The following is a 72,089-nucleotide window of genomic DNA, read 5'->3' as shown; positions in this document are numbered from 1 at the left end:
AAATTGAGAAAATAAAGGCAACACAAACAGAAGGAATGCTGGAAATAGAAAAAAATGGGCAAAAAATCAGGAACTAAAGACACAAGCATTACCAATAGAATTCAAGAGACCGAAGAGAGAATCTCAGGCACAGAAGATAAACTAGAAGAAATAGATTCATCGACCAAAGAAAATCATGAATCCAACAAATCCTTAACACAAAACATCCAGGAAATATGGGACACCATGAAAATGCCAAACCTAAGAATAATAGGCATAGAGGAAGGTGAGTAAGCCCAGCTCAAAGGTGCCAAAAACATTCAAAAAAATCATCGAGGAAAACTTTCCAAATGTGAAGAAGGATATGCCCATGAAAGTACAAGAAGCATACTGAACCCAAATAGGCTGGACCAAAGAAAAAAGACCCATCAACATATAATAATCAGAACAACTAGCATACAGAATAAAGAAAGAATATTAAGAGCAGCGAAGGAAAAAGGACAGGAAACATATAAAGGTAGACCTATCAAAATTACACCTGACTTCTCCATAGAAACCCTCAAGGCCAGAAGGTCCTGGATAGATGTTCTAAAAGTATTAAGAGAACATGGATGCCAGCCTAGGCTACTATATCCAGCAAAACTCTCAATCACTATAGATGGAGAAAACAAGATATTTAATGACAAAACCAAATTTTATCAATATGTATCTACAAATCCAGCCCTACAGAAAGTATTGGAAGGAAAACTCCAACCCAAGGAAGGTAACTATGCCCACAAAAATGTAAGCAACAAATAATCCAACTACACAAGAAACCAAGGGTAAAGCAAAACAAATATATTCACAATACCACTGCCAACAACAAACCTGAATCAAAAAAGCATCAACAATCAATGGTCTTTACTCACCCTCAACATTAATGGTTTTAACTCACCTATAAAAAGACTCAGGCTAACAGAATGGATATGAAGGCAGAATCCATCCTTAAGCTGCATACAAGAAACACATGTAAGCTTCAAAGATATACATTATGTCAGGGTAAAGGGTTGGGAAAAGATTTTCCAATCAAATGGAAATAAGAAGCAAGCAGGCATAGCTATCCTAATATCTAACAACTTATAATTCAAACCAAAATTAATCAAAAGAGATGAAGACGGTCATTTCATATTCATCGCAGGAGAAATACATCAACACAAAGTCTCAGTTCTGAACATCTATGCCCTCAATACAAAGTCACCCACATTCGTAAAAGAAACACTACTAAAACTCAAAGTTCATATAAAACCTCACACACTTATAGTGGGAGACTTCAATATACCACTCTCAACACTAGACAGGACCACAAATCAGAAACTCAACAAAGAAACAAAAGAACTAACAGAAGTTATGTCTCAACTAGGATTCACAGACATCTATAGAACATTCCATACAAAAGAATATACCATCTTCTCTGCTCCACAAGGAACCTTCTCTAAAATCGACCACATACTAGGTGGCATAACAAACCTCAACAGATACAAGAGAATAGGAATAATCCCATGTATCTTTTCGGACTACCATGCTTTAAAATTGGAATTCAACAACAACACAAATAGCAGAAAACCTGCAAACTCATGGAAACTGAACAATGTGCAATTGCACACTCCTGGGTCAAAGAAGAAATAAAGAAAGAAATTAAAGACTTTCTAATACTCAACAAGAATGAGGACACAACATAACCAAACGTATGGGAGACCATGGAAGCAGTGCTACAAAGGAAGTTCATTGCACTAAGTGCCCATATGAAGAAAACAGAGGATAGTCACATAAGAGAATTAACAGCACAACTGAAAGCCTTAGAACAGAGAAAAGCAAACTCACCCCACAGGAGTAGACGCCAGTAAATAATCAACATGAAGGCTGAAATCAAGAAAATAGAAACCAGGAAAACCATACAAAAAATCAATGCAACGAAGAGTTGGTTTTTTGAGAAAATCAACAAGATAGACAAACCTTTATCCAAATTAACAAAAAAGCAGAGAGAGAGAACATGCAAATTAACAAAATCAGAAACAAAAAGGGGAACATAACAACGGACACAGAGGAAATACAGATAATTTTCAGGTCATACTTTGAAAATCTGTATTCCACAAAAATTGAAAATTCAAAGAAAATGGACAAATTTCTGGATAACTATCACTTACAAAAATTAAATCAAGAACAGACAAACAACTTAAATAGACCTATAACCCGCAATGAAATAGAAGCAGTCATCGAAAGCATTCCAACGAAAAAAAGTCCAGGGCCAGATGGATTTAGTCCAGAATTCTATCAGACCATTCAAGGAAGAACTAATACCACTACTCCTCACACTGTTCCACAAGATAGAAACAGAAGGTTCAATGCCAAACTCTTTTTATGAGGCCACAATAATCTTAGTACCGAAGCCTCACAAAGACACAACTAAGAAAGAAAACTACAGACCAATATCCCTGATGAACATCGATGCAAAAATACTCAATAAAATATTGGCAAACCGAATTCAAGTATACATCAGAGAAATCATCCACCATGACCAATTAGGCTTCATCCCTGGAATGCAGGGATGGTTTAACAAACAAAAATCTATCAACGTGATCCACCATATAAACATGCAGAAAAATCCTTCCACAAAATTCAACACCCTTTCATGAGAAAGGTCTTGGATAGGTCAGGGATAACAGGAACATACCTAAACATAATAAGAGCAATATACAGCAAACCAACTGCCAACATCAAACTGAATGGAGAGAACCTTAAGCCAAATCCTCTAAAATGAGAAAAAATACAAGGCTGCCATCTCTCTCCATATCTTTTCAATATCGTACTGGAAGTTCTAGCTAATGCTATAAGACAACAAAAGGAGATCTAGGGGATCCAAAATGGAATGGAATAAGTCAAACTGTCTCTATTTGCAGATGATATGATAGTTTACATAAGTGACCCAATAAACTCTAACAGGGAACTCTTACAGCTGATAACCACCTTCAAAAAACTAGTAGGATACAAGATAAACTCAAAAAATCAGTAGCCCTACTTTTTTCAGACAACAAAGAGAAATCAGAGAAACATCATCCTTTAAAATAGCCCCAAGCAACATAAAGTATCTTGGTGTAACGCTTACCAAACAAGTAAAAGACCTATATAATAAGAACATTGTAGCTCTACAGAAAGAAATTAAGAAGATACCAGAAAATGGAAAGATCTCCCATGCTCTTGGTTAGGTAGGATAAACATAGTAAAAATGGCAATCTTACCAAAAGCAATCCACACATTCAATGCAATCCCCATTAAAATCCCACCACAATTCTTCACCGACCTGGAAAGGATAATAATCAACTTTATATGGAAAAGCAAAAAACCCAGGATAGCCAAAACAACTCTATACAATAAAAGAACTTCAGGAGGCCTCACCATTCCTGACTTTAAGCTCTACTACAGAGCTATAGTTTTGAAAATAGCCTGGTATTAGCATAAAAATAGACAAGTAGACCAATTGAATCGAATTGAAAATCCTGATATTAATCCACACACCTATGAACACCTGATTTTCGACAAAACAGCTAAAATTATACAATGGGGTGAAGACAGAATCCTCAACAAATGGTGCTGGCACAATTGGATGAGGGTGTGTAGAAGACTGCAGATAGACCCATGTCTGTCACCATGCACAAAACTCAAGTCCAAATGGATCAAAGACCTCAACATTAATCCAGCCACATTTAACCTCTTAGAAGAGAAAATAGGAGGTACCCTTGAACAAATTAGTGTAGGAGACCGCTTCCTGAACATAACACCAGGGGCACAGACACTGAGAGAAACAATAAATGGGACCTCTTCAAACTTAGAAGATTCTGTAAGGCAAAGGACACAGTCGAGAAGACCAAACGGCAGCCCACAGACTGGGAAAAGATTTTCACCAATCCTACATCCAACAAAGGGCTGATCTCCAAAATATACAAAGAACTCAAGAAACCAGTCAACAAAATACCAAATAACCCTACTAAAAAATGGGGCACAGAACTGAAGAAAGAATTCTCAATAGAGGAAATCAAAAAGGCTGAAAGACACTTAAGAAAATGCTCCACATCCTTAGCTATCAGGGAAATGCAAATCAAAACAACTTTGAGATACCATCTTACTCCTGCCAGAATGGCTAAAATTGGAAACACCAATGATGACTCATGTTGGAGAGGATGTGGAGAAAGGGGAACACTCCTCCACTGCTGGTGGGAGTGCAAACTCATACAATCATTTGGAGATCAGTATGGCAGTTCCTCAGGAAAATGGAAATTAGTTTACCACAGGACCAGGCAATCCCCCTCTTAGGCATATACCCAAAGGATTCACATCCATGCAACAAAGACATCTGTTCAATTATGTTCATAGCAGCACTATTTGTAATAGCAAGAACCTGGAAGCAACCTAGATGTCCCTCAATTGAAGAATGGTTAATGAAGATGTGGCACATCTACACAATGGAATACTATTTTTCAGAAAAAAATAATGGTATCTTGAAATTCGCAGGCAAGTGGATGGCACTTGAAGAAACCATTCTGAATGAGGTAACCCAGTCACAAAAAGAGGAACACAGTATGTACTCACTCATATATGGATTTTAGACCTAGATCAAAGGATCACAGCCTATAATTCACACCACCAAAGGAACTAGGATAAAAAGTGTATTCTAAGAGATTCATATAAAGTCCCTCACATAACTGGGAAGGGACAAGTCCCCCAGAGCTCAGGGGAAGTGGAGAGGGGCAGTGAATGGAAGAGAAGTAGGAGAAAACAAGGGGGGGAGGAAAGGAAAACATGTGTGACCAGGAAGATTGAGCCTGGTTAGGAATAGAATACAGGAAAGAGAGAGAGAGACAGACAGAGAGAACATAAAAGAGGGAGCCAATATTGGTTTGAAGATAAAATTGAAGACAAAGAAAGGTCTAGAAAACTACAAAACTGCTGCCAACTAACAATTTGAGCTTCTGTGGAAAGGCTACCATAAATGTCCTTCCCGTAGAGTAAGATCAACAACTAACTTATCCATGGAGACCTCAAGTAATGCCTGTTGGAAACAGGAGCAAACACCCATACATAAGCACTGTCTCAAAATAGAACCCAGATGCAGATGGAGAGGACAAGACCAGGTGGCAGAAACACATAGAGACAGCTTACTTCAATAAGGAGGAGATAACAGGCCACCAGACTGATAGCTTGGAAGCCAGCATGGGACTCACTCTGGCCCACCTGAATATGGGTCTCAGCCAGAAGGACTGAGCAGGCTAAGAGACCTCAGACAGTGGAGCCAGGATGTATCCCTGGTGCACAAAAGGACTTTGCGAACACATCCCCCATGGAGGGATAACTGCCTTAATCTAGAGACAGGAGAGAAGCCCTAGTCCCTACTTCACATGACCTATCAGATCTACATGACCCCAACTGGATGGCATTCCCCTACATATGGAATTGGGGTGGGGGATGGGAAGGGAGGGTGGTTATAATGCATGTGAGAGGGCAGAGAGGATAAAAGAGAGGGATGAAGAGAGGGAGCAAAGGAGGGAGGGAGGGAGGGAGGATGGGAGGGAGGGAGAGCGAACTGGGATCGACATGTAAAATAATAAATTACATTAAAAAAAATGCTTTGACTCCAAAATTTAAGTTCAAGGACAAGTTACTGGGGAAATGGACTTCTATTTTTGTTTCCACAGAAAATGAGAAGCTGTGGATTCCTTCCAGACTAATGTGGTTTGATCAAGCCAGACTACCTGAAACAGAGTACCAGGTGATCCTACATTCAAAACAGCTGGACAAAGCAGCATTACAGACTACAGCCACGATTTCTGAATCTTCTTCGAATCCCCCATGACAGTGCCCCTTACCAGCAGGAAGTAGTTTGGAAAGAACAACGCCCAAATTCCCAAATATTGTGTATAAATGTTTGTTTTCATTTAAATGGACTTGGTTATATAAAATAAATAAATAAAAAGAAAAAGAAAGACTTTTATTAAAAGTAAGGAAATATACACATAGCAAAGAATCATCAACTACAAATCATAGGGGGAACTTGGGATACTGTGTATGCAAATGGTACAAATGAGTATTAGGCCAAATATAAGGTATACATGTAGTAATGCTGACTCAGATTTCATGGGCAGAAAATAGTGTTTCTTCTTCCATATGCTTTATTGTAATGAGTGAAAACAAACCAATTTCTGTATCATCAAACTATTTATTAAAGAATTTTAAAGGCACTCCAGCATGAAACTTTGTCTTAATGCATGATAATCTCAGATTCTGTATCTCACTTCTTCCTCCTCCACTGTGATCTTGTCTCTTGTCTGATATCATTGTATAGACATTAAAAATGTCAATTGGAGAAAGATGTTTCTGTATCGTGTGATGGGGATGTCCTTCTTATGCTGTTAATATATGTTTCTCTTATTGCTTGATAAATACAACACTGATTGTCCAGTAGCCAAGCAGATATTATAGGCAGAGCTACTAAATCAGAAAGGAGCCACCAGGAAAACATCATGTAGCTACTGGAAAGACAGTATGCTTAGGCATTCTCTGTTAAGATATGACCATGTAGGAATACATAGATTAATAAGTATGGGATAAAAATTAAGAGAGAGCTATCCAGTAATTAGCCTAAGATATCAGCCAAACAGTTTATAATTAATATAAGCCTCTGTGTTTTTATATGGGGATAACCTGTTGTAGTACCAAATGAGACAGAAACTCCATCTACAATCTTGTGAAAAATCTCAAAGAATCCTATATTTGGAATAGCAATTATATTTTTGACAAGATGAAACTGTATCAATGTCTCTCTGTTAACTGTGGTGAAAAAGTTATCAAATAGCCTGTACAGAACACCAGTAAATTAGACGTTCTCTCTGAGCCCTGATTTTACTATGCATCCTAAGTTATTAGATACTCTGAACACCCCAGACTAGTATCAGACTCCAAACACTCCTACCTCAACGCATGTTTTGGAAAGAATACAGCATAGTCTTGTGTAAAACCATACAAGAAAAAAAAGAGACTACCATTTTTCTGGATGCCTCCCTTGAGACACTTTGTCTTCATTATCCACCTAAAGGCATTGCTATTTCCACAATTATGGACTAGTTTTAGCTGTCACTCAATTTGTAAAAGCCAGATTAAACTACACACATGCCTCCATAGCTAGGGTCTCTCAATAGATAAGTTTGTGTGATGTATCTGAATTATTGCATGTTTCTAATATTTCATTGTTTTCCACTGCTACAGACTACAAACTTAAGAATATCCTTTCCACTATAAATGAATATACAGTTTGTCTCTAGTGTGTACGTTTTACTAAGAATGCATGTTACAACATTCTATTGTCCATACTTCCTACATGTGTGTTTGCTTCTCTTGTAAATGGAAGCCTAGAAACCAAGCTATCAGCTCATAAAGGTTTGCAAATGTTCAAATTTAAATACATTTTCAACTAATTTTCCAAAATGTGACATTTTGCATTGCCATAAAATTGAAGATTTCTACAGGGCATGATGACACACGAACATGATAGGCAGAGGCAAGGAGATAAAGGGTTTGAAGACAGTCTAAGCTATGTTGTGTGTTCAAAACTAATCTAAGTTACACAAATAGATCCTGTCTTGAAAAGGCAAGGGCTAAGAATGTAGATAGATGTCAGAAGATTGGGGCAGAGACTATTTAGTCCCCAGGCACTCAAAAGTGATCAGGGGAAGATCCTATTTTCCAATCTTACCTAACTTTGACCGTGTATTTTATACTGTGGTAAGTATAGAGGTTACCACTTTATTTCTATAATAGTTAATAATGGAAATATTCATTTATATATTTATTGGCCCTTTAACCTATTTTCATTTACTGTTGCTTGCTTGAATCTTCTTTATATATTTTCAGATGGCCTATGACTAACTTTGACTCATACACTTCCTTGCATCTTTAGTTTACATACATTCTGTTACATTAAAAAATACTTTCTCCTACTCTGTGCTTGTATTTTATTTTGTTCATGAAATAAAACATATATTTAACATAAACTGGTATTTAGTTAATGTGTAGAATTAAAAAATAAATTATGGGAAGTGATCTTTATTAAAATACTTTATTAGGCCTGTTTGTGCTTGTAGCCAAGCACTCAGGAAGTTTATCTTCATCTATCAAGTTTGGTGCCAGTATGAGGCCATCTCAAAGACACGACAAAACAAAAAGTCTTCTAGTAGTCTAAAAATTGGATGACTAATGAAATACACATAAAACTATGAAAAAAGCAATGATTTAAAAATCATTTCAATTTTTAAATAGACTCTACAGTTTTTTTTATTTTCATAGCATAAAAAATTATAGAGTTTATTAAGATTTCCCTGTTATCAAATCTATCACATTATAATATATATCACTTCTGAGGTTGAAATAATAAAAGGTAATTTAAGGAATGTGACACCCCTTTAAAGACAAGCCTTTAACAAAAAAGTGAGCTGCAGTGATTTCACTAATGTAGTCAACCACTGACATCTATTGGCAAAAATGAGCCATACAGAGTTGGGTAATGTAGAAACAGACAGAATTTTTAAATTACCTTTGTTAAATATTGTATTTACTTAAAATGATGTTTAGCAATGGTTTCGGTTAAGTTATATAAGACTTTTATTATTTGAAACACAGAACCCCAAATATGGAAGTAGAATACTTAAAGTGACACAGATAATCTTATTGTCTTCAGAGCAAGAGTATAAGTATAAAAACATTTATTGTTAGAAGAAGATTTTAATTTAAAAGAACAGATAGGCTAAGCTCAGCAAATGCATACTGCTGTCAATTCTTCAAGGAGACAGGGAAAGGCATAATACTTTTCAAGCAAATCAAATCACCAAGGTTTTCCTTTGGTGTACATTTATGAGCTCTCATTCATATTTATACTCCTTTCCCAACTTTTTCCTCCCATAAGTATAATATCCCAGACTTTTATTCTGACAGTTCCCAGGAATACATCTCTTCAAGGCACCAGTGTACTATATGATTTCTCCATATTATCAAGCTTCCAGTGTAAAATAATTCATTCACACTTTCAATAAAAATTTTAAATATTAGATGCTATAAGTCTGATGCATTATGACAAAAAAAGTGAGCAACTCATACTGAAACCCCAGTTTACCTACAACTTAGGAGGAAATAATAGAAAATGTGAAATAAATAATACAATGTGTCGGTATAGGGCAGTGTTACAGCTTGTCGGTAGATAAAGTTGTTAGGAAGATAAAGATAATTATAAATAGGAGCTGCATAATTTCAGCAGTGATTTCCTGATCATATAAATTATTCTTTGACATTGAAGTGAATCCAGAGAGGGAATAAAGCCAAGGGAATGGCCATGGAAAGGGAATTCCGAAGGTAGGGGCTGGGGAAGCAAATGTAAAAATGGCAGAGTGTAGATGTTTAGAAAGGTAAACAAGCCAACAGACCAGTATAACTGGGACAGAACAAACCTTGTGTTTACAGTAGACAATACCTGAGAAGAAACAGGACGAATTCTTCAGGGTTGTGTGTCCCCTCGAGGACATGCTTTAATTTTGAGTGAAATAGAAAGCCATGTTTTCCAAGATTTCAGTGTGGTAACTGACTCCAGATAAGGGCAAAAGAAGTGGAGGCATGGCTGAGGTTTGAATTACTATGGTGGGGATTAATATGACAATGGAGAAATAAGGCAGTGCATATCATTTCAAAATAAATTTATGAATAATTGGGTAACTGGGATAAGCCTGAGAAAGACAAGAAAGGAAAAGTCTATAAACAAAACTAAAAATTAATTATCTCCCTTCTCCCCTGCTTTTCTCCCTGCTTCTCTTCCTCTTCCACATCTAGGAAAACAACCAAAACAAATCAAATTAAAACCACCAACAACAACCAAACTTGAAAGGGTATCCAGATATTATTATTTATTTTCACTTAAATATAGTTTGGTGAAAGATTCTGACAAGATTCTAAGCTCAAGGACATGAAATTCCTGCTTCCATATGATTTATTACAGAATTGCTGCAAATGAGAAACACTGTTAACTTTCCAAATGTCGTTCAGATGCATAACAAAATGCTGTTTCGATTTATCATAACACTATAAAATTGAATTATTCTCTGTGATCATCTAATAAATACTTTCCCCAAAGTTTCTCCTTCAGGCCAGAGGGCTTCGTTTATTAGATCCATGTACCATTTAACTATAAAATTCTAATTGATAAAACTACTCAGTAACAACATAATAGTGTAAGCTAATTAGCCCATCAATACCATAGTCAGATGTGGATCTTGAATGGAGGAGTTCAGACCTTCAGTGAAAGCAGTTTTCACTGGGTTCTGCAATGCAGATACCTGGTTTGTTTCAATTCCATTCTGCTGGCCAAGTTACCTGTGAGCCACCTCTGTGTCGATTATGAGCTCTAGATTTATAATAAGCAGCTCCACATGAGACTCTGTGGGTAGACACTCTCATTTCCGTGTCTTCCCTCCAATGCTGTTTATTCACAGGAAATGGGTTATAAATCCTTTTGAAAGACAGCTATCCACCTTTGTGGAGTGGTGCTTCAGCAATTCCATCCTTGGAAACACTTCCCTGAACTGTTTGGAAAAATAATTTTTATCCTCACGTTTGTTGTTGTTCTGGGGATGAGCCCAAAGATTGAAACCACAACTACTTCCTGCCAGAGGCAACCTACCCCTGAGCTCCACCCTCAGTCCTTTTAAATTGCTTAGTTCTTGTTCCACCTGCATTCTTTGTTTCATTTATCATTTCTCAGATATCTCAAATTACTGTTCGGTCTTCTTGGCCACTATGATATTTAAATTTTATATTCCTAAATTAGTTACTTTGCAGACATTACATACCTTAACAGAAAATTAATTATACAGAGTAACATAAACACTAATAATGGGTATGTTTAGAACGAACTCTGTGTGTGTGTGTGTGTGTGTGTGTGTGTGTGTGTGTGTGTGTGTGTGTGTGTGTGTGTGTGCACCTAAGCACCAGGGGAACTTTAAAATTGTCTTACTTTCACTTTCTGGTTTCTAATTTTCACTTTCAATATCCTTTGCTTCTCACTGGATTGTGAATGTGCCCTTTTCCTATGTCTGAAAATCTTTCAACCTTCACCATTCATTCTAAGAATCAGCAATATGTTATGTTTTTATAGAACCTTTCTTCCAGGGAACAGAGAGTGTTTCATATATATTACCACATTCATCCTAAAAATTTCCCTCACAGCACCTATAGCCCTGACTGAAGTATGCCTCCATCTAAACCTCCAGCCATCTCTCTACTTCTTCCCTCCTTGGCTGCCTTCTCTATAAACTCTGTAAATCAGTTTCAAAACCCAGTGTCTGGAGAAAATATGTATAATTCTATCACTTCAGTGACCTTTCTTTGGAACCCTGTCCACAGAATTCACAATCTCTGTTCACATGGCAATTAATAGATTTGTGTCAATTTTCTTTTATTTTTCTCCAATATAGTGAAATAATTCCACTTTATAAGATACTGTAACTGTCTCCTTTTTTCAACTATGTCACTTATGTTTGTTTTAAACTGTATTTATATCCCTCTGTAGTTCATTTTTAACTAGTAAGTAGAATCAAACTCTAGATTCTATTTGACTCTTGTATTCATCTTTTTTTTCCTTTAGTTTTCTTGGATTTCTTTCTTTTTATTTTTATTTATTTACTCATTTTACATCCAGTTAGTTTTCCCTCCCTCCTCTCCTCTCCCTATCTGTCCCTCACCCTTCTATTCCCAGCCCGCAATGCACTTCCACCTCCATTTCTATGTAGGAAAGGGGAGGTACCCTGTGAGTTTCTAAAGATCATAGCATATCAAGTTGCAGTCAGACTAAGCACCTTCCCATGTATTAAGACTGATCAAAGCAACACAGTATGAGGAATAGAGTCACAAAAGCCAGGAAAAGAGTAGGCCAAAGACCCTGTTCTCACTGTTAGTTGTTACCAAGAGGACCAAGCTACATAACTGTAACATATATGCAGAGTGCCTAAGTCAAGTCAGTCCTTATATTCATCTTGATTTTGTATTTTAAAATATGCTTCTTCCAGGAGGGATAGCTAGCATTTGCTTGTATTTACCATGAGGTAATCTGCTTGTCAAATACCTAAATGGACTACTTTATTTACTTCTCACCTCGCAAATTAGAGTACCAGTCTGCTGCCTATATATTAAAGATAGAACAAGAAGGTCTCTAAGGATAGAATAATTAGGTCAAGGATGTACATGCTGACTGGTTGAACTTTGGTTTACATTGAAGGGCATCCATATTTAACACTCTATTTTCTCTAAGCAATTACTGTGCATTAAAAGCTTCAAGAAAACAATATGAATGTTGTTTTGCTTTTTAACAGAATTCATCCATCATCTACAAAATTGTTGTACTACAGATATACCTGGGAACTAAATTCCAAATTGAAAATGGTTTGGAAATTGAGACTAAAACTGACTACTTAGAGAAGAGTATCAATATTCAAAGGTGGTGGCTCTTTGAGACGCAAAACTAATTCACACTCTTTAATCTTACTTAATTAAAAATTTCCCACATAACAGGGAACTATACCAGAGTAGGGTATATAACCTACATTGCCTGCCTTTTCTGAAATATTTTTAATGGGAACTCACAAAAGCCCAGGCTGATGTTGAACTTGTGATCTTACTGTTTCAGCCTCTCCACTAGCTGGGATTACAGGCCAGCAACAGCAAGTCCTGAAAAGTAACTACTCACCAATATGCATGTTTACATATGTGTGTATACATATTCATTGTGTGTGTGTGTGTGTGTGTGTGTGTGTGTGTGTGTGTGTATAAGAAGAAAGCACAGGTATACAGGCATGTATAGGTTGGAGATCAGTATTTGATGTCTTCTTCAACCTCTCTCCACCACAGATTTTGAGATAACATCTCTCACTGAACCTTGAACTCAACCATTTTGGCTACTGTCTCATCAGAAAGACCTGGGGGTTTCTCTGTCTTCTCCCCCTTGGTACTGGAGTACAGGAGGGCACCTCTGGGACATCTGAACTTTTTATGTGGTTGGTAGGGATCCAAACTCCAGTTCCCATGCTTGCATATCCAACCCTTTGCCAAAACATTTTATTGGTTATTTACTCTTAATAATCACACATAACTGTTAGAACTTAAAATAAGTCTTATTCTAAATCTTTTTGATTGTTAATTTTTATTAGATTTATTTATTCATGCATATGGAGGCAAAAGCACAACTTGTTAGAGTCTGATCTTCCATACCTGGTTGAGATTATCAGGCATAAAATCAAGTGTCCTTACCCACTGAGCCATCTTACCACATTATCAGTTTGTTTCTTACTTTTATCCATGCCATAGAGAACACATGTTGATTTGATTTGGTTTATCTTCAGTTCTTAAGTAGAACAGTCACTAAAGATCTCGCTGTTATATTAATATTAAAAAATTGAAATGACCTTCATAACTACTGTGATCATGTACTTCTATTTTATATTTCAAGTATCTCCTATTACTCTAAATCTTTTTAAATAATTTGACAATTTTCTCCATTGTCTCCTCTTGTTAAAGATGTTCTTTATACACTGAAAACTTTTAAGTACTTTAAGTGTCCTCTAGATGCACTTTGAGTGAGTGAAACTAAATAATGTATGCAGATGTAAAATGAAAGATGAATTTCCCATGCAAACATTTAGACCATATGAAGTCATGCAAATACAGCCTTCAGAAGGAAAATGTTTGTCATTATTTTTTTTTTCAAATTGATCTCTGTCATCAGAGTACAATTGCAAAATAAAGATTTACATTTTTTTGACTGAAAAAATAATTTACATATCACAGGGTAAGTGACTTCACAGTGTGAAAATTCCAGGACACATATTCAAGCATTAGAAAAGAGACCAAAAGTGTCTCAGTAATGAGTGGATTTGATTTATTACAACTTGATAGAAATGCTACCAAAATCCTTTAAACTAAAATTTAAACATCCTGACCATGGAAAGGATTCAGTGGTGTTCAGAAATTAAACTAAAGAGTAGTGAGGTTATTTGAAGATTGCTTAAAAAATAAATATGTATATATGGTAGGAAGCATGTTAATATAGAAAAGTTACTGGTTGGAAGAGAAACCCATTAAAGAAGGATCTTCTTCTTTGGTCTTGCCCCAAGACCAAGGACCACCTCAAGTGAACAAGAAGTGGATTCCCCTGCAGCACATTTGTGTGAGTATAAAATTATTTAAACTTTGTTATAAAATTTAGCTTAACTCAAAGAGTAAACTGATGGCATTTAAAGGTAAAAGTTCCAGATATTAGATCATATTTATCAAACTCAGCAAGATGAGAATCATAAAATGGAAAACTTTTGCTAGCTAGCTAATCATTTGGTAACAAATAATATATATTGTCCCAGATTGTTAGAGCACTGACACTATGCCAAATAGTTTAATTCAAATTTGAAAAGAAACGTTTTATATATATATATATATATATATATATATATACATATACAATATATATATATATATATTGCAAATTAATTGACTTAGGCCACGAATTCTCTAGTTTTAAAAACACAGTCCATACACATTTAATTCTTAGGTTAATAAAATTCTGATAGTTGATGTTAAAAAGTCACTGGGATCAAGATGAAATGGTTCCTTTATCTGTGTCTCTACCTCCATGAATTACAATTGTATTTGTGTGTGCACAGTTACATGTGATAAGTTTGTACACATATGATAAGTTTGAACCATGTGTCAAATTTCTGACAGCTCTTTTGATCTCATTTTAACTTTTCTTACATTCTAAAATAATAAATTTTAATATGTGTACCATTTAAGGTCTGTTTTTAAGAAATCAATAGAAAATACTAAACTTTGTATTATCTTAAAAAGAAACCTTGTCAATAAACCTAGAAACTTTAATTATGCCACCTATAATGCTGAAGGCATATTACCATTGTCTATAAGATGTTAAAATAAATAAAGCAGCCACAGATTTTACAAAGTAATGGTATTAATTACTTATGCTAATTGCTTCTGAGCAATTGAGAAAAGGGTAAACCTTAAACCTTGGTTTGCTAAGGGACACCACAAGCTCTTACCCCATCAGCCTACTTATAATTAATTCCCTGTCTCTTGAGGTTAGGCTATGCTCCCCTGCCTGAGCAACAGAATCTGTCAAAACTTTTGTGTTGAAGCCATTCTTTGTTTTAGCTAGGCAATGATAGTGTTCTCTTCTAAGTCTTTTCTTCTAGTAGAAACACAACAGTAAAGGTGTGAGCTAAAGAAGCACTCCTAAGTCAAGTATAATTTAGTTCCTAATTAAGGTATTTTTCTGTACGTAATGGCTTTCAAAGGTCTTTCCATTGCCTTAACAGAAATGGGTGCATCACTGTTCACACAAAAGAAAAAGATTGCCTATTAAGATGTAAGATATTTTTTATTTTATATTGCTGTGAAAAAGTACCTCACTCAAGAACAATTATGGGTTTTTAATAATTCTATCATCATCATCATCCACAGCACCAACTATCTTCTGACCATTACACATACAAGTAAACTAAGCACAGCCATGGAATGCATCTGTAATAAAGAAACAAAAGAGAGGCAGAGTCAAACAGCTTCTGGAGTGAAATTAGCGTTTAAATATGACAATTCATTTCAATTTTATCCACATAGCTTCCAAACATTTTTCTAGAGAAATTAATTTATATGCAAAAATATAATATAAAATGTGTGTTTCTATTTTTTCTTACATTAGTTATTTTTCAAAAAAAGAAAATAAACATACAAAATTAGTGTTAGACCACGACTACCCATGGAATTCTTGTCAAACATATGTACACAGTTACAGTTAGATTAACACCTACATAATGAGGTATTCTTTCTTATTTTTTAATTATCTGTGCATAAAAATGAAAAACTGTGACTTAGCAACAAAGAAAGAATCTAACAGCAGCTATTTTTAAGTAAACACTTGACCCTGCTTCTGCCAAAATTTTCACTCCTGACTAGCCACATCTTTCTCTGAATTGTTAGATGTTACAGGATACTTAGCTGGGTAAACTCAACTATTAAAAATAAAATTATGCTACAATGCATCATGAAGAATTGATATTTCCTAATTCTTGTTTCTCTTTCCACTTCAGTTTTTATCAGGATTTTTAATTCTTTCATTCCACATTATGAGACTAATGGAATTATTCTTCTTAAACTGTAGACAAAGGTCAAAGTTAAAGCTATTATAGTTGTTTCAGATCATACCATTTAAATATATATATATATATATGTATATATATATATATATTTAGAGAGAGAGAGAGAGATAGGTAGGTAGAGACAGAGACAGAGAAAGAGAGAGAGATTCCCTGTGTTTAAGGCTACACAAATCTTAGCTATACAATATAGAAGTTGACATGATGGAATCTGTCAACAAACTTCCAGCTTCTAATCATTGTTGTGAAGTTACAGTAACATTGCTAAACTGTCCATGCCTTCTACAGAAGTAGTAATAAAGGAAAATCTGAAGGAGTGTGTTCACATTAGTTACTGGGAGGTAAAATTGTTTTGATAAATAAAAGGTAAGGAAGGCATACTCTATATTGTAAGACAAACACGGGAACATGGGTTAAACAATGTCAAATGCACAAAGTGATTCAAACATAGTAAGGAAATACAATGAATTTATTTCATGATGATACCTATTTCAATTAGTCTATGACTAATATATGTACAAAAATGCTCTGCATTATGATATGAGCTGAGATTCAGAGCACCCCATCTTGAAGAAGCTCAGACAATAAAAAATTATGTGGAACTGACTGTGTAAGACAATGAGTTGTATGTCTCCATGATTTTTGAATTAGAAATCACTTGTGTTCTAACAAAAATACTGAAGATGGGTTCAAGACACTTAGAAAATGTTATGTAATGTATTATTCGTTTAATTTTCTGTATTTCTACTAGCATGTCCAGAATAAAATGAAAATAATAAATGACATGAGAAGCAAGGAGACAAATTTAGAATAGGCTAACTGAATGAAAATACTCAAGATTTCTTTTTGTTTATTTCATTTTTTATTATTATTATTTCTTATTTTACATGTCGATACCAGTTCCCTCTCCCTCCCATGCCCCCCACAAACCTCCTCCCATCCCATCGCCAATACTCCTCAGGGAGGGTGATGGGTAATGCCCTCAAGGAGGGATAACTAAAATCTGTCAAGTCATTTGGAGTAGGGTTTAGGCCCTCCCCTCTGCCTCTAGGCTAAGGGAGTATCCCTCCATAGGGAATGTGCTCCCAAAGTCCTTTCATGCACCAGGGATACATCCTGGTGCCACTGTCAAAGGTCCCTTAGTGTGCCCAGGCCTTCTAACTGAGACCAACATTCAGGAGGCCTGAGTTGATATAATGCTGGTTTCCAAGCTATAAGTCTGGGGGTCCATAAGCTCCCCTTTGTTCAGATCAGCTCTCTCTTTGGGTTTCTGTAGCCTACTCATGACCCCTTTTCTTATTACTCCTTCCACTCTGCAACTGGATTCCAGGAGTTCTGCTGTGAATATCTGCTTCTGGTTCCATCAGCTACTAGCTGAGAGCTTTAGACATAGCACAAAGCACCACCTATAATACACACTGCCAGAGAAACTAGGATACAAGGGTGAACCTAAGAAATTCATACAAGTTCCCTCACAGAAGGGGAAAGGAACAAGAGCTCATAAGCATATTGGGAGTGGGGGAGCAGTGAGTGGAGAGGGAGTTAGAAATAGGAGGGAAGGAGAGGAGAATATGTGGGACCAGGTAGATTGACTCAGAGGACAAATAGATGACATAAAGAGAGAGAGAGAGAGAGAGAGAGAGAGAGAGAGAGAGAGAGAGAGAGAAATGCTATAATAGAGGGAGCCATTATAGCTTTAAAGAGAAAACTGACTCTAGAGAAATGTCCAGAGCCAGAGACCTACAAGGATGACCCCAACAAACAATCTGTGAAACAGCAGAAAAGCTACCTTACATGCCCTTCCCTGATAATGAGATGCAAGATTTCTTTTTTCAATTTAACTGACTTTAATCATTTTTATTTTCTTGAGTCTGGAGAGAAAAGAAAGATAAAGATGAATTGTAATACTTAAGAATTTACAAGATTTTAATCTCCATGTCATTTATAAAGCCTTCATTAGCATATTTTCAAAGACTAGACTGTAACATTAATATGAATACCTCTAATTCATCTAATTAAATATATGTTGTGAAATTGAATTCACATACTAATGAAGAAAGATTCTAATATTTAAATTCTTATGCAAAAACTTCACATCTTTAAAATACATATTTTAATACTTATTAATAAAATCATGTCTATAGTCATACTAAAATTACCTTATTCTCTTACATTTAGAACTCTGTTCAGCCCACTTTTCTTTTATACTTTTTTGAAAGATAAAAGAACAATGTACCTTATTTTCCAAGAGAAATAAACTCTTTGAAACTGTCCATCAACTAATAAAACCACCGATTCAATTACTTTTCCAATCTTGAGATTATAAAATGACCTAATTTGTAACTGGCATTATGATAAGGACCTAATAAACTTATAATGACTTGACATTATGGATGAATTTCCACTGAAAATAGAGGGGTTTATGACTTGGATAATTTCTAATCCCAAGGCACATTGGTGAAATGCAACTTGTGTAAAATCCTCCTGATCCTTGCTGTTTTCCAATTATAACTTCAGGTACTAAACACATACACACCAAAAAGAAAAAGAAGAAAACACAAATAACTGAGGGAGTTATTAATACTTTATAAGAAGAAATAAGTGTTTATTGAGTTTATTTTATGCATTATAAATTGCTTTTACATAAATTATTTGCATACTCATATATCATAAGAACATGATGATAAGTAAAAGACTTATTAGTTGGATGTATAGCAGAATAAATCAAACTGCTTTCTAATGAGTTGTATATAAGCATGATTTTGTATAATAGCAAGAGCCCTGATAATGAACATTTGAAATGTAAGTTTTTCATTTCTAATACTTAAGCAATTGTTTTTATCTCACACTGTATCAAAGATAAAGATGTGACTTTAAAAATAAAGCCAACATCATAAATACACATTCACACATATTTCAGCAAATAAATTTTGTATAATGAAAAACAAAACCCTATTGCAAGGCCTTAATCAAACCTAATTACTACAAACCTCTAAGTACCAAAGCCCATCTCCATACTAAAAGGTCATTCAGAAGCCACACAAAGAATTCCTTGGGAAGGAATTTGTAAATGTTCCCTAGAGTTCCAGCTCTAGTCAATGGTGTATGTTTCGTTGTTTCCAAATATTTTCAGAGGTTGGAATTATAAATTTATTATTCTTAAATATAATTGAAAGCTTGCATTCAAAATCTCCTCATATTTGAAATCTTATAAGTCAAAGGCTTAAGGTATTCCTGGCTTTCTAGGATTATTATAAGAACAAAATCATCAATGCCAGAATCCCATACTCAGCAAATACCCTCACATTTTAACTCCCAACTTCACCCTTGTTCTCTTTGCTCAACCTTCTAAAATGGTTTATTAAACTACATTCTCAATTGCTACAATCAAGTTTTTCCTACTTAAAGGAATAATGAATTTAAACATTCTAAATTGAATATTGAGAAGAAGAAAATAAATCATAAACAAAGCAAGTGATATATGAATAAATTTATAGTAGCGATAACAATAATATGACTTGAGTCCTTTTTAGCTTTGGTAAATATACCATGATAAAAAGAATGTTAACGCATAAAAATGGATGAAGGACAAATGTACATTCACTACCAGCTTTAAAATTCCATGTACAACTTAAATTACTCAAACACACTTTTGTTTAAAAACCTAAGTGTTGTGTTCTCTTCAGAAAGAATTCAATTTGTTAATATGAAGAAAAGGGATGAAAAATAGATATAATAGTGTTGCAAAGTGAGAAATTTGTGTTGCAGAAAAAGAATCTCCCTACTTTACCTCATGGATGCAGCTGGCATTCCCTGCCTTTGCATAAAGGTTGGCGATGAAGGAAATTGTTTTACTTTGCATGGCATCTGGTCAGGGGATGACATAAGCTCCAATTTGTTTTTCAGAAAATGGAAACCTGTTCCATTATTGGGTGTGGTCATCAGCAAGGGAAGAGAGGGTGCTAGATGAGCAGTTATAGATCTATTGTAGAAGCGTCAGGCAGAGATTTTATTCTGGTGAAGTAAAAGATAAGGTGAAATAAGTCATGAAGTATGAAAATGAATAGAATATGTTGAAAGGGAGAAAAAAAAGAAAGTGACCCATAGATCGTCATTCAGGATGTTGAGTAGATGTGAGAAAACAATGACTGAAAAAAAAAAAACTATATAAAAAGATGCCATAGGCAAAGGAGCCATAACACAAACAAAATAGCCATTTTGTAAGTCAGATCTGTGTACAATGAATATATATGCAAATTTAAAGGGGAGGAAATACTTAAATAGATGACAAGTTTGAAATAATCAAGGGGAATACTTGAAAAGCACATGAAATCTGAATAATCAGCAGTCAAGATTACAGAAAGTATAGTAAAGTTACATAAATAAGTACTGAGACTACCTAAAATGAAAACATACATTCAAGGGGAAACAGATGAAGGTGTGAATCATAAAAGTACATAACCATGACAGTATTTACTGTGATACTCATTAAGAAGATTATGGCACTAGACTAAAGAATTGATTCCAAAAACAGAATCCTGTAAACAAAATAACAGTTTGTAATAACCCAAAAGAGGGCATCAATTTGAGAGTGAATGTATGTAAGACATGGGAGTCAATGGGGGGCATGGAAGAATGGGAGGAGAGGAAACTGGAATTGATATGTAAGATAACATTGTTTCTAATTAAAATAAGTAAATAATTGCAAACAAATGAAAAAAACAAAAGAGTTAATTCTTGACCCTTCCTAGATAGAATAAGGAATAGATCCATAGAAAAAAGAGAGCCCATTTCCTCCTTGGCTTCTGCATTGCATATGTATGTGTCTGTTTGCACACACACCAACAAAAATCAACATAAGTTTGTTTAAAATTAGATGATCTGTGAGTCTTGTCATGGGCATTATTTACAGTTCCATTTTGGATAAAATAAAGATGGTCAAGTAGTGAATCATGACAAGTTTCACAAGATACTAACAGAATTTTCTTATTACGTATCTTTTTATTTGGGTTTAACTTTTGCTCTACACTTGAGCACAATGTCTCCCTTTCTGAGGATTGTCTGAAGGAGATTTATTTCATAAATAAGGTAAGTATTGCCTGCTACATTTAACAGATATTCTGTTTCACTAGTTACAGAATTGAACTGAGATTCTAGAACAAGACTCATATTCCCTAAAGAATAGTATTTCACCTCAATGTGAATTTCTCACAAGGAAATGGAAACAATGACTACATTTCATTTGGAAATCTACTCATAACTAATACCTTCATTGCACAGGCAATCATTCAGAAGTTGGATGGAAACAGTATGAAACCAGAAGGTCTAAAAGTGGATAGGAAAGGCAAAACTTCTTCAGCTGTTGAAAACTGTATAATGATGATAAGGATAAACATAGTGTTTTTGCATTTTTGTTTTGTTTGGGGGCACTATTTCCCTTTGTAGATCTGGCTGAACTAGATCTCCGTAGGTAGACCAGGCTGACCTTCAGTTCAAAAAATCTTCCTGCCTTCTTTGAGATTACCTTCTCTCTGTCTTTAATTTACACTGTCATTAAAATGAATGTTTTATAGAATAAATATCTTGCCATACAAATTTTAAAATCTGTTTTTCTATGACTAAATTAGGCAAACAGATTCTAAAAGAATTAGACTCTCTTAAACTTATTATATAAAAAGAGAAATGTTCTATATAAAATGTTAATATAATATTTGATATATTATAGGGATAAAATATGACTTTTTCATTAGTAATAATCAATACCTCTAACTATGGATGCTGCAATCACTGCAGTTGAATACCAAGATGATGGAATGGTTATTGACTTTATTGATTCACAACTCTGGATACTCTTTGTGTTACTAGAATTTGAAAATGCTAGGTATGGTATTAAAGTAATGAGATGTCTTTTAATGTTATATCACTTGGAGAAGTAAAATTATTTTAAAACATTTTAGCAGTTTTGAGGAAAACAATGATGGGCTATTCTGTTTTACTGAATACAACAGAGAAAGGATGATTTCAAAGTAGATTCCCCAAATGGTTGTTATGTTTATGTTCTAATTTTAACTGCAGAGCAGCTATTTTTATAACCTAAGTGAGTGAAACATTTTCCTTCCTAAAAGAAGCACAGACAGGTAAATGACACTTACTTCCAAGTTATTTCATGGCATGTAAGTGATAATGACAACTAATTTTACAAATCAAAAACCATTATTTTGAGGTGTAATGTACTTTCTATTTACAATATGCTTATTATTCCTCCTGAGTCTTGTTTTTGTGTTTGTTGAAAAAGGATTACTCTATGCAGTTTGAGCTGTCTTGCTGTGATCCCATTGCTTTTGCTAGCCAAGTGTCAGGTTGCATGCAACTGGGCCCCTAAGCTTCAGAAGTAATATCTACATGTACACCCTCATCACATAAGTCAAGATGACATGAATTGTACAAGCCACTTGCTCAGAACAAGTAAAAAATGTCAATAAATTACTTCATGTATCTATATATTTCAAACTTGATAGTGAAGTCAAAAGAGCCTGTCAAAAGTCCTGAAGTCCTGGTCTATTCACAGAATTTCTTAGTTGCATGTAGGTTTTTTTTTTTTAATAAGGTTGAGGCCTTGTGGGCCTTGTGGCATGTCTGCTGGTGTCGTGCTTGTTCAAATCATGTTTAGGCAGTGGCAGTCATATTGATGATATTTTTGTGGCGGTAGCTTTTGCCATCAATAGTAGAGAAGATCTCTTGCTAAACTCCTTGGCCTTCTGGTTCTTACAATCTTTCGGGCCCCTCTTCTTTCCCCAGGAAGAGCATACCAATTGGTTATCTACTAAATGGTCAGCACTGAAAACATGCATATGACTAACATTACAGGGATTGAGCAGGTTATATGTAGAAACATATGTTTTTAACCATATTTGCACTTAACAGTAATTAAAGGAAAAAAGAGGCTATGCGTTTAGAAGAAAGAGAAAGGAAGAGAGTATGGGGGTAGAGAGATGAAAGAGATGGAAGAAATTATGTAATTATAGTATAGTCTCATAAAAAAAAAAGTTCAGCCTGCCTCAATTCTAACCTCCATTGATCCTGCTTTATATTATATTTGGAGATTGGAAGAAAAGAAATTGTGTCTTCTGACAATTATAAATAATTTTGCCGACATTTTTAAAGCAAATAATCAATGATTTCTTCCAAAATAAGAAGAGAATTTCATTTCACATGACCCTTTTCAGTGTACCTCAAACACTGTTACATTTTGGTATCTAGTACTAATTGTCAACTTGCTTAAGAAGCTTCGAAGAGATGGCCTTGTAGGTGGAAGCATTGATGAGGAGCTAGAGACAGGAGTTATCAACTAGCAAAGAGGAAACTCAAGGACTCATGATGAAACTCCAATATGAAATGAATGGAGTTTAGGAATATGACACCAGATTACTGGAAAAAGCAGCACCAATAGCATAACACTCCTTGCAACAAGTGGGTTCTACAATGCTGCAGATCATATCCACTCAAAAAAGCATGATGTATAAGGAAAAAATGCTGTCTGAAAAAAAAATCTGCCATTTAAACATAATGTATGAAATGAAAAATGACTACATTTCACAAAAGAAAGAGAAAGCATTCTTAAAAGCATTTGCCATCTGGAAGGCAAAGGCTTATTAAATAATTAACTGAGCATTTGGTAAATATAGAATGTCTGCTACACCCAAGCATAAGCATAAAATGATTAGAGAAAAGTTATAATGGCACAAATCCTAGGGCTCTGCTTTCATTGTCTGTAGCAATTAATTAAAGATGCTTACTATTTTTAATTCATATTCCCATTTTACCAATACAGTTGTCTTTAATTCAAGGACTAAATTTCAAGATATTGGCATTGTAATTATTCCTCATATGAAAAATTTACATAATATTCTCAATTTTAAAAAGAAAGGCATACTTAGTATTACAGTCTTACTGAAAGTCCTATCTATTTGATTTTTAAGATATGCCCACACTGTTTTTAAGACTGGAATTATAAGAATCAGAGATATAAAAATTGAAGGCAAAAGTTAACTATAGACAATTACCATTTACATGGAATAAGTTGATTTTATTATTTATTATAATTTATATGCTTGGTCATTACGTGAAAATTTTTCTTCACAGTTAACTGTATTCTCACAGTTAACTGTATTCTTCTGAATTAAGTATATTTCAAATCCAGATAAAAATCTCAATGTACAGAAAATGTATACACTATGTGATTTTTGTCAACTAAAATTATGTTGTAATAAAATCTGATTGCTAGAAAATTTTAGAGAAGTACTCCGTATTAAAATTCAAATAAGTAATGTATTTGTAATCATTTGTAATCAGTTTATCAACACATATCAAAGTGTTATTTTACATCCCAGCCTCAGTCATCCCCCATCCTCCCCTCCCAGTCCCCACCCTCCAATTCCCTCCTCTTAAGTGCCCATCCAAAAAAGGGTAAGTATCCAATGAGTATAAATAAAGCATGACATATCAAGTTGCAGTAAGACTAAGCATCTCCCTATGTATTAAGGCTGGACTAGGCAACCCAGTATGAAAGGTACGGTCCCAAAAGCCAATAAAGGAGTCAGAGACTCTTACAGCTTCACAGGCCATTCATTTTCTTTCTTTTTCAATGACAAAGGGGAAGTTGACTTCCTTCACAATGACATGTGCATAACCTGATCCAATTAATCACAAGTTTAATGTTACTTGTTTTCATTAGACTTTGAAAACCTTACTATTGTTACATTCGACTAGAAATAAGTAAAAACTTCTTACTAAATTCAGGGAAAGTAAGCACCAGATTTCTAAAGTATATACAACTCACCATACTAGTGTGAACATAAAATTCAAATACCTCTCCCATTGATGCCCTTGAATATATGCTAGCTTCATTCTGAGCATAAAAGAAACATCATTCCTTTTTATTTCCCAAGGCCATGACTCTGAGAATCATCAGATACCTCTATCACTTGCTGAGGCTACCTTTTAAATATTTCTGGTCCTGTAGTGCTTATTTATATAAATAATGAAGTTTTTGTTCCCTGGGTTATCCAGCCTATGGACCCTGGTGTTCCAGGCAGGGTGTAATCATGCTCATGGCATGGGTCTCAGACTGGAACAGTCATTGGTTGTCCACTCCTAAAATCTCTACACCACCCTTACCTACCTTTCTAGTACATCCCATAGGCATAACAGACTATAGGATGAAGCTTATGCAACTGGATTGGTATTCCAATCCCTCCACTCCATCCCTCCACCCACCCCCAACCACTCATGCTCCTATCCCTATCTTCCCCTGTCCACTCACAAGATTTCCTCTATTTCCTCTTCCCAGGAGATCCAAGTGTCCTCCTTGGGCCCTCCTTTATACCTAGTCTTTCTGGGTATATGGATTATATCATGGTTATCCTTTACTCTATAACTAATATTCACTTATAAATGAATACATACTATGTTTGTCTCTCTGGTTCTGGGTCACTGCACTAAGAAGGTGGGTTTTTTGTTGTTGTTGTTGTTGTTTTGTCCTAGTTGTATTTGCTTTCACATTTCAAAATGTTGTTGTTTTTAACAGCTAAGTAACACTCCACTGTGTAAATGTACGACATTTTCTTTATCTAATTTTTGGTTAAGGTTCATCTACTTTGTTTCAAGGCTCTGGATATTACAAATAAAGCTGTTATGAAAATAGTTGTGCAAATGTTCTTGAAGTATGAATAATCATCCTTTGGATAAATGCCTAAGAGCAGTATAGCTGGATCTTGAGGTAGATCTAGTCCCAGTTTTCGGAAAACTGCCATATTGCTTTCCAAAGTGTCTGTAAAACTTTTCACTCTTGTCAGCAATGGAGGAGTGTTGCTCTACATCTTCTCCAGCATATTTCTGATCTTAGCTATTCTAGAATGTGTAAAATGAACTCTCAGAGATGTTCTGATTTGCTTTTCCCTCATGGCTATCCACAAATTCACCCCACAGAAAATACTAAAATGAAAACTCCAGCCCAAGGAAGTTAGTTATTGTATAAGTATATATAGATTAAAACAAACTACATGGTCTGAAAAAAATTGTTTCCATTTAAAATATAAGTATAATATAACATTTATATATTACATGTATATTGTAGCATAAGTTTATCTGAATCTTTAAACAAAACTAATAAAGAAGCAAACTTCAAAGATGTTAACATACTTAAAAAGGGAAAAGTGCCACAATATAATTAATTGTTTAAAATGTATGTGCAAGTTGGGGAAAGTAGTACAATACTACACCTAAGCATTCCCTTTACTGAAGGAGCTAGCCTCAGCCAAATAATAACTTTGAAGAAATCTGGTCTATCTACTTATGCCCTGTATCAAAACAATAAAAACAAAGCAAACAAAATTTAAAAGGTAGAAGCATTTAGTTAAAAATACCTTGGAATAATTAAAAGCATACTTAGAAAATATTATAAGTACTTCTTTCATTTTTTAAAATTTTGAAAGCAAGAATCTCTACTTTCTGCTAAGTATAGTATTGATAATAGAGTTGGCATTCTTCCCCCCAAACACTTTGAAATAATATAAAGGAATAAATATCAATAAATCTTCAATTAAGTTATCTATAGTAAGGTCTTAAATTTTAAATGTGACTCTTTTTAAAGAAAAATATTTTACGAACAAAACTGTACAATGAGGCAAGCAAGACAAGACTGTAGATCAAGAACTCACTGGATGCTCATAGTCAATTGGAAAAGGAAAGGTCCAGGAATATTAAAAGGTAGAGGTTGACAGCAATTGTTGGAAATAAGAAAGGCAAATTCCCAGGTGAGAACACCGAGTAGTTTACTAAAAGGATATGTCATATGTACAGATCAATAAGTGAAAAAGATGCATAATAAGGAAAAACATAAAAACATTCCATGATATCAACAATAAAAGTGTAAAGAATGAAATGTCTGGGGTCAGTCATTTACAATACTGGATAGAATTACCAAGAGGGCAGAGTTGTCTAAATATGAAAGCCAGGGAGTGACAAAAGCATAGAACCCACACACACACTGCAGAGTCCATAGAAAGTGATGGACTCTCTGGAAGTACTTACACAGTTTCTTTAACATACATGTACATAAATAAATTCAATAAATTTTGGAGTCATTGTTTTATATGCACATATATCACATTTATCTCCATACACAAAATTAAGTTACAGCGGTGGCTTTATTTTTTATCAGATTAATACTCTAAACAACCAGTGTTCTTCATAAAGTGGACAGTAAGCTAGTAATATAACAATACTTATATTACTAAGCTATGTGAAAAGTAGGAAAATCTCAGAAAGCAGCATGAATTATCTTCAGAATCATACCAGCCCTACATTTTTGTATACTATATGACACCGTTTACCAAAAATTCTTGAAATGACAACATTAAAGATGAAGAAAAGTTAATAACTTGAAGTGACATAGATGGATATCTATAAAAGAACAGATTTGGGGATATTTTTGAGACATTGTAATAATTCTCTGCCATGGTTGCTATGGTGGTTAAATAGATACATGGAAGACCTTTTTGCTCTATGCTTCCTTCTAACCTCCTGTGAATCTAGAGTCCTCTGAAAATAAACACTTTTTTAATACATTAAGTATGTTTCTGCTCTATGGTAAAATGCTTGCCTAGCTTCTATACAGCCTAGAGTTTGACCCTTGCACCACAAATTATAAATGAATAGTTACAAATTAAATACATTGTTAGGAAATAACAGAAAAATCAATGCATATGAGATGAACAAACAAAAAACAATCTATATTTTTACAGAAATAAGTTACAAAGCATGGCCCTGAGAATTTTGGGCACAGTAAATAAGGAAACCAATGAATTCCTTGCTCAGTGATCGTTCAGGAAACCATATCATTGTAATAGCATCTAGGGTAGCAAGTGGTACGCTATCCTTTCCGCAGAAACATATTTCCTAAAAACCAATTGATTGAAAATTAATGCATGTATGACATTTCTGAATTTCCTGTAGCCAGTCTATAAGTCAGGCTTAAGCACCACTAATCAGAAGATTAAAAGGCCCAATAGTCAGAGGATGATAGATTCAGTGGGAGACTCACTGCTGTCTGATTCCCGGCAGTGCACTTATTTGATGACTTCCTGCCTTCTTCATAATGCTGAAAAGGGAGTTCCTTCAGCAATAATCTACAAATTAAGAGAAACCCATTTAGCCTGTCAAAAAAGTTACATGATTGAGTATCCCTAAGCAGTATGCCAGGTATTTAATCAGTACTTTACAATAGACTGAATACTTTTTATTGCCTTTGCTACTCTAGAAAATTTAATTTTATAATTTTAAAAGCTAAATATGTGAAATCAAAATTATTGTATAAAGGGAGATAACTGGCCATGAGGAAAATATGTGAAAATAATCTAATGTATTGTAGGAAAGTGGTAAAGGGCTGAGAACGTTTTTGTTTTGTTTTTTTTTTGTTTTTTTTTTTTTTTTTTTTTTTTTTTTTTTTTTTTGGACCATTCATTTTTCAGTAGGGTTAAAATTAAGAAATAGTATAAGGTAAACTAACTACCTAGAAAATACTTGACTAAAAAAAAATAAAATATTCTATAATTGAATTGGAATTGTTATAAAGAAGTAAAAACAGATCAGGGCTTTCAGTATATTGAAATATAATCCTAGGTGTGTGTGTGTGTTTGTGTGTGTGTGTGTTTCTGTTTGTGTACATTTCAATCTGTCTATTCCCTTACTGTTAGGGACTGAAACTTTTAAATATAAAGCAAATTTAACCAGCTTCTTTGAATTATTATACATTGTTAAATATATCTTTAATACTTTGCAGAGAGTTACTCTTTTCCATTGCAGACACATCCGCCGTGGAGTGATACTCCCTTCAGCTAGAGACAGGAGAGAAGTCCTAGTCCCTACTTCAAATGATTTGACAGATCTACATGACCCCACCTGGACAGCATAGCCCTACAAATGGATTGGGGGTGGGGGTGGGAGAGGAGGATGGTCAGAGTGCATGTGAGGGGGGTGACACGGTAAGAGGGAGGGAGGGGGACAGGGAGGGAGAGGGAACTGGGATTGACATGTAAAATAAAAAAATAATTAAATAAAAAAATTTCATTTCAAAATGCTGAACTACTAGAAAGTTAACAAAGTCATTTTGGCCAAGGATGTACATAAACTTCTTTTAATAATATATTTTTTTAGCTTTGAGAATATTTCCCAGGTATATTACCTTGTTTGCATATTTTTAATTAAATATTAAGCTCCTTACCAGAAAGTGTAAAGAAAGGGAAAGTTACCTCAAGAGAGGAATTAAACAGATGCTACATATATAAATTGGCTTTTTTACTTTGGCCTTTCTGTTTAAATTTCAAGAATGAAGAATTATGCTGCTTATTAAAGTGGGAAATTATTTGAGTTCAGTTTCCCAAACCATGCCACTTAGAAGTATAAACCTGGGATGTATGAGTGTGATTAGTCCTGTTAATCCATAAGCCAAGACACAAAAATCTGTTGATTCCTCTGACTCTTTTATTGACTTTAATTGATAGATAAAACTCTATACTTACAGATGTCCACTTACATGTGCCTTCACTTTCACATTCTTCCATTTTATTCCACATACATATAAGCCATGTCAATTTCCAAAATTATCAGCTTCAAACTCATAAAAAATCTGGTTTCTCCAACATACTTAGATTTCTAACACTAAGAATTTGTATGATACATTTCCTTTCTCCACACAGAAACATCAAGTAATTGCAATGTGGCAAACTATTTCCAAGATCTCCTTTGCTCTATCACCTTGACAATAATTCTATGAAAGTTCAATTTTCAAGGAAGAAATAATACAATCATATGTGGATAGTAGCATCCACACATATGGGCTTAGAATGTCTTTCATTACTCTCATATCAGAATCTTGCAAGATCGGCAACATTTGATTTTAGCAAAATGAGGCTCAAAGAGGTCAAAGTTACTGTGCCAAGCTTTAAAAAGTCACATTTGTCTATGAATTTGCTGGCCTAACCTCTAAATTTATATTTATTTCATTATATGACAAAATTTTAAGAACTTTAAGGAGTGGAGTTCAGAAAATAACAATAGATGCCTACTGCAGCTTTGAGAACTGATCACACATTTCATGGCTTAAAACTGTACAGACTAGTATCAAGTCCTGGGAAGCATAGTCCAAAATTAGACCTGTTGGGTTACATCAAAGTGTTAGTTGTTCAAGTCTAGATGATATTTGAATTCCCTCACTCTTGACCACTCCTCATACTTCTCTACTCTCATATTCTTTCAACACACATCCTCCTACTCTCTCAATGCCTCCTACCATTACTCTGAAATAACATCAGATAATTACACTGAGTCCCTTTGCCATGTGAGATCACACATTCATATTAACTGGGTAGTAGGATGCCAACACCTTGAGGAAGTATTCACCCTTGCATACTTAGGAAAAGCCCTTATGCTGAAGCAGAAACCATTGAATTAAAAGCTAGCTATGGGTACTCATACCATGTTTGTCTTTTTGTGACTGGGTTGTCTCACTCAGGATGTTTTTTTTTTTTTCTTTTTTTTTTCTTTCTTTTTTTTTCTTTCTTTCTTTTTTTTATAGTTCCATTCATTTCCCTGCAAATGTCAGGAATCCATTGTGTTTTTCCACTGATTAGCACTCCATTGTGTAAATGTAACATATTTTCTCCAAACATTCTTCAGATGAGGGCTATCTGGGTTGCTTCCAGGTTCTAGCTGTTATAATAATGCTGCCATAAACATAGGTGACCAGATGTCCTTGTTGTATGAATGTACATCTTTTGGGTACATGCCTAAGGGTGGAATTACTGGATCTTGAGGTCAACCCCCATTTTCCTAAGGAACCATTGATTTCCAAATTGGCTGAATAAGTTTGCACTCTCACCAGCAGTGGAGGAGTGTGCCCCTTTCTCTAAATCCTCTCCAGCATAAACAATCTTTGGTATTTTTATTTTATCCATTCTGACAGGAGTAAGATGGTTTCTAAGAGTTGTTTTTATTTATTTACATTTCACCGATGGCTAAGAATGTTGAGCACTTTCTTAAGTGCCCTTACTTAAGTGTATGGATTTTAGACATGAGGAAAGGATTACCAGCCTACAATTCACACCTCCAGAAAAGATAGGAAACAAAGAGGACCTTAAGAGAGAGAGATACATGGTCCCCTGGAGAAGGGGAAAGGAACAAGATCTCCTGAGCAAATTGGGAGTATGGAGGGAGGGGAGAGGGAGTTAGGAGAAAGAGAAGGGAAGAAGATGGGAGAGGAGGGCATGAGGGAACAGGATGATTGAGAAAGGGAAAAAATAGAGGAGAACAAAAAAAAAGAGATGTCATGATAGAGGGAACCATTATAGATTTAAGAAGAAATTTGGCAATAGGGAAATGCCCAGAGATCTACAAGGATGAACCCAACTAACAATCTAAGCAATAGTGGAGAGGCTACCTTTAATGACCTTCCATGATAATGAGACTGATGACTACCTTATATGTCATTCTAGAGCAGACATCCATAGCTAAACACTATCCAAACAAGTGGAATCCATTTACAGAGAGGGAGGGGTGATGAGCAAAGGGGTCAAGACCAGGCTGGAGAAACCTACAGAATCAGCTGACCAGAACAAGGGAAGCTCATGCACCCCAATCTGATAGCTGAGAAACCAACATAGAACTGACCCAGTCACCCTGAATGTGGATGTTATTTAGGAGGACTAGGCAGTCTATTGGTCCTTTAATAATGGATCAGTATTTATCCCTAGTATACAAAAGGACTTTGGGAGCCCATCCCATATAGAGGGATACTTTCTCAGCCTAAACACATGGGGGGGAGGCCTAGGGCCCTGCTCTCAATAATATTATAGACTTTGAAGACTCCCCATGAAAAGACTCACCTTAGTTGGAGAGCAGAAAGGGAATGAGTTGGAGTTTAATGGAAGTGTAAGGGGAGGATGAGAGGATGAGGGAACTGGAAATGACATGTAAAACAACCTTGTTTCAAACAAAAGAAAAAGAAAAAATAAACTAGTGATGGTTAGATGCCTGTACAGAGTCTTGACTGGGCAATTGCATGTCAGCATATACTGGACATGATACAAAAACATTTATCTGCTCTGGGGGACTTGTCCCCTCCCCCTTCTGTGAGGGACTTTATATGAATCTTTTAGAATACACCTTATATCCTAGTTCCTCTGGTGGTGTGAATTATAGGCTGCTGATCCTTTGCTCTAGGTCTAAAATCCATATATGAGTGAGTACATACCATGTTCCTCTTTTTGAGAATAGGTTACCTCATTCAGGATGGTTTCTTTAAGTGCCATCCACTTTCCTGTGAATTTCATGGGGGGGGGAGAGAAGTGAATGGAGAGAGAAGTAGGAGAAAGAGAAGGGGAGAAAAGGAAAGCATGTGCAACTGGGAAGATTGAGTCAGTGTAGGACTGAAGACAGAAGAGAGAGAGATAGTGCGAGTGAGTGGGAAAGAGAACATAAAAGAGGGAGCCATTATTGGTTTGAAGAGAAACTGAACCTAAAGAAAGTTCTAGAGACCTACAAGACTGCTGACAACTAACAATTTGAGCAACCGTGGAAAGGCTACCATAAATGCCCTTCCCGGATAGTGAGATCAACAACTAACTTATCCACCATCATGGACCCCTCATCTAGTACCTGTTGGAAACAGAAGCAAACACCCATATCTAAACAGTGAATTGAGCTAGAATGCAGATGCAGAGGGTCAGGACAAGACCAGGTTTCAGAAACACATAGAGACAGCTGACCTGAACAAGGAGGAGCTAATGGGCCCCCAGACTGATAGCTGGGAATCCAGCATGGGACTGACTCAGGCCCCCCCCTGAATATGGGTCCCAGCTAGAAAGACTGAGCAGTCTAAGGGACCTCAGACAGTGGAACCAGGGTATATTCCTGGTGCACAAAAGGGCCTTGTGGACACATCCCCCATGGAGGGATACTTCCTTAACCTAGAGACAAGAGAGAAGTCCTAGCTCCTACTTCAAATGACTTTACAGATCTACATGACCCTACCTGGATGGCATTGTCCTAAATGTGGAATTGGGGTGGGTGGATGGGAGGGGAAGATGCTTAGGGTGCATGTGAGGGGATATAGATGGTAAGAGGGAGAGAGGGAGGAAGAGAGGGAGAGGGAACTGGGATCGACATGTAAAATAACAAATAAATTAATTAATTAAAAAAACAACATTTATCTGCAAAAGAAAGTCTATTTGCTCTCCTGCTCATTTCATTATGGATTTTCATTTTGTTAAATAAAATTCGTTTTGATTTACTTCCTGAATAATGAACAAAAGCCTTTTAAAGGGAATGGGAAGTCATAATTAAGCAAATTCTGATTGTTATTTCTAGAAGGATTTATGAGAAAAGAAATAATTTCAGTAAACTCAAAGCATGAATTTCAATTTTGTCTTCGAGTTTCAATGAAAAATAATCTTACTTCTGCTTCTCATTTCTTAAATATTTTGGCAGACTTTATCAAGAAAAAAATCTAAATTTTAAATTTATTTTTAACATAATATATATTGAAAATAACTTCAAATAATCATTATAGACTCAGCATTGTATTATCCCTCATCAGCAAAACATAAAGTCAAAATATGTTTAATGATTCAGTTTTTACAAATTATAAAACCATTAATTAATGGTGCTTGAACCAACTAAATGAATTGAGTGAATTGATGATTTAGCTACTTGATACCCTGATTGTTTAGGTCATCACTTCTACTTCCATTAGTATCAGTACTCTGCGGTCATTCACAGAGTAGGATTTTTGTACAGCAATGAGACAGAGATGTTGCAACTCCAAGTTAAAAGGACGCCTATCTATACTACTATTACTGTTGTTATATTGCTATCAAAGCTGAACAAACCATATATAGGGGTACCAAATATTATTTACTAAAACACCAGCATTTGGGCTTTATTTTGATAAATATACTGACATTATTTTAATCATCAGTGTTGGATTAAGATATATGGCCTTAAGTTATATACAATTCATTGTTTAATATATTAGAGAAAACAATGCTAGTACTAAGCCATGAGCAGCTGGAACAAATTGCAGGGAACAGTATAATGCATTTGCTAGAACAGTTTTGTATATATCAGTAATTTTTTTTGAGTGGTTGTTTACATGTGGCAAAAATTAGAGCCTGTCTCACAAAATCAAAGATTAGAGGAAAATGATCTTTACACATAATAATCACATAAAGGTGATTATTAAGCGCATGTTATAATATTATAATATTGAACATCTTGAAAATGCTAGTTGTCATGGTGATGAATGCATATAAAGTTTAGCAAGTAAACTAGCAGAATTTTTATACTAATGGAATAGTTATCTTTTTTGCCTGATTCAGAGAAATGTCACTTTTATTCAAAGAATTATTTGTTCCTTAGAAGTTAAAATGTTTTGACCAGAAAAAACAAAATGACAAAAGCTGAGATTAGTATGACTTAAAAAATGCCAACTTGTAACCCAGGGACAGATATTTGCATACTAAATGTAATGTTCTTACTCTCATGTTACCTTCAGCTTGAAGATCAGTCAGAAAGAGAAACTGCATCGTCTGTGACAGGCAAATAGTGGAATGCAAAATGCCAGTGAAGTGAGTTCCTGTTTAAAGCTCCTGTATAAATGTAACACCTGAGTCTTCAGTAGTTGATATGATTTACTACCTTCATTTATGATAAAATGTTAACTGTTGTCTTTCATCCTATTTTTTTTTTTTTTTTTTGCCTTTCTCTATTGATTCTTTTGTTTCTTTCTTCCTTTCTCTCTTCCTTACTTTCTAAAATATTTCAACAATGTGTGGCTTACTTTGATTCTAAATTCTGTTTGCTAGATAAAGAATGTTAAAGTAGACAGAACATCAATGTCTTCTTTATGAGGTTTTTTTAATAGTGAGTTAAAAATACAGCATATATGATCTTTGTGAAAATTATTCATTATCGCAGTCCTTATTAAGAAAGTTTTGCATGGATTTTAAGTGCTGGGTAAGGAAGCAGCTGTCACTTCCTCAGGCACATGAACTCCTTGCTTGAATTTTCCAATCTCTAGCACACTGCTAATTGAGTGTGAACAGCTAAGTTGTTGGATTCCACATTTTTTAATGCAATACAACTGGTTCTAGCTGGCACAATTAGCAAGATAACTGGTAGCTTTCACGCAGTTCCCATCTGGTCTGGCTCTTCTCTGGACATATAATATGGGTACTTCCGGCCTTGAGAGCACTAGCTTAATGAAGAAAACAGACAGGAAATCAGCCAAAACCCCATGAAACACAAAGTGCAATTTTGGCTCCAGATATACAGTGAATTTTTTGGCAAATCATACACACATGGAAAGTTACTCTAATTCCCACCAGAACTCTATAAAGTTCTCTTCCCACCCATCCTACACACACTCAAGAAAACCCCCCATTAAAGTTATAATGAAAACACATACAAAATTAAAAGCAGAAAAATAGTAATGAGGGAATGGTATATTGTCCATTTATTTCAGATAACAAACAAGTGAATATAAAATCAATGAAGCCTATACAGTTTTAAATTAGTGGCAATTTTCTTATTCTCTACTTTTTATTTAATAAATTTTACTGATACTTCTATAGCTGCATTTTTAAAAACAATTGCATTTCTTGTGCACAACTAACCTAAGAAATATTTTACATTTATTTTACAATTTACAAGTCAAGTTTTAAAAATGCATTGCAGAGACTTTCTACTGAATAATCAATTGCCATAATTTTGCCATAATTTAGCCATTGTTTAAAGTCTTGGAGAATTGTGTGACATTCTACTACAGCAAAACCATTTTCCTATTACATGTGTTCCAAAATGAGTGCACACATGTGGACCTAAGCAGCTAGGAAAGAAGTTTTAAAGGAGTCAGGGTTCTAAACAAAGCTGTGTCTAAATGTTAACTCAGTTAACCACTACTGTTTGTGCAATATTGTACAAGTTACTAGCATTTATAGTCCCCTTTAATCACTGGTAACAGGGGAATCCAATATACTATCATTGTCAAGGTTAACTGATGGAAGGTGTGTGACATGCTTAACACAATGCAGAGTAACATATAAACATCCAAAGCATGGTTGCATATATTATTGTTCTAATAAATAATAGCTTTCAGTTTGTTTATCAGTACCAAAACGTGTCATCCCAAATCACACAAATACATAAGAAATAAAAATTTAAAATTTTAATGGTAGGAAAGATTATTCCTTAAAACAGATATACTATATCTAATTTCTGGAAAGGAAGCCCTTCAATACTTCCAGTCATTTCAGAATAATAAATATTCAAAACTGAATCTTCCAGGTGAGAACAGTCAGCAAAGTGAGCATTCCCAGAATCTTTGCAAGGCACAGAGTTATCTCTTCTGAGAGCAGAAAGGCAGCTTACCCCTTCAGCGTGAAGTCAACATTTCTTGACTTGAATTTGTAGTAGAATGTTCCAACAACTCTAATTGTAGAGTGTCTAACATTCTATGTGCATATCTACAGAATACAGAGTACTAAATTGCATCTCTGTGATTCAAAACTCCATTCTTTTGTCCTTAGTGCAACACTAGCTTCCAGACTTTTTTCTTTCCCATTTTTCTTGCTTTTGCACAGTGATGCAAACAATAGAAAAGGCTACTGGTTATTTATAGTATCTCCATGCTCAGCCTTCTTTGTTTCCAAAATAGTCTTCATGGGACATTACTTTTGCCTTTAGCTTAATCAAATTCTGGCTCTACCTAAAGGCTGTGTTCCTTTTGCCCTCATTTCCCTCAGGGATGACAATAAAGTCCTGGTGTTCTGTGGTTCTCCGGCCATGCTGTCACACTGTCTCTGCTTCCCTCTGCTCATGGCACTGTAAAATATTCAGCTTGAACAATTTGTCCACACTATTCAACAAGTTTTTGTTTTTTGTATTCTCCCAGCATCCTGAAAATCACATCTGCTTTTCATCAGTGGTCCTCTAATAGCCATTATCTAGATTTGAACATTAATTTCTAGGCCCAGCCACACTCTTCTGGGTGCTAGGAAATAACAATTTTTATCTCTTATTCAAGAACCTACATATGAATGGAGAAATAGACTTCTGTACTGGAGTGTATTCTCTGTTTTTCTGTTTTACCTGATGGTCACTTCTCATTCAAAAGGATGATGCCCTCTAAGGCCCAGCTCCTCTTTGCCTTATGCATTAACATATACTCCACAGTTATGGGGTCTTGTATAATATAAATATTACAACAACCATCACATTTCTATCTGCAAATGACTGTTTTATGCAAGTACATTTTAAATGAACTTTATGATAATTTTAGAATTCCATTAAAACTTAGTATAAGAGCCATGTGATACAACATAGTCTTAGTGAAATAACCAGTTGTAAATGCTCAAAAGCACTTCAGTGTAAAATTAAGTCTAGGATTAAAACTAATACTTAATTTATTAACAGTGAAAACTAAACAATGCAAATCTTTTTAAATGCCTAGTTCAATTAGAGACCACTATTGTGAAAGTTTCCTAGAAAAACTATGCCTTTGTGAGGAGGAAACATTGAAGTCTGAGGCACATAACTTAGGAAGGAAATTTGAGACAGAAAACATCAGTAATAGAAGAGAACAAAATGAATACCAAGCAGCCTCTCTTTCTCAGTATTATTATTATTATATGCTTTCTCAGTATTATTATTATCATATGATAATTCAGCTGATATTCAAACAGTGATGAAACACATTCAATCCTTTACAAAAATTTATAAAGTCTGCAGTAAACAAAGAACTACAAAAGAATAATGAGGACTTCACAAAACCATATTTAGGATTAGCATCTTGATATACAAAACAACATTTTACAAGTATGGCTAGATGTGAGACCATTTTCAATTGTTTTAATATATTACTTAAATAAGTTTGCCCCTTACATAATCAAACTATTTGGCTAGAAATAGCTTCCTGAGGATAGAGGATAGTTTCATCAGAATATCTATCTGTTAAGAGAAGTAATATATGATATATTTGTATCTCACAAAGATTATATATTAAAGCTGATTTATCATTTTATATAATATCCTCAAAAGCATATCTCCTTCAGAAAATTTTAGTTCAGAAACAGTTTGCTGCACACTCTTGACAGATTCCTACATTTATATAAATCAATTCAGAACTACTGTACCAGCCTAAGAAGAATAAAATATTATTCAGCATAGAGTAAACACAGAGAAATACTAAAATCAAACCATCCATAACATCAAATTAGAAACCTTTAAAAAAATTTTTCACTTTCTAAATGTTCATGATTGTTAAACAGGTATATTTGTATGGTAGGGAAACTTTAAAATAATCATTCTTTTTTTATTTTAATCAGGAGATTTTTTTCAGAACAAAGTGACACATAATTAACAGTATAATCAGAAAAATGTATAATTGCTATTCAATATATCCCTGGTGCCATTAATTTCAATATTTACAAATATTAACAGTTGACTAGATTGAAAAATAGTTTCCAGATATCAAATTATATTCCACATTATATTGTTATGACTTTACACATTGGAAATATGATATAACTTTTGTTGACATCTTCCTGTTTTGTCATTGGCTCATTTTATTGATGCAATTCAAAAAAATTTTCTTCAGCTTAAGGTTGACTATAAATTATCTAAGAAAAAGATCACAATGCTATTGTCAAGGTTAGATGCTGTTTCTACAGGTCTCCAACTACAGAAACACTGGCATGGTCGGAAAATATGGACTCACTCTTAGCTAACAAAGGTAAGATTCAAGCAATTGTGCTTTTTAAAGATGATAATTAAGCATAATTCATTAAACCTGGAAAATGAGAAGTATTTTATGAAGTATGATATTTATCAGCATTTGAAGCATAAAATTTTAAGGACCCAGAGTCAAAAAAGATTTAGTCTGAGACTAAATTAAGTTTGTCAAAAGTTCAAGTTCAAAGAGCTTGCCATTTTCTTAGCCCATTATTTGATGTATTTAATCCCTGTTTGTCATTGGTACAAACTGAAAAATATGCAAACTACCAACAATAGTAAACATAATGACATTTCATTTTTATTAATGCATATGTGTTTATATCTAAAAGCAGGGTTCAATACAGCAATTGTGACCAATCATATAAAATACTTCGGTATTGACATGAAATTTTGCACAAAATAGTCACAAAGAATACTTTCTGTTTGATTTATAAACAATCTACTTCACAGTAAATTCAGGTCATCCAGAGAGGAAAAGGTGGGACTACAATAACAAATAGAGCATATTGTAGTATATTCACCAAATGACATTCTGTTTGAGATTAATAAAGCATGGGAAACGCTTAAAATAATAAAAATCAGGCACAGTCTGTACAGCTGTTTACTCATACTTAAAGTTAGATTGAAATAAATATTTTAAGATACTCTGAATATTTTATCTTCATTGACTAAAGAAGTTTGTGAAACAATCCACCTACAGCTCAGGTGTAAAGGTACTCATTAAAGCTGTGAATATGAAACAGCTTTTTTTTTAAGTTGGAATGGGCAGTTCCTTGTATTCTTCCAGTGTGACCAAAAGAACAAGCCATTTCCTAAGTGTCTTTTAGAGTCCCTCTGCTGCATGTCATGTGGGGACTGCAGAGGAAATGAATTTTGTGCAGCACTGCAGAACACAGCTGAGGAGGGTCCTAAGATGGAGACAATTATTCTCATATGCATACTTTCTGGTCATTTATTTAACACTCAATTTAAAAAGCAAAGCTATAGATTCATCTAAATAGCTATTTGGTTGGTTTTTGTAAAAACAAAATAATTAATGGTGCTGTATTTTATCTGTAACCCTTTAAGCACCTAATGGACTAGCAAACTACTTAAATATTTTTGACAACTTTGCTGATAATTTTCTATTCCTACTGTCTATGTACTACATTATGTCTTGTATGACTTCTAAATAAATAAAGCCATTCCATCCTGAACATTGTTCTCAAGAACGGATTTTGTTGCATATAATGTGTTAGGGCAGACTCACCTGGGATGTTTTCAAATTAAAATGTTTCTAGAAAAGAAGAGCAAGTCAATGAAATACTGAATACTGGACAGAGCTTCCTAACCCCAGAATAATTGTTTATTTTGCTCCTTGGATGCAAATTAAGATATGGAAGGAATTTGTGGTTCAGTATAGGCCTTCCTAGAAACTGAAGAGCAGAAGAAAACAAGATCATTTCTTGATTTCCAACATTCATCTCTCTAGGATGCATTCACACATTCCTTCAGAAGAAAAGCTTCATATGCCCCAACAACACACAAAAATTGAAGTATTCTTTCATTTTTAAAGAATACTTTATCTAATATCTTTAGATTTCAAAAAATTCATCACAATTTGGATTTTCAGGGAAAATTTTACCTTTTACTACAAACTTTAGCATCTAAATTTATGACAGAGAAGTTTAGTTCACAGTTAATTTCCATATAGTTAATAATAAATTTCATTCATTAATGACAATCACCCTCTCTGACATTTATTCTAAGAATTTTAATTAGTATATTATAATTTTACAATGAATTTCCATTTTTACATTACTTCACATAATAAAAACATTATGCCACTTTTATTCAGCATTTTAGACATGAGATTTTGTTCTAGAATGCTATGCTTTATTTTATTGTTAAATTTCACTTTTGTTTCCCACATGCAGCAACCTATAAAAATTTGACAGGTCCTATTTCTTTCATATTTTTTCCAGTCAATCTTTCATTCCCCTATATTTCAATAAGCTTTCTTCTTTCAGGTGCTGAGAGACTGGGGGTAATTCTCTCAGCATGCCATGAAGAAACAAGTACTCTGAGTATCTGCAAAGGGACCCTTATGGCAAATGGAGGAGAAAACCACAAGTGTTTTAGAAACCAAAGTCTCAAGTGACAAAAGCCCTGATAAAACATATTTCTTATCAGACATAAAGCCACACTTACAAGTCTATCTGCCAAAATGCTAACTGCAAACCTGAATACTATGACCTTAAGATACCAGAACAGTCTAGTCAAAATAGGAGGTCTAAACATAATGTTTCTAACATAGCACATGGCTATGGGCATACTCTCAACCATACTTAGCTCAACACTTTCAGCAAGAACCACCGTTTACAATTAGCTGTAGATATTTCACAAAAGAATTCTGCAAGGCACATTTTTTTCCTTTTTTTTTATTTAATGTTATATAACAAAGTCCAATTAAATGAAAACAAACATTTATACACAATATTTGGGAATTTGGGCATCGTTCTTTCCAAACTACTTCCTGCTGATAAGGGGCGCTGTCTTGGGGGATTCGAAGAAGATTCAGATATCCTGGCTGTAGTCTGTAGGGCTGTTTTGTTCAGCTGTTTTGAATGTAGGATCACCTCCTACTCTGTTTCAGGCGGTCTGGAGTGATCAAACCACATTAGTCTGGAAGGAATCCACAGCTTTTCATTTTCTGTGGAAACAAAAATAGAAATCCTTTTCCCCAGTAACTTGTCCTTCAACTTAAATTTTGGAGTCAAAGCATTTTTTTTAATTTATTATTTTACATATCGATCCCAGTTCTCCCTCCCTCCCTCCCCCCATCTCTCCCTCCCTCCCTTTTAGCCTCTCTGCCCTCTCACATGCACTCTAACCACCCTCCCCTCCCATCCCCCCACCCCAATTCCATATGTAGGGGAATGCCATCCAGTTGGGGTCATGTAGATCTGACAGGTCCTGTGAAGTAGGGACTAGGGCTTCTCTCCTGTCTCTAGATTAAGGCAGTTATCCCTCCACGGGGGATATGTTCTGCAAGGCACATTTTGATGAGTACTAAAAAAATCTATCAAAGCAATGTATTGTGGTGCATATTTCAAGACATATGGTATTATAGGTTAAAGATATGACTTGGATTATTGATTTTTTTTCTACAAATACAAATTCTAGTCAGGTCAAAGGAAATGAGCCTACAAGTATGCTCCTATGCAGATCAAGGAGAAATGCATGCTCACAAGAAAATCTGTGAAGCAGTATATGAGACATTTCACATTAAGTACATTGCTTAAAGAAACATTGGGGCATACTCCCTTATTTGGCTTTTAGAATTAAAATTGTCCATCAACAAAAAAGAAGAGAATAAGCATTCAACCCCAGTTTACTTTTTGGCTTAATGAACATATTTATCCAATATAGTAACCACAAAGCATTTTAGGTCAGCATTGCCGCTTCTCCTTTGAGCCCAAACCAACATAGCTTTTTTTCCCCTCAGCTTCAAATTATGTCTTATAGAAAAGAAATGGATTCTTACCCTGGTTATTATAACATAATTAACTTGAGCTAAGCAGTTCAGTAGCCCATGGGGCTTCCTACTCAGTAGTCATCAAGACATTCTCTGAAATGTAAGTCAAATCTAGAAATAGAAAGTGTAGATTTTCTTGTTAATAAAGTTAATTTTTAAAGAATAAATGGAAATATTTTGGACCTATGATTACTCCTCAAACTTAAGTTTACTAATTTGGAATTGATACTTTGTAAATGTTACTTTAGGCTGGATGATTAAGTATTTGCCACTGAACATTTGATAAATTCTCATTTGATGCAATGGACTTATATGGGGAATGTTAGTGTCTTTTAGATGATGCAAAGCTTTCTTAAATATTTTGTAGCTGGTTTGGATGCTTTCCGAACATTTCTAAAATCAGAATTTAGTGAAGAAAATGTTGAGTTCTGGCTTGCCTGTGAAGACTTCAAGAAAACAGAAAGTAGAGAAAAGATTGCTACCAAAGCCAAGATGATTTACTCTGAATTCATTGTAGCTGATGCTCCAAAAGAGGTAAGTGGTGAAGTTGTAGCCCACATGGACTGTTCATAGTTAGAAAGAGGAAGCTCTATCTAAAGACTAATATGATCATTCTGTTGTCCAGATAGAAAATGTCACTAGGCCCCAATATGAAAATATAGCAAACACTCATATATTTTTAAATAAATATATGTGAAAGAAAACCATGTAATGATCTAAGCAATTTTCATATTCAATGAACTCTGCCCTATAGAATGCAGTAACACCCTATGTTCAAAATGGGGTGTGGCTTGCCTTTGTATGAAAATGAGCCAGAGGTACTTATGAAGTGACAATGTCCTACCCGTGCAACTTAAATACAAGAAAATACAAAGGGTCTTAAGGAGAAACATAGAATTATTCTGATAATATCTCTTAAAGCAGTGTTCATTTTAAATTTTATTGTGTTTACATGCATGTTTGTACTCACTTTCATTCATACATATGTAAATGCATATTCACTCAGCTGTGTTGTAGAGTCCAAGCATTGACTTCCATATATTGCTATCTAATCATCCACCTTAATTTTTTTTGAGACTATAGTATAATTATAACATATTTGTTTCCCTTTTGGTTGTGGGATATATGATTATATTGTGAACCCCAAGTTTCCATTTGCATTAATTAAATAAAAATCAACCTTGGGTCAGGAGGCAGAGCCAGCATCTAGTTGATAATAATGTAATCATAGAGAATAAGAAAGAGTCTGGAAAATAAATAGAGAGACTCACAGAAAGTAGGAGGGAGGGCCTTTGAGTGTGGCAGTTCTTTTAGGTTTGATAGAGCCCAGGGACACTCTTTTTTCAAGATGTTGATGAAGAGGTCAGGTGGTTGTTCCTCAGCCTATCTGAGCCAGCAACTTTTCATTTTAGCCTCTGACTCCCGAGTCTTATTGATAAATAGAGTGACAGGAGCTTAATTAAAAACATTTGGTGACAGTGGCAGAAGGCAGATGGGACATAAAAATCCCACTTGGAACTGCCTGAGAAGAGGGCCAGGAACTGTGCAGTTACTGGTTAAAACAGCAATAGATTCAGGTACAGCTTCTACACACGCAGAAAAACAACAGCTTTCTTTCCTCCAACTCCTCCCATATACCTCTCCCTGCTCTCCTTCAAATTCATGTTTCTTTTTTCATACATGCCAAAGTAGACAGGGCCTCAATGATGCATAAAGAACCATAGTCAACCAAGGAAGGCAGAGAAGAAAGAAAGTCTTCCCCAAGGAAGAGTGTACGAAGTGATTACCTACCTTAATTTTCACAGCAGGGTCTCTCACTGAAACTGGAGCCCACTGTTTTGGCTAGACTGTTTATGCCAACTAACCCTGAGGATCCATGTGTCTCCACACCTTCAGCTTTAGGGTTATAGTCATGCCCAGCTTGGGGGCTGGAAACCCAAGCTCAGATCATCATAGTAGTAACAGAATGTTTCACTGACCCTTTGGTGTTATGGTATGGAAAATTTTGTGGTGTTTGGCTTTATTTCCAGTACATCGGTACAAAGACTGGGTACTACATAATCTAGTATTAATTATAATTAGAATTTAAAGAATTTACATGTTAAAATTGATAAAGTTGCCTTGAAAATATATAACAAGAAGCAAAAAACAAAACAAACAAACAAAAAGCAAGTTAATTCACAAGTAGTGGGCAAACAGGTAGCTGAAATAAACTAGTAGTATCACAAATTAGCTTCTAGCATCAGTGACGTTCCACACAGATATAAGATACTCAAAAGTGTATCACTTACAGTTACTATAGTTTCTAATCCAACGTTGGGATTTGTGCTAAGGGAAAAGTTGTTGTCATTATAGGTAAAGCATAAATTACATGGAGTGCAAACACGTTAATAAAAATCTAGGACACAAAGCTTTAAGAAGTTCAGCTTTCATATGGACCTTAATTATTGCAGTTGTTACTAGTTGCTATCACACTAACACACTCTTGGAATTCACAGGGGTTAGAGAAGAACCTCAACAGAGATATTTCAACATTCATTTCCAAGTCACCATCTAAAAAATCAATAAATAATTCTGGAAAATTGGAAATGTAGTATATGTGATTTGTCAAGATGATTAATGTGTCATTTCCTAAAAGGCTTTGAAAGCAACCCTAAAATATATATATTTGATTGCAATCCTGATTTGAAAGCCAGTGTTTTTCCTTCCTTACAAATCTAATTAGCAGTGGCTACTTTAAAATAGCATTAGTAAACACTATTCATTAAAAATATCTAAGGAAATGATAGTCATAAAGCTGTGTCCAATGGACTGAAAAGGTGCCTCAGTGGCTAAGAGTACTCAGTGCTCTTGCAGAGGACTGTGGTTCAATTCCAGGCATGCTCAAAACAGGTCACAAATTTAACTTGGATCCTGGAAATAGGATGCCATCTTCTGGTACCCAAGGGTTCCAGGCACATATGTGGTGCATAATCATATGTAGAGGGGAAAACATCTTTACATATAAATTAAAGTAAAAATTGAAAGTGTAAAACACTACAACTGAACTCTAAGTTATAATTAAAAATTTTGATTAAACAGCTCTGTTTATTTTCCTAATAATATTTCCTTCTAAAATAAATATCATCAGTAAAAATTTAGCTAAATAATGCAATTACTGTTGTAGGATATAAAATTTTAATAGCTTTTAACAACTTACACATCCAAATAATGAATAAAATTATGAATTCTTTACAAGTAATGGTTATATTCTTTCAAAATGACTCTGTAAATGTATTTAAACATGACAAAATTCATTGAAATAAATGTGTATGTGTGTTCATACATATATATAGCCACTCTCTTTCCTAATATTTACTATTCACTGTTGCTAATGCAAACATCTCAAGGCATTTGAATGCTTTGTTTTAATTACCACCTAAGTTTCTAATTTCAAGTACTTATTGTCTTTCAATTTCATATAAAAGATGATACATATGCTAATAGATTTATTAAAAATAATTTTTGAGTATTTATTCACATAACAAATTCAATAGGATAGAAGTTATTGACAAGACTCCACAAATATAAAGGTGATCTTACAGTAATAAACCAATTTAAAGTTAATTATTGCCATTGTAGAAAAGAGATTACAAGCATATGGAAAGGTAAAGGATATATATGTAGAGTGAATCCCTGAATAAAGAGATGGGTCATAAAAACCAAGTCATATTTTATGAAAAAATCAAGTAAAACTAGACTACTTCAAATTGAAAACATACTGCTTAGCACTGTGATTTAAAGAATCAAGGTATTTTCATATATTGCAAAGACACTGAAGAACAGTGGCAGAGTGATGTGGTCTAGATGTCTACTAAGCCTTCATTCCTTCCAAACACTCATGTCTTTATTTTTTCCACTGTAAAATTGCTACCGATTTAATCAATTTTAATTGATTGCATCTAGGTCATACTAAACTTAGTTATTGACCTTTGTCTACAAACTGAGGTCACATGGTTGTTAGAATACGGTCCCCACAGGCAAAAATTACACATAAAAAGTGAACTTTCTGTGAAAGATGTAACAATCTCAGCTGAACTTCATGCCTTCTCTTATATAATGGCCCCTTCCCTCTGGTTTCCATTTATCCATGAGAAGTTATGATATGGCACAAAATCTAAAGTTTGGCTAATTCTCAGTATGAATTCCAACCCTATGCCTCCTTTGTATTGGACAGCTATTTCAAATCTGGGATATATCTTCCGCATCTAAGACTGGAAAATAATATATATATATACATGAAGCAGATGAAAATGGTGATACAAGAGATAATATATTAGGACTCAAAATATGTGAGAAAATTTTTTAAGATATTTTAATTGTACTTTTCTGTAAACATGTCCCTAGGTGAGCTATTAAATTTTAAAGTATTATAAGCAATCAGTTGAAGACTTTTATAAAGACATGAAACAGATTTCTGAGGATTTAATAATGTACATGTGAACACACATTGCACAAAATACATTAACAAAACATCAGCCTCCACTGAAAAGGAAATCTCATTGAAGGAACCACCAAAATGGGCTAAGGTAAAAATATGTATCATAAAGAAAATTGCAAGTCCCAACTATTTTGAGTAAATGACTAGACATTTAGAATATTTTTAAACAACTTCTTTTACAAGTTTCAGTAATTTACATGAAAAGCACTTGAAAGTAGCAAAGAAAACATAATTTTTCATATTGCTCTTATTTATATTTCATTTTGGACCATTACTTTCATATATTTAGAGATTTTAAAGTCAAATAATAATGTTTTAAGAAACTATCCTAGAAAATTTTAAAATATTGTATTTCTCACCAATTACTTTCATATATTTGAAATATTTACAAATTATAATATTATATGTGCCATCAGTAAAACAAAATTTTTGGAGGGCTGGGAAGATGGCACAGCAATGAAAGACCTTGTTGCTCATGTAGAGGATCTGAGTTGAATTCTAGCATCTACATGTTAGTTCACACCATCCTCTGTTACTCTAGTTCCAGGGAATCCCACCTCTTCTGATCTCCACAGATTTGATGTGGTGGTTCACATATGCAGACACAATGCTCATATTTTGTAAAATCAAAGCAAACAATCTTAAAAACTAAAAGCAATATCAAGTCCATTGTTATATCCACTATTCCAGGAGCCAGTAATTCACTCCCATTTTGTGACATTAAAAAGCTGTTCAGTAAAACCACAGTATAGTGTTTATACATTATACAACTTCAGGGGCTAGCATGTAGCCTACTGTCTGAGTGCATAATGAGCAAGCAGAAAATCCTGAGTTCAATTGCTGACAATTGCACTAATAGAACTAATTAAAACAAGTATGTCCAAGTCCAGTTTCATTTTGTTACCAAAAAATGAATAGGGTCTTTCCCTCTTTTTATATTTATGTTTTCTTTGTTAAATTTTGGAGGCAACTTCATTTATGACAGTGTATTTACACCATTTCTAACTCCTTTCTTCTCACCTCCTCCCACACACCCCCACCCCTTCTCAAATTCTTAGTGATTTAAGTCATCACTTCTAGATAAATACATAGCTTACTGAGTACATTTAGTGTTGCTCATATTTACATGTATTAAAGGCTGACCACTTGGACTTGGATGGATCTCATGGGGCTCATCACTGAAGAAAAAAGGATTCATTCTCAACAGCCACTGATTGCTTATAGTTCTTCATCTAAGGGTAGGGTCTGATGAAATGTCCTGTGCTCATTTTGGGATGGCAACCAGTGTTGACATTATCTGCAACTTCCCCATTACGTGGAGAAGATACTATCTTACAGTGGGCATCTTGTACTCTGACTCTTACAGTTTAGTCCCATGACCCAGTGTTCCCTGAGCCTTAGGTGCAAGTGTTGCCCTGTAGTTGCATGAGGTAGGGATAAGCATGCCACAGTTACTTATTCTCTGCATTTGTACAACTCATGGGGCTTATCTATTACAAAAAGAAGACTCTCTCTAATGAAAAGCATGAACTCTGTTTACCTGTAGGTATAAAGATGAGTAAACAGAATAAGATACATAAATGTAAGAGTTTCCAGTTTTATTAAAAATTAAATTTATGGAATTAGAAAAGTGGATTAAAGTCCAAGATCAAGCATGAAACAGGTGAAATTGCATTATATCTGGTCAGGAAAGATATACAATTCTAACATATGGCATTAAAGTACTTTTTTAAATGTATTTATTTATTTTTTCTTATTTTACATATCGATCCAAGTTCCCTCTTCATTTCTCCTTCCCTCCATCTCTTCTTCCCTCCCATGCCCCCCCCCGACCATCCTCCCATCCCATCATCCCCCATTCCACAGGGAGGGTGGTGCCTTTCAAGAGTAGGTCAACAAAATCTGTCAAGTCATTTGGAGTAGGGACTATGCCCTCCCTCCTGCCTCTAGGTTAAGGAAGTATCCCTCCATGGGGAATGTGTTCCTAAAGTCCTTTTGTACACGAGGGATACATCCTGGTTCCACTGTCAGAGGTCTCTTAGACTGTCCAGGCCTTCTAACTGAGACCCATGTTCAGGGGGTCAGAGTTGGTTCAATGCTGGTTTCCCAGCTATCAGTCTGGGGTCCCATTAGCTCCTCCTTGTCCAGGTCAGCTGTCTCTGTGGGTTTCTGTAGCCTGATCTTCTCCTCCCTCTCTGCATCTGGATTCCAGTTCAGCTTAGTGTTTGCCTGTGGGTGTCTGCTTCTGTTTCCATCAGCTACTTGATGAGGGCTTTATGATGGTGGATAAGTTAGTCATCAATCTCATTATCAGGGAAGGGCTTTTATGGTATCCTTTCCACTGTTGCTCAAATTGTTAGTTGGGGTCAGTCTTTAGGTCTCTGGACATTTCTCTAGAGTCAGTTTTCTCTTCCAACCTATAATGGCTCCCTCTTTTAATCTCTCTCTCATCTCTCTCTATCTTTTTCTCTCTTTCTCTCTCTCTCTCTCTCTCTCTATATATATATATATATATATATATATATATATATATATATTTCTCCACTGACTCAATCTTCCTAGTCCCATGTGCTTTCCTCTCTTCCCTTCTCTTTCTCCTAGCTCTCTCTCCACTCACTGTACCCCACAACCCCAATATGCTCAGGAGATGTTGTTGCTTCCACCTTCTGTGAGGGACCTTGTATGAATCTCTTAGATTCCTCCTTCTATCCTGGGTTCTCTGGTGGTGTGAATTATAGGCTGATGATCCTTTGTCTATGTCTAAAATCAATATATGAGTGAGTACATTCCATGTTCCTCTTTTTGTGACTGGGTTACCTTATTCAGGATGATTTCTTCAAGTTCCATCCATATGCCTGTGAATTTCAAGATTCCATTGTTTTGTTTTGTTTTTTTGTCACAGAGTAGTATTTCATTGAATAAATGTGCCACATTTTCTCTATCCATTCTTCAGTTGAGGGGCATCTAGGTTTCTTCCAGATTATTGCTATTACAAATAATGCTGCTAAGAACATAGATGAACAGATGTCTTAAAGTATTTTTTAAAAAGGTTAGTTTCAAGCTGAAATTAAGAAATAAATATGTGGCTTGTTGATAGATAGGAGACTATAAAGCTAGGTTTGCAGCTGTTTTTCTCTGTTACTGGAATAACACCTTGAATTGTCCATCTTATATTCATTTTTGTATTTCATTTTAGTGTCAATTTTACTGATAACTAATAATTCATTCAAAACTATAGTTATCTTCAAATATATTGATTTTGTTCATTTTTAATTGCCTTCCATTTTATTCATTTTGGCAGCTGTGCATATATTGTATGCTACACACTTTGTTGGTAATCAAAGAAAAGAGACAGTATTAATTCTTCAGTAGATGATTTACAGTAGGTTTCACAAGCATTGTGATGGAAGAATGTAAAGTAAGAGGAAATTATGTAATGGCAAAGTCTGTGTCCAGGAGTTCTAAAAATATATATCAGAGAAATTAAGTAGTAAACCTTGATCAGGAGTTGAGAAGAGACAGAAATAAGTAAAGCAAGAAATGAAGAAGAAAGGACAAATAAATTAGAGACAAGAGTCAAGGAAAGAACCACCTAAATATAAAGCAATTTAACTAAGCAGCTTGAAGATATGTAAAAGAGGCCACTGTACCTACTATCATTTAATCAATTAAAGGGATGTCTTTAAATAAAAAAGTGTTAAGTGTTTCTGACATAGACTAGCAGCCTTGATGTTTACCCTAAAGGCAGAAAAAAAAACATAATCACATAAAATCTATTTTCTTTTCTATGAAATATTTCATTTTTGATCTCATATTTTCTCTAATTTATGTGACCTCTAAAATTTTGAAGTCCAGGTTGAAATATGGCATTAGGAGGCAAAGGGTAACACGAGTGTATCTCCTTCTTCTTCTTCTTCTTCTTCTTCTTCTTCTTCTTCTTCTTCTTCTTCTTCTTCTTCTTCTTCTTCTTCTTCTTCTCCTCCTTTTGATTTAAACTTAAAACAAGGTTGTTTTACATGTCAATCCCGGTTCCCTGACGTTCCCATCCTCTCCTATCACCCCAAACAAACCCCAATCCATCCTTTTTTACACTCCACAGGGAAGGTGATGCCTTCCATGGGGAGTCTTCAAAATCTGTCATATCATTTGGGCAGGACCTAGGCCCTCCCTCATGTATCTAGGCTAAGAAAGTATCCCTCTATGTGGGACAGGCTCCCAAAATCCATTTATATACTAGGGATAAATACTTATCCATAATAGAATCCCCATAGATTGCCAACCCTCTTAATATACACCCACATTCAGGGGGTCTAGGTCAGTTCTCTGCTGGTTTCTCAGCTATCCATCTGGGGTTCATGAGCTCCCCCTTGTTCAGGTCAGCTGATTCTGTAGGTTTCTCCAGCCTGGTATTGACCCCTTTGCTCATCACTCCTCCTTCTCTGTAACTGGATTCCAGGAATTTCAATAGTGTTTAGCTGTGGGTGTCTGCTTCTACTTCCATCAGCTACTAGAGGAAGGCTCTAGGATGGCATATGAAGTAGTCTTCAATAGCATCATCATGGAAGGTCATTAAAGGTAGCCTCTCCACTATTGCTTAGATTAAAAGTAGGGTTTATCCTTATACTCTGGGCATTTCCCTAGTGCAGGACTTCTTCTTAAATCTATAATGGCTCCCTCTATTATGGTATTTCATTTGTTGTTCTCCTCTATTATTTCCTTGCCTCAATCTTCCTGTTTCCTTGTGCCCACCTCCCCCCTCCTCTTCTCCCCTTCTCTTTATCCTAACTCCTTCTCCCCTCCCTCCTGCTCCCAGTTTGCTCAGGTGTTCTTGTCCCTTTCCTTTTCTCTGGGGGCCAATGTATGTCTCTCTTAGGATCATCCTTGTTTCTTAGCTTTTCTGGCAATGTGAATGAGTGTTTCCTCTAACTGTACATTTTTTTTAAAGACTTGATTTCACAATGTGTTCTTTTAACTTTAATTAATTTATTGATTTGACATCCTGACCACAGTTTCTCATACTCTTCTCCTCCCCTTCCCTCTCCCCCACTTCCTTTCCACCAGCACCCTCAATCTTCTCCTCTTCTGTTTTTGTTCAGAAAGGGACAGGACTGCCATGGGTATCAGCAAAGCATTGCACATCAAGTTGCCATAAGACAAAGCACCTTCTCTTGTACTAAGGCTGAGAAAGGCAAAACAGTATGAGAAATAGGTCCCCAAGAGCCAACCAAAGAACTAGGGAAAGCCGCTACTCCCATTATTAGGAGTCACACAAATAGACCAAGCTATACAACTGTCACATATATAGATATGGCTTACTTGTGTCACATGCAGGTTTGCTGGTTGTTGGTTCAGACTCTATAAATTCCTGTGAGCCAACTTAGTTGTTTCTTTATTTTTCTTTTATTTATTTAAATTTCATTTTAAATTTCAATCACAATACTCCCCTCTACCTTTCCTCCCAACACATTCACACCTCCCATGTCCAGCCCATTCCCATCTATACTTCCCAAAGAGTAAGAGCTCCCATGGGGAGACAACAAACCCTGGCCCATTAAGTTGAAGAAGAACCAAGCCCCTCCTCCTGCATTAAGGTTGAGCACAGCATCCCACCATAGGAAATGGGCTCCCTCTGTGAGTTTTCTTGTGATGTCCTTGACCCCTCTGGCTCCTACAATCCTTCTACCTGTCCATAAGCTTGCCCTAATGTTTAACTGTGAGTCTCTCTTTTTCCATCAGTTAGGAATGAATGCTTTGTGATGACAATTAGGTTAATTACCAATATGATCACAGGAGCAGCCATTTCAGGCTACATATCTACTATTGCCAGGAGTCATAGCTGGGGTCATCCTTGTAGATTCAGGTCAGTTCCCCTTGGATCCAGTTTCTTCCTAACTCTGAAAAGTCCCCCTTTCCAGTCATCACTTTCAATATTCTTTCTCCTCCTCCAACCCCCAACCCAATCACTTGAGTTCCCATGCCCACCCACCCCCCCAGTCCACCCAGGATATCTCTTCTGTTTACCCATCCCAGAGAGACCCATGAGAATAAATTTGAAACTAACAACACAAACCTCATGCAATCTTTAAGCTTCCCTGTATTCTGTGTGTTTTAACCCAGGACAACCAAGTTGATGATAGTGATAAAGCCATAAATCTGACTCCCTTCCAGTTACACTAACAGCAACAAAAAGCCCCAACATGTAGATTTAGAAATCTGTGTTCATCATGATTTTATATGTGTTAGCTCCTTTTCCCATAGAAATTGAAAAGGCATCTGGTTCTTACTCAATTCCATCTTTGCTTTGACTGTGTGTCTTTTTAATCTATTAGTCAAGGTGCTTTTTAATTCTATTCCCTTCCTTTCTCCTGCCCAATTTAATTGACAGCAATGACTCCCAACTTGTGTCATCTATTTCTATCACAAATATCTATCACTGATAACAAGAAGATAGTCTTGGGCAGGCACAGATTCCTTGTAGATGCTTCACAAAGTCTATGGTTTCTTTCATTGCAACACTGGAAAATATATTTCACGGTATTCACTTGCTTTTAATGACACCAAAAATGAAGTAATATAAGAAGTGTTAGTAATGATTAAATAGAATTAAGTAACCAAAAACATGATTACAAAACAGCAGTTTTGAAACTCTGTCATGAATGAGGTCTAAGACATACCTGTTCAGGCTTTGTAAGACATTTTTCTTATGCTTGCATCCTTGGCTTAATGCCAGCCTCTTGCTATACTCTACATGTTAAGTGAGGAACGGCCACACAATTTGAATTTTGGAGCAGAACTTAAAACTTTTCAATCTAATTATGTAAAAATATATAAAACATAGTTCAGAGGCAAAAGAGAGAGCCAACAGGTACATTTTAAAATTCATCATTCCTGTAAAAAAATTTTTTTGAAAGCTGAAAGATTTAAAACTGCAGGTGTAGAAAACAAAATGGCACTTGTCTTGCATAACTTTCACTCATGAGTATTAAAACTTTCTGCATTTTATAATAAAAATGTGATAAACAGCTACAAAAAAAAATCATCCTGAGAGCCATCATCTTGTTGCAAAGACTTGTCATTGTAAACTGCACCAATACCTCTGCAAAAAAAAAAAACCAGAAGGATTAAAAGCCTCAAAATGCCTGTGATGTGATCTGAACTGTCCTTTTATAAGAATCACAATCTTATATTCTATTTACTGAGATTGGCAAACAATATGGTAGTCTGAGTTACAGAAGATAACAGTTTGAAATATAAGCAAATAAAATACTATTTCTCAAAGTACTTGTAATCAAAGAGTATGTATATAAGCAAAAGAAAATATTTATTTATATTATTAATACATATTATATATTTACTTTGATATAAACAATGCTTATATTGTTAACATATAATAATTTAATAGATATGAACAATGAAAGCTGAATGCTATTTCTCTTTCGAAGCTTTCATCTACTGACTTATTTAAATCTCAGTTCATGACAACTGTGGTTTGCCATTATTTTGACTAGATCATTGTATTTATCTCCTCATTCTTCATACTTTCTCTCATAGTCCATATCTAATCAGTATTCCTCTCATTCTTTAGAATATGCCCCAAACCCAGCCATTCTTAAGATGTGCTCTCAGGTTATAATGATTGAGTAATAAGCCCTCTGTGACCTATTTTTAAATGCTTTTTGGAAATTACATGATATGAACATATAGTGACACTCTCTTATCCACCATCTATTGCCTACCTCTGTGATTAGTTTTCTAGATCATCTTCCTCATATTCAGACCTTGCTATTGAGGCCACTTAGAGTCAGCGACTACTCAAACATGTGTTCACATTACTTAAAATTTTCCTCATTGCTCTCACTATACATAAAAGAGCTACATGGTCTACCACCTGCTTTACTTACTCAGTGCTTGCTGTTCCTTTTTTTTAAAGTCAGCAGGCTTCTCTCAATGAGTTCTCCCATATGCAAAGGCACATTTCAAATCTCATTTCCTTGGGAGAAACATACTTCTAGATAGCATTTTTTGTCTTTTGGATGGCTTTCTCAAAATCTGTCCTCCAAGTTGACTTTTCATCATGATTTTCTTCATGTCCTCAGATTATAGCACAACTCTATGCAACTCTTAGGAAATGCCCTAAGTGAGTTCAATTCAAGGAATCATATTTTTAAATAAATGATACATTTTCCTAAACGATAAGGAATATAAATGTAATTATTTTACAGTTGTATGTGACAGATAACATAAAAGATTCACATGAACAATTAGCACATCAGTATTAATATTACACTTGCTTCATATTTAAAATCATTTTTATGTATTTTGTGAATTATTATCCAATTGAATATATTTTTCAAAATGTCATTGGAAAAACAGATTTTCCAAGAAAATAAAAGTAAAAAGAAAAGAGGACAGAATACTGGAAATGAATATCCATTCTGCTGATATTTTTGAGAGATAAAAAAAATGAACAATTTAGAAAAAGATTTGGAAGAAATAAAAGACAGCTCAACTTCCATCCCCTTCACTGATGAGTGTCTCGTCAGAACAAATTTCCTTTCTCAGAAACCAAAATCAAATTCTTAACATTAACTATATCTTTCATTACTGAATCTGTTTAAACATGTCCTAATTAATTAAGACTTTTACATCAAAACTACACATAAAACAAGAAAATAAGAAACATCTATTCTGTGACACTGTGACTCACATGTCACAGTGGGGTATTTCACAAGCATATCACATAAAAATAATGGAATTCCATAATATCCATATAATCAGCAGTATTTTGGTAAAAATGATATGGTAATACATTACACAGTATTAAGAGGAAAAGATTTTACATGAAATATGAAAAAGGGAGGAACAAGGTTAAGTAGTAAAACAAACTGTAGTCACAAGAGTGAAGCTAAAAAAAAATTACTGTAAAGCTCCAAGATCAAAGGCACAATTTACACAGACACAGAAACACACACACAATAATAATTAGAGAAGGCAGAGATGTTGGGGATGACTCCAGTGTGTCAAGCTTGAACAAGTTGAAGAAAAATGATGACGTTTATATAAACATGTGGGTGTGATGTTTTTGTCATTAACATTAAGCTGAATTGCTAAGACACATCTTTATAAAACTACTGGTTATCTCCTGGGAATAAAGATATGCTCATCACTGACTTATCAATAGCTGAGGATGGTAGTTCCTTGGCAGGAAAGCAAGCAAGTCAGAAATGAATACATTTTGATAATAATATTAATTAGCATTTATTGACGGACTGAAATGGAATTCTTTTTACATTTTAGAATGATTTTGAATAAATATGCAACCATTTCTTTATTTGAGCTTTACAGTGTGTATTTATTGGGCCTTAACTATATGAGGAATTCAGAACGTGTAACTGAAAGATTCTGTGATGGAAAATCATTTGCAAGGTCATGATTTCTTTTAATCTGCTCATAGCCAACAAGAAAGATGTTACTTGAATCTAGCTTAAAAGACATAAAGCCTCAATAAAGACTTATATGAAAAGAGTGATCTTGTAAAACAGAATAATATGAAAAACATGTTCTGAAGTAGCAAAGCAGTAAGAATATGCTGACAATTTTCTAGTTTTGTTGGAATATGACGTGTATATAGAAACAGGAGGTACATCTTAGTGGTAGAACTGTTGACTGCAGAGTGGACATAGAACAAAATAAATGGGTAACTTGGAACTACAACACAAAGGTCATGAATGCATAAATTAGCCATGATTAAATGAACACAAAGATGATGATGATATTAAAGTGATTATAATGGTGACTTGATAACAGTATACATGAGTATACAGCAGGCACAAATTGAAGCTATTTTCAGTCAAACATCTTCTGTAGAATGTCTAAATAAAATAGGTTAATTGCTCCGTATATCACCTGAGACATATAAATCAGTAATAATGCTGTTGAAGGATGGCTGAATATCTGCATTAGGAGACAAATTGTAGTTTATATTCACATATATCTATAATACAAGACATTTATAAGAAACAGATTAGCATGGGTGTTTGCAAAACAAGACAAGTTTATGATAGTAGTCATTGTTCATTCATTCTACTACAAAGAAGATTAAATTATTTATCATAGTACATAAGACCTACTAGACCTGCTTGGAGTCTTCCTCAAATCTCACACTACTCAAAACTCAGGTTTCTTCTCTTGAATATCACACTCAAACCAACCAAGCAACTAGCACTTTATAACTTAAAATTGTGTCCTGCATCAAGATTTTGTACTTATTATCTGTCAGAAATCTTTTATTGTTCAGTTTTAACTGTGATAAATTTTAGTTCATATAAACACGCACAGTCATCTGGAGAACTTAGTCAATAGATATCCCTCTTGTTACATCATCAGACTATCAACACACTAAGTAAGGAAACTCATCAATGTTTTAAGTATAAATTTGAAAATGATTATGTGCATTTGTAAATGAAGAAGGATCCAGTGATTCCAGGTTTGAGAATGTTTAATGAAGTTTCAACATTTTATTTGGATCTTGAGGAAAGACCAAACAAACTAAATAAAAGGATAAAACTATAGATGGATCTAGGATCAGTGAGTATCTGAAATCCTTATCAAAGCAAACTATATGAGACCTAAACACAGTCTTTGATGACACCTTTTCAATTAATTATTTGTTATTATTCTTCTCTCTAAAGTAATAATATTCACTAAAAATTTTATAATATATATTCATTAATAATATAACACTTTAGGTAAGAGGCCTTACTGTTCTCTTTTCTACTTGGAAAATCCAAAGTACAAATTTGATTTTATTACATGAAGGGCAAGTTACCAGCTAAGTTGGATTTAATTGCAGTTCTTTCTACCTATCACTTTGTCTCACTTCATCGAGGCATAAGTGAAATTTATAAGATTTCCTTTATCAAATCTCCAAATTGTAGCACTTTATCAACTCTCACATTTTCTCCTGAGATGTTCTCATTTTATTCCATAAATATCTATTGATATCTTGTTATATGGTGGATATTCAGCTAAGTACTAGAAATGATGATAAATGAGATGCACCACCTGCCTTTGAGGAGCTTATAATATTAAGATTGAAATATATTTTATGTGTCATGCATAGTTTTAGTTTAACTCAATTGTCTTGAATAAAATATTTGCTAGTCAATGATCACCAGCCTACAAACCAAACTGCCAGAAAAAGCTAGGAAACAAGGAGGTTCCTAAGAGAGACATACATGGTCCCCTGAGAAGGGGAAAGGAACAAGATCTCTTGAGAAAATTGGGACCATGGGGGGAAGGGAGAGGGAGTTAGGAGAACGATAATGGGAGAAGAAGAGGGGAGAGGAGGACATGAGGGAGCAGGGTAATTGAGTCAGGAGAAGAACAAAGGAGAACAAGAAAAGAGACATCATAATAGAGGGAACCATTGTGTGTGTTTAAAGAGAAATCTGGCACTAGAGAAATGTCCAGAGATCTACTAGGATGACCCCAACTAACAACCTAAGCAATAGTGGAGAGGCTACCTTAGATGTCCTTCCCCGATAATGAGATTGACAACTACCTTATATGCCATCCTAGAGCCTTCCTCCAGTAGCTGGTGAAAGCAGAAGCAGATACAGCTAAACACTGAGCTGAACCCCTGGAATCCAGTTACAGAAATGGAGGAGTAATAAGCAAAGGGACCAAGACCAAGCTGGAGAAACCCACAGAAACAGCTGACGTGAATAAAGAGGAGCTCATGAACCCCAGTCTGATAGCTGGGAAACCAGAATAGGACTTACCCAGACATCCTGAACTTTGGTGTTAGTTAGGAGGATTGGGCAGTCTAAGGGGCCTCTGGTAATGGATCAGTATTTATACCTAGTATACGAATGGACTTTAAGGGCGCATTCCAAATAAGTGATGCTCTTTCACCCTAGACACATGAGGGAAGGTCCAGGCACTGCTACAAATGATATGACCGACTTTGAGGGTCCCCCATTGAAGGCATCAATCTCCCTGTACAGCAGGGATGAGGGTTGTGGGAGGACAGTGATGGATGGAAGACTGAGGGAGCTGGGATTGACATATAAAATAAGCTTGTTTCAAAGTTAAAACATAAAAATTTGCTGCTCAAATATCCTGGAATATGGATAGAGAAGTTGTTCTGCAAGTTAGCAATGTTGTGATGAATGATGTATTCCAATGTAGTAGAACTCTATTGGGTCCTTCTGAAGACATGCTGTTTTTGGTTACTTGGTGTGTTGATATTGTTTGTTTTTTATTTTGTGGATTTGTGTGTGTGTGTGTGTGTGTGTGTGTGTATTTGAACACATCTTTATTCTGAAGTGATGAAAATGTATAATTTGTTTTACTTTTGTCAAATGAAAAAATTGTAAAAAAATTGAAAAGCAATGAAATGGGAACTCAAAAGGTTTGCTAAGAATGCTAAAAAAACAATCTAGTATATTATAGTTATTCCTAGAGAAAGTACATATTTGAAATTCAGATCAAAATGTTAGAAAACTAAACCAGAATGAAAGAAAAGATATATTTCAAACCATAATGTGTCTTGTTTACATTTTCATTTGCTTTTATAAAATATTGAAAGTCAGCTTTAGCTGTTTTCTGTCATTGCCAGCCCTCTCAAGCTAAAGTAAATTTTAAAACCAGCAATGTGTTTATCATGTCAAATATAAATGCATGATCTTGCTAATATTTTCCATCAGATAAAATTGTGTGTGGAAAAATTCAGCAACACATATACCTAGTATCCTGATAAGCCATGTATGTTTTGAGTAATCTCATGTAATGACATATAACCTTCTTTTCTACAGATTAACATTGACTTCAGTACCAGAGACCTCATCTCAAGAAATATTGGTGAACCAACTCCAAAATGCTTCGATGAGGCTCAGAAATTAATTTATAGTCTCATGGCCAAGGATTCATTTCCTCGATTTCTAAAGTCAGAAATTTATAAGAAACTGGTGAATAGCCAACAGGCTGGAAATCATAAAAGGTGGCTACCTTTCCTGTGAAGAAGGTAAATAACAGTACACTGAAGGAAGGCTACAATATTTAAAATGTACAAACAATACAAAACATTTCAGGGTTTGGAAAATGCTTTCACTTCAGCTAAATCCATGCACACACACATACACACAAACACACACACACATATCTATAATAAGTCACGCGTTACAAATTCAGTCAATTTTTTTCAAGTACTTTGGAAGTACATGAAGTACTATTGGAAGAATACAGAGTGAGTTCATTAAGATACATATGCTTTTCAAGCATAAGTGAATAATTTTATACATTATAGTTTCACAAAAAAATGTACATATCTTCATGTTACAGACTTGAAGACTGCTTAACATCTTATACAACATTTTAAGTACCATTTGCATTATTCAAAAACCTCATTTCTATAAAAAGAAATATTCTGAACCTAAAGATAATTTTTCATTTGCTGGATTCAATGATCCCTGTGAATTATAGCTGATAATGTGACAATTATCTGAACTACTATGGCTTTCAAATTAAAAAGAAAACTTAATGGATGGGTATATACTTATGCATAAGCCTGAGAGTTCCAGAGACCAAAGTCTTCAAAATATATTACTTGGCTCAACAATAGCCTTACATATACATGTATATGAAAAGGGCCTTGTGAGTGATGAACTTTATATTCTTTTACTAAGAGAATCAGAGAGGAGATTGGCATAATCAACTGCAAACAATGATTAATGTAGCAGCAACTATTGTTGCAGTATCATCTATTGCATTGTAGGTTAAGAATCTATTCACTCACCCAATGCTGGAATTTGCCCATGATATCCAAATAAAGTTTAAAATTTTCATTTTTCTAAATGATTTATTTATGCAGATGTGACAAAAAATAAATTATTTCCTGTATATGCAATGCTGTAATGATTTAACATATCATTGTATTTCCATTTTATATTTGCAGATTGATTTATGTTTATTGTCATTATTTATTTGAAACTGAAGGTTTTAAATGGAAGGACAACACCAGAGACTTATTTTGTTTCCATTAATTATTCATATGTTAGACAAAAATTTTGCCTCCTCCTCCTCATGAAATATCAACACATAAACACATGCAAATGGACTATTCCCCATGTACTTGTAAATTCGTTCAAGCCCAGCATAATATAAATGAACTGATATGTTTTGAAATTTTTGTCCATTAGTGTAAACTATCTATATTATAATAGCATTTACTCTAGAGGTTTTACCATCAGTATCTTTTTTTTATAATGGTATATTCTATTCATTCCAAGAATGTAAGGTATCCAGAAATTATAAAAAGTATACTCTTACTTACAAATAGAAAACAGAAAAAAAAAAAAAAACCTGAAAGCTCAGTTTTTTCTTGAGTTCACATATCTGGTGAGTAACAGAGTTGTAAGAGCAGTGGATGTCACCACCTTGTTATGGTGCTGCTTGATCCAAGAAAGCAGTGTAGCCCCTCCCCACTTGCACGGAAGTGTGGAATATAAACTCCTACAAATACTCCCACACTCTGGTAGATTGCCACAAATATTTGACTCGCTTTTACAATTAGTTTGCAACTTACTATCAAACAGCCAGTTTTATCATTGGCTTTAACAAAGTAAAGAATTCTCAAATTCCATATTCACCACCTTGAGACCATAAGAGCTTGGTATATTGTATAGCAATATACTGAGACCAGCATGATTTGTTTAAAGCTGGATGTTAAGTGAACTCTTATGAAATACTAACATAAGATTTGCCACTGAAGAACCCTCCTTCTACTACCTCTAGTCACTTTTCACCATGAGTTATAATTCTAGGATTTCCAATTAGAAAACAAATCAATGACAGGATTTTGAAATACTCAGTAATGGGAATTTTAGGAAAAATCATGAGTACCTCCTACATACATGATTCTGTTCATGACTATTTCACACTTCATGTTATCTTAGTCCATAGTTATCCTGAGTGATCCTATAAATGGAAAGGAAAAAAGAAAAGATTCCTTATAAATGTGAAAAATAATATAAGTATCTTGATTATAAAATTAAATGTTCAACAGTGTTGCAATGTCATTTTAAAATATTTCCATTGATTTAAAAAACTGAAGCTATCAAAATCTAAAATTAATTAATAGCAGGCTAATAAAATTATAAGATCACAAATGACTTCATAGCATAAGAGAATTCTTTGTATTGTTTTAGCTCTTGATTTTTCTTTCACCTTTTGAGATAATGTTTCTGTCCATGAGGCTAGCCTCAAACTCACAGTCTTCCTCTTTAATCTGTGACTACTGGGATTATAACTATGAGCCATCCCACCTATATATTTGCCCTTTTCTATTTTCTTATGAGTATGTTTCAGCAGGACAGATTTCCCATCAGTAGGTCAGACTGAAGAAAGTTAGATGATCTGTTTCCTAAAAGAATCTTGGACTCTAGCAATTTTCTTATGTGTTACAATAATCATAAACTTACTTTTAGCCTCTTTGAATTGTTTGCATAGGAAATATTAGTAATTTGATCAACACAGAATTATCTATTTGTAAAAATGTAGTTTCTTGTGTTTAAATAGTAAACATCTATTCCAAATTCAAGATGTAATCAGCAGACATTTTTCTGGCACTATCAAATTCTAAAACCTTTTGGGCATTACAACAAATATGATCTAATCTCCGGCATTACCTTCTCAAACTTGTTTTCAGCCTACTGTAGAGAGAAGGTATTCTATTACTTTACTTGTTTCATTTTCTCTGTAGTAGTTCTAATTTTGTGGTCTAGCCACTCCGTCATCCCATATGCTCTTGTAAAGGGTAAATGCTACTTAATAAAAGCAAAGGAATGTTCATTCTGTTTTCTTTACAATATGCTTTTAACAAAGATTAGCACCATTCTGGCTTTTTAAACAATAGTAACATTTAGGGCCACAACATTGAGAATAGTTGAGTTTTTTCCCATGAAATTTATGAGGAGTTCATGTCTGTTATCCTAGACTTGAAATTTAGACTAAATTTCCTCTTTATTCTGTATTGGCAAATTCCATGCTTCTCAACCAAAGACCTTCAGTAAAGAGCCTCTTTTACTTCTTCAACACATATCAGAAGTGTCAATTCTGTACCTCCCAATGTAACAATAAGAAAAGAAAACCTTACAACATTGTTCAGTACTCAGTGGAGGATACTTCCAGTCATGAAAGATATACAGTAACATAAGTGTAACATAAGCAGTCAGTTTGGATCACTACAGTAAAAATAAACATTTGTGGGGCTTGGGAGAACAGAATAAAATCTCTTTGAGAACTAAGCAGAATGCTTAGTATCATCATCACTAGTCTTCTGTCACTAGTCTTCACCCACACAAGCCTTAAATAGCTTTTGAATACAATTATGCCTAATATTGGTCTGTTTTACCTTCCAGCCATGTAGCAAAGCAAATTACTTCATGGTGTTGTTAATTAATTTAAAATAAACTCTTTTACAACTATGTAAAAAGGTGGGATGTTGTCAAAACTGTAATCAATTATTATGTATATAAAGAGCCACACACTATGTTCCTCTTTTTGTCAGATTTTTTTTCATTGCATCTTAAAAGGGAAGTATCAGGAATGAATGGTAAGTGGTAACTTCTTACAGAATGCCATTAAAGATAAAAGAAATGCATTTTTATAATTGCTATTTATAGATTGTATTAGAATACAGAATATATACATAATTACTTCTAATTTTAAGTGATTAGACACTGGAATGTTGTCAGTGAAACAAAGCCTGTTTATACTGTTTGTTATTAGTGCATATTAGCTGAACAAAGCACTGTGTTTCCCTGTGATTTTTTTTCAAACATATGTATAACATACCTTGATACCTTTACCCTCCACTGTCCTCTTACTACCACTTCTTCTTCCCAAAAATCCCCTTCTATTTTCACAAAAGATCTGCAATTTAAGAAACCTCATCACCTTTTTGTTCTTTTAATTGTGATTGGTTGTAAAACGTGTACATTGGTCCATGCTATTAATTCTACCACTATGACAGGAAGAGTTCAAGTTTGAGGATAGATTGTGTGTGTGTGTGTGTGTGTGTGTGTGTGTGTGTGTGTGCGCACGCGCGCGCGCGCGCCCATATATAAATTGCCAGATATATTGTAACAGAAAAAAAACCTAAAGACATTGAATCAGGTTTATTATGTTGTCATTAAATGTTTAGAATTGTAGTGATATTAAAGGTTTTGAATATTCCAAGAAATAAAAGTTTCATTTTGTATATATGTGAAAGGGTACATGTAAATGAATATGTGTATATGTTAGGTATCTTCCCTGATTATTTTCACGTAAATGTTTAAGAAGGGGATCTGTAATTGAAACCGACACTCTTCCGCTAACTGGACTGGCTGGCGCTGCTTCATTACCACCCCTGCACATGTAAATGATATGAAGCAACTGAGTGAGCTCCAGTCCTCATGCTCCTGTGTCAGGCAGATGCATGAACTGTGCCAACTCCACAGCCCTGAAAATTGTCCTATTCAATTCCATGTTTTTCTTACATAATTTAAGCATCTATTCTATTTTCAGAAGATTTTTTTGAAACATTTTGTTATTTAAAATGATATGGGTTCTTTGTTCAAATAACTCTACTTCTTTATGTATTTAGAAAAAGTGTAATACTTGAAACATTAATGTTGGAAATGATGATGACTTAGACAAAGACTTAATAAATGGCTGGTTCATTTAATAAAAACTAATAAAAACCATTAGTTTTCATAATTTAGGTAAATTTAATGCTTATATTTATGTCCTATAGTTGTCAATAATAGTATTATTTTTACAGTGTCCATACAGGCCTTTAAATAATAAATATTTTTGTGCCTAATGTCTTTAAATTACTGTTTTCATTCTGTTTTCCAAATATGTAAGGTTTATTCTATAAATACAATCCTGAATTTAAAATCATATGGAAATTTAGAAAATCATTGTTGTTAGAGAGGAAAAAATATGGCTTTAATATTAGTCATTCAAATATTTAATCTGAGTGTAAACCTTCTATGAAAATATGCCACAACTCTTGGTTTACAAACAAAATCATATTAGGGAAGATTCACATTGTTGAATTATGATTGAACTACTGAAACTTTTATTTTAAAATATTGCATCTTGTAAAATAAATCCATTCATTTATTTGCAAGTTTTTCCTCTAGAACCAATCTCTCTAAAAATTAAATAAATCCTAACAGTTGAATCCAAAAATGTTTTAGGTAAATGAAATTCATTTCTCCAACTCTATAGCTTTTATATTGAGTAGAAAGTTGACATCGTGACAATAATGGCCTTGAAATTTTTGAAAACCTGTTGAAAAACCTAAAATCATATTTATACATGAACAATATACATATTCACTTAATGAACTTTTTCTGCTTAAGATTGCATTTTGGCAACCAAGTGGTTTTGGCTTATGGCTTTATTCCCAGTACTCAGGAGGCAGAGGCAGGCAGATCTCTGTAAGTTCAAGACCCACCTGATCTACAGCGCGAGTTCCAGGACAGCTAGGGCTACACAGAGAAACCCTGTCTCAAAAGAAAAACAAAAACAAATCAAAATAGAAGGTGGTCTCCCCTATTTCCAGGAGATATTACTCTTAAGACACTGTAACATGTGTCACCTACCATGTGCCATTGCCAGGGAAGATCTCCTGGGCTGATTTTGTCAGTGGAGGTAAGACTGAACTCAATTTCCACTGTCCTCCCTTACTTCCCTAGAGGTTGGGATGTTGTCACATAGCCACTTTGTTAGCCATGACTAGGTCCCCATCCTGAAGCAAATGTGAAGGCTTACCATGAGCTAACTCATTAATACAAATGCTGATGCTCTCATAGAATGATAGAGACACTTGTCACTTGAAAGAGCCCAAGGCTGCCTCCCATAATTCAAAACCATAAATGAGACAGAGCCTCTGTTACATAACACATTCTAAGACAGTTCCCTTTTATTCTTTCTCTGACTTTCTTCAGTGCTCATTCACATAAGCATGAATTATCTGTAATAAAAAATTTAATGAAGTTTTAATAAAATCAAACATAGCTATGGACTTCAGAAGGAACAGGGCTGTAAATAACAAGGAACTCACACTAAGGTAAAAGAGGACCTGGGGGAGATGGCTCAGCAGGTGGTGGCTCAGCAGGTGATGGTTCAGCCTATGTTCAATTCCCAGCACTCCCCAAACAAGAATGAACAAGAAGCACACACCTACCATCCCAGAGCTCTGGGGGAGGCAGGAACAAGAGGTTACTAGGCATGCTGATGAGACAGGCCAGCCAAATCGGTGAACTTCAATTTGAGCAAGAGACACTGCCTCAAAATATAAAGTGGAGCACAACTGAGGAAACATCCCATGTCAACCCATGTCAGCCAAAGATGCTGAGACAGTTGAGTGCTTAGCCCTAAACAGGACAATTACATGTCCCTACAATCCAAGGAACATAGCAGAAGAGGGGATGGAAAAAGCCTAAGAGAGGCCAGGAAATGGTGGTGCATGCCTTTGATCCCCGTACTCTGGAGGCAGAGGCAGGTGGATCTTTGTGAGTTCCAGGCCAGTGTGGTCTACAGAGCTAGTTCCAATATAGTCAGGGCTACACAGAGAAACCCTCTTTTGAAAAAAAGTCTAAGAGCTGTAAGGTAGGAAGAAGTTTGTTAAATAACTTCTTCTGGGCATGTCACAGCCGCAGCATCACAAAGGAAATCACAGCTGTGGCTACTCCCACAAGACTGTGTCTACTAACAGCCAATCATCAATGGAGGAAGGGCTTATAGTGCCCAACTCCTCCCTGATTAATTATTGACTACAGATGGATTCTTGAGAGGGACAGCCATTGTATTACATCATTCATCCATTGGTGAGACCACTAGGCTTCACCAGATACTTCCAAACCTCTGGTCAAACAAAGGGCCCTGGTTAAACTCAGTGAGTCACAGAACAACAAGTCCCAAATGTGGGAAAAGGACTCGTAGTGAGGAGGAAATGATAGGGGGAGGAATAAAGGAGGTGAGGATGACAGTAAACAGAATGCATTCTATACATATAAGTCAAAGAATAAATTCAATCAATAAAAATGAAGCAGGGAAGCACTAAGGGGGATTAAATAGGATAAAGCCAAATAAAACCCAAGTATTTCTTAATAAAGCTGTAAAAAAAAAAAAAGGAAAAAAAAGATTTAATTTTGGAGGAAATTGTTAATGACTTCAGTCTTTACAAACTGTATAATTAAAAGAATAAGCCTTAAAACACCATAAAATGAAACAATAGTAATCAAGTCAAAAGATTTATTTTCCCAATCAATACCTTTCTTAAAAGAAGCTAAATAGGATACAATGTATTCATTTCATCATTCTATGAATAATTAAAAAATAATCATGAATTGGGAAATGAGATAATTTCTTGTCAATGTTAAGGAGTATACTCAGAGTGTTTAATAACTACTATCTACTTAGTCATCAGATTTCTTACTAAAACACTTTTGCGGTAAGCTATAGAAAAAAAAGTTTAAAAAATTATAAAATTATACCACAAACCAAAAATGCCATGGGTTATAGTTCAAATTATCTACTCAAAGAAAACTACCATTAAAACAATTAATGCCAAAATAATTTCATAATATGTATGCATATAAATTTTGTTATTCATGTTGCCACCTTTTAGTATATAACAATTAAGAACTGAGCCGATAAAGGAAATTATGAAGCAATGTGTGGTAAATATCGTGGCTAACTAGCAAAAAGAACAAAGAAGTCAAGAGCAAAACATGAGAAGATACAACAAAAAGTGCAGAGAACCTAGAAAGCAAAATACAGGGCACAGAAAACAGGATATACAGCACAGGAAACAGAATACATATCATGAGAAGATGGCACACTTAGAAAGAAATGATGAGAATGAATAAAAATCATCCTGTAATAAGCCAAGCAAGTCAAGCAAATATTTATTACTTGGTTTTTTATCTGAAAGAATAGAATAATAATGCTGGATTATGACAAAATATCTTGGTAGAGATTCAAACTGTCAGAAGCAAGGCGATGACATCTGCAAGAAAGAGTGTTGATCTTCATATGTAGAGCTGAGCTGTTCCATCTATTCCATGCTGAACAAGGGTGCCAAAGAAGTGTGAGTTGTAGCTAATATACACAGCTTCTGGCAGCAGTTAGAAATACGCAAATGATTCACTTTTCAGTGAAGAGGCTCTCTCTTCTCTCATAAACTTGGTCACTGTTCTATAACCAGCCTGGTTTACACTGTCCATGACAACCATTATGTAAACTTTGAGAATACTCAGTATTCTCTTGTAAAGAAACCATAAGAAGTCCTAGGAGAAAAGACCACATCAATTAAAGCAAACTGTATTTTGGGATGCACCTGGGACTGACTAGCTGTCTGCCTCACCCTAAATCTGGATTTGAGAGAGAAGCCCCTTCTGACTTAATGTCCCTTTTACAGGTATTCTCAATTGAATTCTAAAAGCATACCCAACTGCTGTCAAAGGTGGAGAGTGAGTGGAAATAAATCAGAACCAATAGGGATAGCCATCTTAGACACTTGAATTTAATGTATCATCTAGTGAAAATATTGTAAAGAGTCTCCTTGTAAACACACAGTTGAAACACCAAAGTTTACTTGACCAGATGAACATCAACACACAGCTATTACTCAAGACCTTTGACAGCACATAACCAGAGATGATTTGCCATCTTGCTTCTAGTCCATAATACGTATGATATTGTCCAGCATCCCTTCTGGTATCAGCTGCCTATTGCCAGGATTCTTAAGTCTAACATCAACAATCATTTTGTTCATGGTTCTTCAACATTATTCATCACTAATGACAGGTACCACTGAATCTCTAAGGTTTATTTATTTTTGTTCTTTGTCTAAGAGTGTGTCCTGAGCTGAAAATATTATCAGCTCTCCTTTTATGAACTCTTAAGTGGACACTCTATCCTCCAGATAATTTTGAAGCTTTTAAATCTGAAATGTACAATAACCCATTCAATAATTCAAGTCCTGCTTATATCATCCTCATCTATTGACCTTTGTGCCACTCCTCCACTGCAACAACATCTAATGTTCCACTAATATTAAAATATTACCAGTATTGTTGAATAAACCATTTCAAGTATCTCTATCTATTTCTTCTTTAACATCACCATGCTGAACTTCCCTTGGTTCCATGGTTATGACCACTCAGAATTTCAAAACAATATTTTTCTGTGACCACAGCCTGCTCACATGGATAAAGACTTGGCACATGATCCAATTCTGCATCCTCAAAAGGGGCCATAAGTACAACTGAATTGTGCATTTACATAAAAAAAACACAAAAGAGAATTGGAATGATTCAGAGTTCTCTTTCCTTTTATATAAAAGCATTTGCATCTTGACAACTGTTGCAAAAGGTGATGAGGACAAACATTTCTCGTTAAGAGGATGTCAGGTTGTGGTGGTGCATGCCAGTAGGATTTGCTGAAGGAAGCAAAGGCAGGAGGATCATGTCAATCATTTAAAAATACTCCAATTTACAGTTATAAATTACTTTAAAAGAGTGAAAACTTCAAGGAATGACCTGATTGTAGACGTTATTACAGGTCTTGTCTTCCAAATGTGACAGCCCAATCTAGTATAGTGTCAACACTGAGACTATTCATGGCAGAAATCTATGTTCTAAACTTGAGAAAGGACAATACTTTTGTCATTCAGACAAAAAGGCACACTCCCCCCCCCACACACACACACCTTCTCAATCCTCATAGTTCCATACATATACTTGAGCTAATAAATCACAGCATAGAAGTGTCTCTTTATGATGGAATTTCAATCTTAGTGAATCCCAGTTAGGCCCGGTCCCTTTCTATGAAAAAAAAAAAAATGCATCTATCTTGTTATCATAATACACAAAAGAAAAGGTTTCTAGCTGCTACTCATCCATAAAAAGTGAACACTTTAATATTTTACAAGGGGAACTTAAATATAATGTAGGGGTTTTCTAAATAAATTCTTCCAAACAAAAGTTTGTTCCAAGCCCAGAAATCTTCTGCAAAGGCTTCATTCATATTTAATTGCACAGCAATTATTAAACAATTCATATTTACTGAGTCTCCCTAAAGTACTTAGTTTTTCTTGAATTAAATCCTGTCTTCACTAACTTTATCTGCCAGTACATTATATAACTAAATCAAGCACTAACAATAAGAATTAAAACCTGAGAAACAGAAGACTGTACCTGTCTCTTGACAAACATACAAGTCTGCTGGCATAAGCAAATGGTCACTGGCTGTCAGGACTCAATAAGAGTCCTGCCTACACAATAAGAACATCAAAGTGAGTCCACATGAAAACTCTGCACTTCTGGTGTTTGTATCACATTAATTTATGCTCATCAACTGCATCAAATGTATCTCATCAGTGGTGATGACCTTGGAAAAGGTTCTGGATGTACGGGAGCAGGAAATAAATGGAAAGTCTTCATATCTTCCAGTTAATATTGCTATGAAACTGAATTACTCTCAAAATAATGTAGTCTTTAAAAATATTGAAGAAAATCAAGGAACACAGAAGCCTTAATTCGGGTTCTATTATGGAAATGTCTAGACTTTGAAATGAGAAATATAGGAAAATTTACACATATTTGTTTAAAGCAATGTTGTATTAGGATTCAGAAAAATTGTATTGTGAATAGAACAGAGAGTAGTTGCTCATTTATACCATTCTTAAATTGTTAAGAGTTAAAAATATGATACGGGTACAAATATAAGACAAAGATACCATCAAAATTGGTTTATTTATTAATTGGATAAAGTTATTTTAAAAGAGAATAAGAAATACTGAAGTCTTTTGATCAATTAAAAAGATACTGATGTATTCTTTTTTCCCAGAAGAAATATTTTCCAGAATATTTTTCTTTTTTTGTGGTACCTTTTTATTTAAATTTTAAAAAAGATTGTTTTCCAAGTCAATTCAACACCCCCTCCACTTCTTTGAACTTCCTGCACTGGCTCTGTGCACATGGAACCTGCCTATCTACAAGGGACTACCTTGAGGCTGAACTCACATGATCTTTGGGTCCCATCTCCTGCCCTCTGTTTGAAGTGAACTTGTACCAGTTTAGGCCAAATCTCTCCATATCCTTCCCTGGGAACCCCCTGGGTTACCTCTCCATCTCACTTCCCCCTATAATCCTGCCCTGAGAGATACAGTCCTGGTAAGCTGGTCCATACACCACCCAGAGCCTCCATTCTCCTTACCCTTTGTCTTGCTGTGCCACTATTCAGAGTGATCAGTGGGCCAGAGTGAGAGCCAACACCCCCTCCACTTCCTTGAAACTTCTTGGTCAGCTCTGAAAACACTGGACCTGACTATCCACAAGAGACCACCTTGAGTCTACACTCACCTGATTTTTCTTTGGGCCCTATCACCTGACCTCTGCAGGAGGAGAAACCTCCAATGGAAGTTGGATAATCCACAGTTATAGACATTGAACTCCTGACTCAACTACACCTACTGGGTAGAGCAGGCTAGAGAGAGAGAGAGAATCTACCTGCATGCACTGGAACAAGCAAAGGGAAGACAGTAATACAAGAAAAGACACAAAAATAGAAAGACCAGTATGACACCACCAGAGTCTAGGGACTCTATACCAACTAGGACCTGAACAGACCAAAGCAGATGAAACAAAAGAGAACCACTTAAAAAATAATTTCATAAAAATGACAGAGGCAATCAAAGATGATATGAGAAAATCCCTTAGAGAAATGGAAGAAAAAACAAACAAAAAATTGAAAGAAATACAGGAAATTAAAAAAAGCAAAAAATGAAAAAAAAATCTCTTGAAGAAAGTAAGGAAAGCCAAGAAAAAAAATCAAACAGATTAAGGAAACAATTCAAACAGTTTAAGACATGAAAACTGAAATAAAGAAAACACAAAATGAGGGAATGCTGGAAATAGAA

The 72,089-nt window shown here is 34.9% G+C and overlaps 1 protein-coding gene across 1 annotated transcript; it reads left to right on the top strand.

Moving 5' to 3' along the window:
* Window positions 1-22,030: 22,030 nt before the first annotated feature.
* Rgs21 (regulator of G protein signaling 21) lies at window positions 22,031-60,126 on the top strand. The gene is made up of 4 exons (XM_051185723.1): window positions 22,031-22,145; window positions 38,998-39,105; window positions 42,992-43,158; window positions 59,923-60,126. Exons 1-4 carry the CDS (start codon window positions 22,031-22,033, stop codon window positions 60,124-60,126), a joined length of 594 nt encoding a protein of 197 aa, XP_051041680.1.
* The last annotated feature ends 11,963 nt before the right edge of the window (window positions 60,127-72,089 follow it).

Source organism: Phodopus roborovskii, unplaced genomic scaffold (genome assembly GCF_943737965.1).
Source record: "Phodopus roborovskii unplaced genomic scaffold, PHOROB, whole genome shotgun sequence".
Taxonomy (NCBI): domain Eukaryota; kingdom Metazoa; phylum Chordata; class Mammalia; order Rodentia; family Cricetidae; genus Phodopus; species Phodopus roborovskii.
The sequence above is the reverse complement of the archived record's forward strand: the minus strand, read 5'-3'. Positions and strand labels throughout refer to the sequence as shown.

Coding starts and splice junctions, on each gene's coding strand:
- Rgs21 (XM_051185723.1), top strand. CDS start 22,031: ATGGATGCTGCAATCACTGCAGTTGAATACCAAGATGATGGAATGGTT. Junction 39,106..42,991: donor CTCACTCTTAGCTAACAAAG/GTAAGATTCAAG, acceptor AATATTTTGTAG/CTGGTTTGGATGCTTTCCGA. Junction 43,159..59,922: donor TAGCTGATGCTCCAAAAGAG/GTAAGTGGTGAA, acceptor TCTTTTCTACAG/ATTAACATTGACTTCAGTAC.